Source organism: Scaptodrosophila lebanonensis, unplaced genomic scaffold, assembly GCF_003285725.1.
Source record: "Scaptodrosophila lebanonensis strain 11010-0011.00,11010-0021.00 unplaced genomic scaffold, SlebRS2 tig00000589-arrow-arrow-pilon, whole genome shotgun sequence".
NCBI lineage: Eukaryota > Metazoa > Arthropoda > Insecta > Diptera > Drosophilidae > Scaptodrosophila > Scaptodrosophila lebanonensis.
This window is the reverse complement of record NW_022060709.1, coordinates 1-62,610: the sequence shown is the minus strand read 5'-3', so window position 1 is coordinate 62,610 and position 62,610 is coordinate 1. Positions and strand designations below refer to the sequence as shown.

The 62,610-nt window shown below is 39.6% G+C and overlaps 7 protein-coding genes and 8 pseudogenes across 7 annotated transcripts; all 15 read right to left on the bottom strand.

Moving 5' to 3' along the window:
- Nucleotides 1-934: 934 nt before the first annotated feature.
- LOC115630385 lies at nt 935-2,541 on the bottom strand (annotated as a pseudogene).
- Nucleotides 2,542-4,380: 1,839 nt separating this feature from the next.
- LOC115630384 lies at nt 4,381-6,763 on the bottom strand (annotated as a pseudogene).
- Nucleotides 6,764-11,024: 4,261 nt separating this feature from the next.
- LOC115630394 lies at nt 11,025-12,660 on the bottom strand (annotated as a pseudogene).
- Nucleotides 12,661-14,332: 1,672 nt separating this feature from the next.
- On the bottom strand, nt 14,333-16,880 carry LOC115630383. Its single transcript, XM_030526912.1, is given in 3 exon segments — nt 14,333-14,998; nt 15,063-16,016; nt 16,759-16,880. Coding segments are annotated over 3 exon segments (1,737 nt in total). The 3' UTR covers nt 14,333-14,337.
- A 428-nt stretch (nt 16,881-17,308) lies between these two features.
- On the bottom strand, nt 17,309-20,427 carry LOC115630392 (annotated as a pseudogene).
- A 305-nt stretch (nt 20,428-20,732) lies between these two features.
- On the bottom strand, nt 20,733-23,807 carry LOC115630393 (annotated as a pseudogene).
- A 305-nt stretch (nt 23,808-24,112) lies between these two features.
- Nucleotides 24,113-27,245, bottom strand: LOC115630390 (GATA zinc finger domain-containing protein 14-like). The gene is given in 3 exon segments (XM_030526917.1): nt 24,113-25,237; nt 25,302-26,273; nt 26,778-27,245. Coding segments are annotated over 3 exon segments (2,025 nt in total). The 5' UTR covers nt 27,125-27,245; the 3' UTR covers nt 24,113-24,531.
- A 305-nt stretch (nt 27,246-27,550) lies between these two features.
- Nucleotides 27,551-30,650, bottom strand: LOC115630389 (GATA zinc finger domain-containing protein 14-like). Its single transcript, XM_030526916.1, is given in 3 exon segments — nt 27,551-28,675; nt 28,740-29,711; nt 30,184-30,650. Coding segments are annotated over 3 exon segments (2,025 nt in total). The 5' UTR covers nt 30,531-30,650; the 3' UTR covers nt 27,551-27,969.
- Nucleotides 30,651-30,957: 307 nt separating this feature from the next.
- Nucleotides 30,958-34,058, bottom strand: LOC115630388 (GATA zinc finger domain-containing protein 14-like). The gene is given in 3 exon segments (XM_030526915.1): nt 30,958-32,082; nt 32,147-33,118; nt 33,592-34,058. Coding segments are annotated over 3 exon segments (2,025 nt in total). The 5' UTR covers nt 33,939-34,058; the 3' UTR covers nt 30,958-31,376.
- A 307-nt stretch (nt 34,059-34,365) lies between these two features.
- Nucleotides 34,366-37,469, bottom strand: LOC115630387 (GATA zinc finger domain-containing protein 14-like). Its single transcript, XM_030526914.1, is given in 4 exon segments — nt 34,366-34,578; nt 34,742-35,490; nt 35,555-36,526; nt 37,026-37,469. Coding segments are annotated over 3 exon segments (2,025 nt in total). The 5' UTR covers nt 37,373-37,469; the 3' UTR covers nt 34,366-34,578; nt 34,742-34,784.
- A 329-nt stretch (nt 37,470-37,798) lies between these two features.
- Nucleotides 37,799-40,883, bottom strand: LOC115630379 (GATA zinc finger domain-containing protein 14-like). The gene is given in 4 exon segments (XM_030526910.1): nt 37,799-38,011; nt 38,175-38,923; nt 38,988-39,956; nt 40,413-40,883. Coding segments are annotated over 3 exon segments (2,022 nt in total). The 5' UTR covers nt 40,760-40,883; the 3' UTR covers nt 37,799-38,011; nt 38,175-38,217.
- Nucleotides 37,992-44,131, bottom strand: LOC115630382 (annotated as a pseudogene).
- A 427-nt stretch (nt 44,132-44,558) lies between these two features.
- Nucleotides 44,559-46,586, bottom strand: LOC115630381 (the record flags this gene model as incomplete). The annotated part of the gene is given in 2 exon segments (XM_030526911.1): nt 44,559-45,638; nt 45,703-46,586. Coding segments are annotated over 2 exon segments (1,545 nt in total), but the record flags the coding sequence as incomplete, so codon positions are not given.
- Nucleotides 46,587-47,889: 1,303 nt separating this feature from the next.
- Nucleotides 47,890-51,007, bottom strand: LOC115630386 (annotated as a pseudogene).
- Nucleotides 51,008-51,636: 629 nt separating this feature from the next.
- On the bottom strand, nt 51,637-52,909 carry LOC115630380 (annotated as a pseudogene).
- Between the last annotated feature and the right edge of the window lie 9,701 nt (nt 52,910-62,610).

The window sequence follows — 62,610 nt, the reverse complement described above, 5'->3', positions numbered from 1 at the left end:
TGTGGTCGTAGACACAACCACCTGTTGGTATCATATAGTTGACAGACCTGTTCCTACTCCCGCGTTCAGCATATTACAGGACATAACGTCGCGCAAAGTCTGCACCTCGCTGCCAGCACTGCCAATTCCATTGCTGTTCGTACTAGCGTTGTTAAATTATTGTAAGATATTGTGTACTTGGTGCCATTGCTGCTGCTGCTACTGTTGTGATTGCTAACTATATTAGCCATTTCTTGATCGGAATTGTTGCTTTTGTGTGCGTTGTGTTTGTGAAGTTCCGTTTGTTTGCGTTCTCCACCAATGCCTGCTTATCCGTTCTATGCTACTGCCTCTGGCCGTAATTATGAATAATACTCGTAAATGTTCCTTTTTTAAATAGGTGATGAATAGAGTTAAAATGCACAGATCTATGAGTACTTAATTAAAATATTTTTTTTTTTTATAAAATAATACCGTGTGTTGGAGTGCGAATTTTCCCGATTTTCCATTCGTATAACTAATTTTAGTCCCAGATGCCTTATGTGAATACGCAGAAAATGTGTATTTTGGAAATTCCCTCCCTCCGCGGGAGGCTCTCTACGTTTGGGCAGAGACACAAACTTATATTGACTATCGAACTCAGTTGAAAGTTGCTTAGTTAACTTTTGCAATTTTAAAAATTTATTTCGCACGTTATTACACACGTTAAATTGGATGACAATGCGTACAGGGCAGGACCACCTCAAACCACCACAGCCTTTTTTAGGTGAGTAAACTTTGTCGAAGTCACGCCACCTAATCGTGCACATTTAATATGCATAAAATTCTCGCACAACCAACACAAACCGAAGTTGATCAAAATCAATTGCATCTTAATTGTGCAAGACATTGTAGGCAGAATAAATATAAGGATGAATGAGCTTCATTGTTTTTGCGACGAAGTGTCCTTTGCCGCGGGGACCCGCCGCCCTGGAGCCTTTTCTCATTTCTTCGCGGACAAATAGTTCATGTGTTTTGTGGTTTCTTGGGCATTCCGAACTATCTCGGTCTCATCCTTGGTGCTTCCCTGGGCCTGTCAGTTCTCAGCATTCGGTTGGTGTATATGCGGCTGGGAACGTCGCGTGAAATTGCGATGACGCTGACGATATGATGCATTCGACTTTCCATCGTACATTTGTGATTTTGGTGATGAACTGCAACTATTTGACTCGTGCCCACTGGAGTTGTAGGCACAGTTCTTATCCTGATAAGAATTGTTTATGGACGTATTTTAGCGACGCGCAACGGTGAGTGATGTTGCTATTGCTGCTGCTTTTGGAACCGTGGTGACTTATCGTACGTATTACGATTGTGAAAGCGCCCTCCGCGCTTATAATTGCCAGGCTCATAATTGCTAATATATGGGCGTTCGCTGCGATCATCCCGTTGGTCCCAATTGGAGTTCACAATGCTGCTGTAATTGTTGCTGCCAAGATTCCTCTCATAACGTTCCTGGGAATGCTTACGACGATCGTGTATGGTATATAGACGTAAATTACCGCCATCGCTACGCACGATGTGGGTGGTCGTCATCGAGCTGGCGCTATAGCGACGTTGTTGGTTGCTCGAACGTCCGTTTTGATTATCACCATCGATGGGGCGATTAAAACGAGTCTTGCGCCAGCTAGGTGAAGGCTTAGTCTTATCACGATCTTCACTGTTTCCCACAGACGCGTATTGATCGAGTCCTTCGGAGCGGCTAATAATTTGAACAATAAAAATGTTATTTTTAAGAGAATGGTTTCCACAATCGCAACACTTACTCTTCATTGGCCACCTGAGGGTGTTTCAAAGGACGCGGTGATGTGCGCGGCTGATATGGGCGTCGGCTTTGGCGATTCACGCCTCCTTCGTTACTTGAATTTCTGTTGCTTTCTCGTGCTTGTTCGTGCTCGACTTGACTGTAAAGATCACCACTACCAATATCCGCCTCGCCAAAAACCAATATCGCAGAGCGAATCTTCACAGACTTGCTCGATCCATTTCTCAAAAGAATCGTGGGTGGACTATTTGTTTGGCTGGCATTATCAGTGTTACTTCTCCCATGTCCTTCTATATACGCACTTTGAGACTCTTGTTGCTGCTGGTACTGAGTCTGCGGCTGCCACAGCTACACTATTGTTATTAATACCATCGTCTTCCGCACTCTCAGCAACCAGGTAGTCTGAGTACATTGCCTCCAACTCGAAGCCAATGTGCTTAAAATGGCTGTAGAACAAATCCAACACCATAAGCAGCATAGCTTTTACTTTAGGCGTTAGCACCGGCTGCATTATCAAGGTGGCGTCTAATATGGTACAGTAGTTGGTCAATTTCTACCTTATGGCGCGAGCGCATTATCTCGCCATTAAGCGTAATCTGTGATAAAATCAAACGCGCCAATCGAGTATTTATTACCAATGAGGTGTCATTGATCTCCCTTGTAAGTAGATTGAGCAGCGATTCACCCAAAATTGTAATAGGTGCATTGTTGGCCAAACGAACGCGATGATAGTATTCGCCTAAAAGTGTTATGGAGGTTGTACAGACGATTCTGTCATGCTCTCGGTATGCGTCTGCATTGATGAAATTTGTCTCCAGGATCTTTAGCATAGCACTTCGGACCTTTGTCTCTTTCATAGCCAACGCATCGAAGTTCCGGGATGAAAAAGTAGAGCAAATTTCAGAGCAGTGTCTCCATCGCCTAATGCTTTATCGTTCATATACTCCATGGACTCACTGCAATATAAAATAAGAAATTATTAATATACTATTTTTTTGAGGCATATAATATATAAGGAAACAAAACTAATATTGCTCACAATGAGATATGTATTTGAAAAAATGGTCTATACGGTATTTAAGAAAGTTGTAAATTGTGGTAAAGAAACATGCTTAGCTCTGTGTGCACCAATGTTTACATGCATGTATTAGTAAATGTATGTATGTAATATTATTATTATTATTATTATTATTATTATTATTATTAGATATTATATTATTATTATTATTATTATTATTTATGATTATGATTATTATTATTATTTTATTATTATTATTATTATTATATTCTATATTATTATTATTATTATTCTTATTTATTATTATTATTCTTATTATTATTATTATTATTATATATATTTATATATCTTTTTATATATTAATCATCAATGGACTTATACACACCACAGCATCGATTCGTCGCGAATAATGTTGTAGAAATCCGTTTCTATGGCCTTTATCTTCCTGTTCAACAATATATACCATATCCTCCAGATCAAGGCCCTTCATCATGGCAATGATGTGGTCGTAGACACAACCACCTGTTGGTATCATATAGTTGACAGGACCTGTTCCTACTCCCGCGTTCAGCATATTACAGGACATAACGTCGCGCAAAGTCTGCACCTCGCTGCCAGCACTGCCAATTCCATTGCTGTTCGTACTAGCGTTGTTTAAATTATTGTAAGATATTGTGTACTTGGTGCCATTGCTGCTGCTGCTACTGTTGTGATTGCTAACTATATTAGCCATTTCTTGATCGGAATTGTTGCTGTTTGTGTGTGCGTTTGTTTGTGAAGTTCCGTTTGTTTGCGTTCTCCACCAATGCCTGCTTATCCGTTCTATGCTACTGCCTCTGGCCGTAATTATGAATAATACTCGTAAATGTTCCTTTTTTTAAATAGGTGATGAATAGAGTTAAAATGCACAGATCTATGAGTACTTAATTAAATATTTTTTTTTTTTATAAAATAATACCGTGTGTTGGAGTGGCGAATTTTCCCGATTTCCATTCGTATAACTAATTTTAGTCCCAGATGCCTTATGTGAATACGCAGAAAATGTGTATTTTGGAAATTCCCTCCCTCCGCGGGGCCTCTAGAAATTGAGGCTCTAACCTACGTTTGGCAGAGACACAAACTATATTGACTATCGAACTCAGTTGAAAGTTGCTTAGTTAACTTTGCAATTTTAAAAATTTATTTCGCACGTTATTACACACGTTAATTGGATGACAATGCGTACAGGGCAGGACCACCTCAAACCACCACAGCCTTTTTTAGGTGAGTAAACTTTGTCGAAGTCACGCCACCTAATCGTGCACATTTAATATGCATAAAATTCTCGCAACAACCAACACAAACCGAAGTTGATCAAATCAATTGCATCTTTAATTGTGCAAAGACATTGTAGGCAGAATAAATATAAGGATGAATGAGCTTCATTGTTTTTTGCGACGAAGTGTCCTTTTGCCGCGGGGACCCGCCGCCTGGAGCCTTTTCTCATTTCTTCGCGGACAAAATAGTCATGTGTTTTGTGGTTTCTTGGGCATTCCGAACCTATCTCGGTCTCATCCTTGGTGCTTCCCTGGGCTGTCAGTTCTCAGCATTCGTTTGGTGTATATGCGGCTGGGAACGTCGCGTGAAATTGCGATGGACGCTGACGATATGATGCATTCGACTTTCCATCGTACATTTGTGATTTTGGTGATGAACTGCAACTATTTGACTCGTGCCCACTGGAGTTGTAGGCACAGTTCTTATCCTGATAAGAATTGTTTATGGACGTATTTTAGCGACGCCACGGTGAGTGATGTTGCTATTGCTGCTTGCTTTTGGAACCGTGGTGACTTATCGTACGTATTACGATTGTGAAAGCGCCCTCCGCGCTTATAATTGCCAGGCTCATAATTGCTAATATATGGGCGTTCGCTGCGATCATCCCGTTGGTCCCAATTGGAGTTCACAATGCCTGCTGTAATTTGTTGCTGCCAAGATTCCTCTCATAACGTTCCTGGGAATGCTTACGACGATCGTGTATGGTATATAGACGTAAATTACCGCCATCGCTAACGCACGATGTGGTGGTCGTCATCGAAGCTGGCGCTATAGCGACGTTGTGTGGTTGCTCGAACGTCCGTTTTGATTATCACCATCGATGGGGGCGATTAAAACGAGTCTTGCGCCAGCTAGGTGAAGGCTTAGTCTTATCACGATCTTCACTGTTTCCCACAGACGCGTATTGATCGAGTCCTTCGGAGCGGCTAATAATTGAACAATAAAAATGTTATTTTTAAGAGAATGGTTTCCCACAATCGCAACACTTACTCTTCATTGGCCACCTGAGGGTGTTTCAAAGACGCGGTGATGTGCGCGGCTGATATGGGCGTCGGCTTTGGCGATTCACGCCTCCTTCGTTACTTGAATTTCTGTTGCTTTCTCGTGCTTGTTCGTGCTCGACTTGACTGTAAAAGATCACCACTACCAATATCCGCCCTCGCCAAAACCAATATCGCAGAGCGAATCTTCACAGACTTGCTCGATCCATTTCTCAAAAGAATCGTGGGTGGACTTATTTGTTTGGCTGGCATTATCAGTGTTACTTCTCCATGTCCTTCTATATACGCACTTTGAGACTCTTGTTGCTGCTGGTACTGAGTCTGCGGCTGCACAGCTACACTATTGTTATTAATACCATCGTCTTCCGCACTCTCAGCAACCAGGTAGTCTGAGTACATTGCCTCCAACTCGAAGCCAATGTGCTTAAAATGGCTGTAGAACAAATCCAACACCATAAGCAGCATAGCTTTTACTTTAGGCGTTAGCACCGTCTGCATTATCAGGTGGCGTCCTAATATGGTACAGTAGTTGGTCAATTTCTACCTTATGGCGCGAGCGCATTATCTCGCCATTAAGCGTAATCTGTGATAAAATCAAACGCGCCAATCGAGTATTTATTACCAATGAGGTGTCATTGATCTCCCTTGTAAGTAGATTGAGCAGCGATTCACCCCAAAATTGTAATAGGTGCAATTGTTGGCCAAACGAACGCGATGATAGTATTCGCCTAAAAGTGTTATGGAGTTGTACAGACGATTCTTGTCATGCTCTCGGTATGCGTCTGCATTGATGAAATTTGTCTCCAGGATCTTTAGCATAGCACTTCGGACCTTTGTCTCTTTCATAGCCAACGCATCGAAGTTCCGGGATGAAAAAAGTAGAGCAAATTTCAGAGCAGTGTCTCCATCGCCTAATGCTTTATCGTTCATATACTCCATGGACTCACTGCAATATAAAATAAGAAAATTATTAATATACTATTTTTTTTGAGGCATATAATATATAAGGAAACAAAACTAATATTGCTCACAATGAGATATGTATTTTTGAAAAAATGGTCTATACGGTATTTAAGAAAGTTGTAAATTGTGGTAAAGAAACATGCTTAGCTCTGTGTGCACCAATGTTTACATGCATGTATTAGTAAATGTATGTATGTATATATTATATTATTATTATTATTATTTATTATTATTATTATTATTATTATATATTATTATTATATTATTATTATTATTATTAGGATTATTATTATTATTATTATTATTATTATTATTATTATTATTATTATATTATTATTATTATTATTATTATATATTATTATTATTATTATATATTATATATTATTATTATTATTATTCTTATTATTATTATTATTATTATTATTATTATTATATATTATTTATATATCTTTTTATATATTAATCATCAATGGACTTATACACACCACAGCATCGATTCGTCGCGAATAATGTTGTAGAAATCCGTTTCTATGGCCTTTATCTTCCTGTTCAACATATACCATTATCCTCCAGATCAAGGCCCTTCATCATGGCAATGATGTGGTCGTAGACACAACCACCTGTTGGTATCATATAGTTGACAGGACCTGTTCCTACTCCCGCGTTCAGCATATTACAGGTCATAACGTCGCGCAAAAGTCTGCACCTCGCTGCCAGCACTGCCAATTCCATTGCTGTTCGTACTAGCGTTGTTTAAATTATTGTAAGATATTGTGTACTTGGTGCCATTGCTGCTGCTGCTACTGTTTGTGATTGCTAACTATATTAGCCATTTCTTGATCGGAATTGTTGCTTGTTTGTGTGCGTTGTGTTTGTGAAGTTCCGTTTGTTTGCGTTCTCCACCAATGCCTGCTTATCCGTTCTATGCTACTGCCTCTGGCCGTAATTAGGAATAATACTCGTAAATGTTCCTTTTTTTAAATAGGTGATGAATAGAGTTAAAATGCACAGATCTATGAGTACTTAATTAAAATATTTTTTTTTTTTATAAAATAATACCGTGTGTTGGAGTGCGAATTTTCCCGATTTTCCATTCGTATAACTAATTTTAGTCCCAGATGCCTTATGTGAATACGCAGAAAATGTGTATTTTGGAAATTCCCTCCCTCCGCGGGGCCTCTAGAAATTGAGGCTCTAACCTACGTTTGGGCAGAGACACAAACTTATATTGACTATCGAACTCAGTTGAAAGTTGCTTAGTTAACTTTTGCAATTTTAAAAATTTATTTCGCACGTTATTACACACGTTAAATTGGATGACAATGCGTACAGGGCAGGACCACCTCAAACCACCACAGCCTTTTTTAGGTGAGTAAACTTTGTCGAAGTCACGCACCTAATCGTGCACATTTAATATGCATAAAATTCTCGCACAACCAACACAAACCGAAGTTGATCAAAATCAATTGCATCTTTAATTGTGCAAGACATTGTAGGCAGAATAAAATATAAGGATGAATGAGCTTCATTGTTTTGCAGACGAAGTGTCCTTTTGCCGCGGGGACCCGCCGCCCTGGAGCCTTTTCTCATTTTCGCGGACAAATAGTTCATGTGTTTTGTGGTTTCTTGGGCATTCCGAACTATCTCGGTCTCATCCTTGGGTGCTTCCCTGGGCCTGTCAGTTCTCACATTCGGTTGGTGTATATGCGCTGGGAACGTCGCGTGAAATTGCGATGACGCTGACGATATGATGCATTCGACTTTCCATCGTACATTTGTGATTTTGGTGATGAACTGCAACTATTTGACTCGTGCCCACTGGAGTTGTAGGCACAGTTTCTTATCCTGATAAGAATTGTTTATGGACGTATTTAGCGACGCCACGGTGAGTGATTTGCTATTGCTGCTGCTTTTGGAACCGTGGTGACTTATCGTACGTATTACGATTGTGAAAGCGCCCTCCGCGCTTATATTGCCAGGCTCATAATTGCTAATATATGGGCGTTTCGCTGCGATCATCCCGTTGGTCCCAATTGGAGTTTCACAATGCTGCTGTAATTGTTGCTGCCAAGATTCCTCTCATAACGTTCCTGGGAATGCTTACGACGATCGTGTAATGGTATATAGACGTAAATTACCGCCATCGCTACGCACGATGTGGTGGTCGTCATCGAAGCTGCGCTATAGCGACGTTGTTGGTTGCTCGAACGTCCGTTTTGATTATCACCATCGATGGGGCGATTAAAACGAGTCTTGCGCCAGCTAGGTGAAGGCTTAGTCTTATCACGATCTTCACTGTTTCCCACAGACGCGTATTGATCGAGTCCTTCGGAGCGGCTAAGTAATTTGAACAATAAAAATGTTATTTTTAAGAGAATGGTTTCCACAATCGCAACACTTACTCTTCATTGGCCACCTGAGGGTGTTTCAAAGGACGCGGTGATGTGCGCGGCTGATATGGGCGTCGGCTTTGGCGATTCACGCCTCCTTCGTTACTTGAATTTCTGTTGCTTTCTCGTGCTTGTTCGTGCTCGACTTGACTGTAAAGATCACCACTACCAATATCCGCCTCGCCCAAAACCAATATCGCAGAGCGAATCTTCACAGACTTGCTCGATTCCATTTCTTCAAAAGAATCGTGGGTGGACTTATTTGTTTGGCTGGCATTATCAGTGTTACTTCTCCCATGTCCTTCTATATACGCACTTTGAGACTCTTGTTGCTGGCTGGTACCTGAGTCTGCGCTGCACAGCTACACTATTGTTATTAATACCATCGTCTTCCGCACTCTCAGCAACCAGGTAGTCTGAGTACATTGCCTCCAACTCGAAGCCAATGTGCTTAAAATGGCCTGTAGAACAAATCCAACACCATAAGCAGCATAGCTTTTACTTTAGAGGCGTTAGCACCGGTTGCATTATCAGGTGGCGTCTAATATGGTACAGTAGTTGGTCAATTTCTACCTTATGGCGCGAGCGCATTATCTCGCCATTAAGCGTAATCTGTGATAAAATCAAACGCGCCAATCGAGTATTTATTACCAATGAGGTGTCATTGATCTCCCTTGTAAGTAGATTGAGCAGCGATTCACCCAAAATTGTAATAGGGTGCATGTTTGGCCAAACGAACGCGATGATAGTATTCGCCTAAAGTGTTATGGAGTTGTACAGACGATTCTGTCATGCTCTCGGTATGCGTCTGCATTGATGAATTGTCTCCAGGAATCTTAGCATAGCACTTCGGACCTTTGTCTCTTTCATAGCCAACGCATCGAAGTTCCGGGATGAAAAAAAGTAGAGCAAATTTCAGAGCAGTGTCCTCCATCGCCTAATGCTTTAATCGTTCATATACTCCATGGACTCACTGCAATATAAAATAAGAAAATTATTAATATACTATTTTTTGAGGCATATAATATATATAGGATAACAAAACTAATATTGCTCACAATGAGATATGTATTTTTGAAAAAATGGTCTATACGGTATTTAAGAAAGTTGTAAATTGTGGTAACAGAAACATGCTTAGCTCTGTGTGCACCAATGTTTACATGCATGTATTAGTAAATGTAGGTCTATATTATTATTATTATTAGATTATTATTATTATTATTATTATTATGTATTATTATTATTATTATTATTATTATTCTTATTATTATTAGTCATTCATTATTATTAGTATTATTATTATTCTTATTATTATTATTATTATTACTTATTATTATTATTCTTATTATTATTATTATTAGTATTATTATTATTTTATTATGATTATTATATATTATTTATATATCTCTTTTATATATTAATCCATCATGGACTTATACACACCACAGCATCGATTCGTCGCGAATAATGGTGTAGGAAATCCGTTTCTAGGCTTTATCTTCCTGTTCAACAATATACCATCATCCTCCAGATCAAGGCTCTTCATCAGGGCAATGATGTGGTCGTAGACACAACCACCTGTTGGTATCATATAGTTTGACAGGACCTGTTCCTACTCCCGCGTTCAGCATATTACAGGACTGCCCAGCACTGCCAATTCCAATTGCTGTTCGTACTAGCGTTGTTTAAATTATTGTAAGATATTGTGTACTTGGTGCCATTGCTGCTGCGCTGCTACTGTTGTGATTGCTAACTATATTAGCCATTTCTTGATCGGAATTGTTGCTGTTTGTGTGCGTTGTGTTTGTGAAGTTCCGTTTGTTTGCGTTCTCCACCAATGCCTGCTTATCCGTTCTATGCTACTGCCTCTGGCCGTAATTATGAATAATACTCGTAAATGTTCCTTTTTTTAAATAGGTGATGAATAGAGTTAAAATGCACAGATCTATGAGTACTTAATTAAAATATTTTTTTTTTTTATAAAATAATACCGTGTGTTGGAGTGCGAATTTTCCCCGATTTTCCATTCGTATAACTAATTTTAGTCCCAGATGCCTTATGTGAATACGCAGAAAATGTGTATTTTGGAAATTCCCTCCCTCCGCGGGGCCTCTAGAAATTGAGGCTCTAACCTACGTTTGGGCAGAGACACAACTTATATTGACTATCGAACTCAGTTGAAAGTTGCTTAGTTAACTTTTGCAATTTTAAAAATTTATTTCGCACGTTATTACACACGTTAAATTGGATGACAATGCGTACAGGGCAGGACCACCTCAAACCACCACAGCCTTTTTTAGGTGAGTAAACTTTGTCGAAGTCACGCCACCTAATCGTGCACATTTAATATGCATAAAATTCTCGCACAACCAACACAAACCGAAGTTGATCAAAATCAATTGCATCTTTAATTGTGCAAGACATTGTAGGCAGAATAAATATAAGGATGAATGAGCTTCATTGTTTTTGCGACGAAGTGTCCTTTTGCCGCGGGGACCCGCCGCCCTGGAGCCTTTTCTCATTTCTTCGCGGACAAATAGTTCATGTGTTTTTGTGGTTTCTTGGGCATTCCGAACTATCTCGGTCTCATCCTTGGTGCTTCCCTGGGCCTGTCAGTTCTCAGCATTCGGTTGGTGTATATGCGGCTGGGAACGTCGCGTGAAATTGCGATGACGCTGACGATATGATGCATTCGACTTTCCATCGTACATTTGTGATTTTGGTGATGAACTGCAACTATTTGACTCGTGCCCACTGGAGTTGTAGGCACAGTTCTTATCCTGATAAGAATTGTTTATGGACGTATTTAGCGACGCCACGGTGAGTGATGTTGCTATTGCTGCTGCTTTTGGAACCGTGGTGACTTATCGTACGTATTACGATTGTGAAAGCGCCCTCCGCGCTTATAATTGCCAGGCTCATAATTGCTAATATATGGGCGTTCGCTGCGATCATCCCGTTGGTCCCAATTGGAGTTCACAATGCTGCTGTAATTGTTGCTGCCAAGATTCCCTCTCATAACGTTCCTGGGAATGCTTACGACGATTCGTATATGGTATATAGACGTAAATTACCGCCATCGCTACGCACGATGTGGTGGTCGTCATCGAAGCTGGCGCTATAGCGACGTTGTTGGTTGCTCGAACGTCCGTTTTGATTATCACCATCGATGGGGCGATTAAAACGAGTCTTGCGCCAGCTAGGTGAAGGCTTAGTCTTATCACGATCTTCACTGTTTCCCACAGACGCGTATTGATCGAGTCCTTCGGAGCGGCTAATAATTTGAACAATAAAAATGTTATTTTTAAGAGAATGGTTTCCACAATCGCAACACTTACTCTTCATTGGCCACCTGAGGGTGTTTCAAAGGACGCGGTGATGTGCGCGGCTGATATGGGCGTCGGCTTTGGCGATTCACGCCTCCTTCGTTACTTGAATTTCTGTTGCTTTCTCGTGCTTGTTCGTGCTCGACTTGACTGTAAAGATCACCACTACCAATATCCGCCTCGCCAAAACCAATATCGCAGAGCGAATCTTCACAGACTTGCTCGATCCATTTCTCAAAAGAATCGTGGGTGGACTTATTTGTTTGGCTGGCATTATCAGTGTTACTTCTCCCATGTCCTTCTATATACGCACTTTGAGACTCTTGTTGCTGCTGGTACTGAGTCTGCGGCTGCACAGCTACACTATTGTTATTAATACCATCGTCTTCCGCACTCTCAGCAACCAGGTAGTCTGAGTACATTGCCTCCAACTCGAAGCCAATGTGCTTAAAATGGCTGTAGAACAAATCCAACACCATAAGCAGCATAGCTTTTACTTTAGGCGTTAGCACCGGTTGCATTATCAGGTGGCGTCTAATATGGTACAGTAGTTGGTCAATTTCTACCTTATGGCGCGAGCGCATTATCTCGCCATTAAGCGTAATCTGTGATAAAATCAAACGCGCCAATCGAGTATTTATTACCAATGAGGTGTCATTGATCTCCCTTGTAAGTAGATTGAGCAGCGATTCACCCAAAATTGTAATAGGTGCATTGTGGCCAAACGAACGCGATGATAGTATTCGCCTAAAAGTGTTATGGAGTTGTACAGACGATTCTTGTCATGCTCTCGGTATGCGTCTGCATTGATGAAATTTGTCTCCAGGATCTTTAGCATAGCACTTCGGACCTTTGTCTCTTTCATAGCCAACAGCATCGAAGTTCCGGGATGAAAAAAAGTAGAGCAAATTTCAGAGCAGGTGTCTCCATCGCCTAATGCTTATCGTTCTATATACTCCATGGACTCACTGCAATATAAAATAAGAAAAATTAGTAATATACTATTTTTTGAGGCATATAATATATATAGATAACAAAACTAATATTGCTCACAATGAGATATGTATTTTTGAAAAAATGGTCTATACGGTATTTAAGAAAGTTGTAAATTGTGGTAAACAGAACATGCTTAGCTCTGTGTGCACCAAGGTTTACATGCATGTATTAGTAATGTATGTATTATATATTATTATTATTATTATTATTATTATTATTATTATTATTATTATTATTATTCTATTATTATTATTATTATTATTATATTATATTATTATTATTATTATTATTATATTATTATTATTATTATTATTCTTATTATTATTATATTATTATTATTATTATTATTATTATTATTATTATTTTATTATATATTATATATATCTTTTTATATTAATCATCAATGGACTTATACACACCACAGCATCGATTCGTCGCGAATAATGTTGTAGAAATCCGTTTCTATGGCCTTTATCTTCCTGTTCAACAATATACCATCATCCTCCAGATCAAGGCCCTTCATCATGGCAATGATGTGGCATATTACCATACATACAGACATATCACCATATTACAGGACTGCCAGCACTGCCAATTCCATTGCTGTTCGTACTAGCGTTGTTTAAATTATTGTAAGATATTGTGTACTTGGTGCCATTGCTGCTGCTGCTACTGTTGTGATTGCTAACTATATTAGCCATTTCTTGATCGGAATTGTTGCTGTTTGTGTGCGTTGTGTTTGTGAAGTTCCGTTTGTTTGCGTTCTCCACCAATGCCTGCTTATCCGTTCTATGCTACTGCCTCTGGTCGTAATTATGAATAATACTCGTAATGTTCCTTTTTTTAAATAGGTGATGAATAGAGTTAAAATGCACAGATCTATGAGTACTTAATTAAAATATTTTTTTTTTTTATAAAATAATACCGTGTGTTGGAGTGCGAATTTTCCCGATTTTCCATTCGTATAACTAATTTTAGTCCCAGATGCCTTATGTGAATACGCAGAAAATGTGTATTTTGGAAATTCCCTCCCTCCGCGGGGCCTCTAGAAATTGAGGCTCTAACCTACGTTTGGGCAGAGACACAAACTTATATTGACTATCGAACTCAGTTGAAAGTTGCTTAGTTAACTTTTGCAATTTTAAAAATTTATTTCGCACGTTATTACACACGTTAAATTGGATGACAATGCGTACAGGGCAGGACCACCTCAAACCACCACAGCCTTTTTTAGGTGAGTAAACTTTGTCGAAGTCACGCCACCTAATCGTGCACATTTAATATGCATAAAATTCTCGCACAACCAACACAAACCGAAGTTGATCAAAATCAATTGCATCTTTAATTGTGCAAGACATTGTAGGCAGAATAAATATAAGGATGAATGAGCTTCATTGTTTTTGCGACGAAGTGTCCTTTGCCGCGGGGACCCGCCGCCCTGGAGCCTTTTCTCATTTTCTTCGCGGACAAATAGTTCATGTGTTTTGTGGTTTCTTGGGCATTCCGAACTATCTCGGTCTCATCCTTGGTGCTTTCCCTGGGCCTGTCAGTTCTCAGCATTCGGTTGGTGTATATGCGGCTGGGAACGTCGCGTGAAATTGCGATGACGCTGACGATATGATGCATTCGACTTTCCATCGTACATTTGTGATTTTGGTGATGAACTGCAACTATTTGACTCGTGCCCACTGGAGTTGTAGGCACAGTTCTTATCCTGATAAGAATTGTTTATGGACGTATTTTAGCGACGCCACGGTGAGTGATGTTGCTATTGCTGCTGCTTTTGGAACCGTGGTGACTTATCGTACGTATTACGATTGTGAAAGCGCCCTCCGCGCTTATAATTGCCAGGCTCATAATTGCTAATATATGGGCGTTCGCTGCGATCATCCCGTTGGTCCCAATTGGAGTTCACAATGCTGCTGTAATTGTTGCTGCCAAGATTCCTCTCATAACGTTCCTGGGAATGCTTACGACGATCGTGTATGGTATATAGACGTAAATTACCGCCATCGCTACGCACGATGTGGTGGTCGTCATCGAAGCTGGCGCTATAGCGACGTTGTTGGTTGCTCGAACGTCCGTTTTGATTATCACCATCGATGGGGCGATTAAAACGAGTCTTGCGCCAGCTAGGTGAAGGCTTAGTCTTATCACGATCTTCACTGTTTCCCACAGACGCGTATTGATCGAGTCCTTCGGAGCGGCTAATAATTTGAACAATAAAAATGTTATTTTTAAGAGAATGGTTTCCACAATCGCAACACTTACTCTTCATTGGCCACCTGAGGGTGTTTCAAAGGACGCGGTGATGTGCGCGGCTGATATGGGCGTCGGCTTTGGCGATTCACGCCTCCTTCGTTACTTGAATTTCTGTTGCTTTCTCGTGCTTGTTCGTGCTCGACTTGACTGTAAAGATCACCACTACCAATATCCGCCTCGCCAAAACCAATATCGCAGAGCGAATCTTCACAGACTTGCTCGATCCATTTCTCAAAAGAATCGTGGGTGGACTTATTTGTTTGGCTGGCATTATCAGTGTTACTTCTCCCATGTCCTTCTATATACGCACTTTGAGACTCTTGTTGCTGCTGGTACTGAGTCTGCGGCTGCACAGCTACACTATTGTTATTAATACCATCGTCTTCCGCACTCTCAGCAACCAGGTAGTCTGAGTACATTGCCTCCAACTCGAAGCCAATGTGCTTAAAATGGCTGTAGAACAAATCCAACACCATAAGCAGCATAGCTTTTACTTTAGGCGTTAGCACCGGTTGCATTATCAGGTGGCGTCTAATATGGTACAGTAGTTGGTCAATTTCTACCTTATGGCGCGAGCGCATTATCTCGCCATTAAGCGTAATCTGTGATAAAATCAAACGCGCCAATCGAGTATTTATTACCAATGAGGTGTCATTGATCTCCCTTGTAAGTAGATTGAGCAGCGATTCACCCAAAATTGTAATAGGTGCATTGTTGGCCAAACGAACGCGATGATAGTATTCGCCTAAAAGTGTTATGGAGTTGTACAGACGATTCTTGTCATGCTCTCGGTATGCGTCTGCATTGATGAAATTTGTCTCCAGGATCTTTAGCATAGCACTTCGGACCTTTGTCTCTTTCATAGCCAACGCATCGAAGTTCCGGGATGAAAAAAGTAGAGCAAATTTCAGAGCAGTGTCTCCATCGCCTAATGCTTTATCGTTCATATACTCCATGGACTCACTGCAATATAAAATAAGAAAATTATTAATATACTATTTTTTTGAGGCCATATAATATATATAGAACAAAAACTATATTGCTCACAATGAGATATGTATTTTGGAAAAAATGGTCTATACGGTATTTAAGAAAGTTGTAAATTGTGGTAACAGAAACATGCTTAGCTCTGTGTGCACCAATGTTTACATGCATGTATTAGTAAATGTATGTATGTATATATTATTATTATTATTATTATTATTATGTATTATTATATTATTATTATATTATAGTATTGTATTATTAGTATATATTAGTATTATTCTATTATTCTTATTAGTATAGTATTATTATTATTATGTATTATTATAGTATTATTATTATTATTATTATTATTATTATTATTATTATTATTATATTATTATTATTATTATTATTTATTATTATTATTATTATTATTATTATTATTATTATTATTATTATTATTATTATATATTATTTATATATCTTTTTATATATTAATCATCAATGGACTTATACACACCACAGCATCGATTCGTCGCGATAATGTTGTAGAAATCCGTTTCTATGGCCTTTATCTTCCTGTCAACAATATACCATCATCCTCCAGATCAAGGCCCTTCATCATGGCAATGATGTGGTCGTAGACACAACCACCTGTTGGTATCATATAGTTGACAGGACCTGTTCCTACTCCCGCGTTCAGCATATTACAGGACATAACGTCGCGCAAAGTCTGCACCTGCCAGCACTGCCAATTCCATTGCTGTTCGTACTAGCGTTGTTTAAATTATTGTAAGATATTGTGTACTTGGTGCCATTGCTGCTGCTGCTACTGTTGTGATTGCTAACTATATTAGCCATTTCTTGATCGGAATTGTTGCTGTTTGTGTGCGTTGTGTTTGTGAAGTTCCGTTTGTTTGCGTTCTCCACCAATGCCTGCTTATCCGTTCTATGCTACTGCCTCTGGCCGTAATTATGAATAATACTCGTAAATGTTCCTTTTTTTAAATAGGTGATGAATAGAGTTAAAATGCACAGATCTATGAGTACTTAATTAAAATATTTTTTTTTTTTTATAAAATAATACCGTGTGTTGGAGTGCGAATTTTTCCCGATTTTCCATTCGTATAACTAATTTTAGTCCCAGATGCCTTATGTGAATACGCAGAAAATGTGTATTTTGGAAATTCCCTCCCTCCGCGGGGCCTCTAGAAATTGAGGCTCTAACCTACGTTTGGGCAGAGACACAAACTTATATTGACTATCGAACTCAGTTGAAAGTTGCTTAGTTAACTTTTGCAATTTTAAAAATTTATTTCGCACGTTATTACACACGTTAAATTGGATGACAATGCGTACAGGGCAGGACCACCTCAAACCACCACAGCCTTTTTTAGGTGAGTAAACTTTGTCGAAGTCACGCCACCTAATCGTGCACATTTAATATGCATAAAATTCTCGCACAACCAACACAAACCGAAGTTGATCAAAATCAATTGCATCTTTAATTGTGCAAGACATTGTAGGCAGAATAAATATAAGGATGAATGAGCTTCATTGTTTTTGCGACGAAGTGTCCTTTTGCCGCGGGGACCCGCCGCCCTGGAGCCTTTTCTCATTTCTTCGCGGACAAATAGTTCATGTGTTTTGTGGTTTCTTGGGCATTCCGAACTATCTCGGTCTCATCCTTGGTGCTTCCCTGGGCCTGTCAGTTCTCAGCATTCGGTTGGTGTATATGCGGCTGGGAACGTCGCGTGAAATTGCGATGACGCTGACGATATGATGCATTCGACTTTCCATCGTACATTTGTGATTTTGGTGATGAACTGCAACTATTTGACTCGTGCCCACTGGAGTTGTAGGCACAGTTCTTATCCTGATAAGAATTGTTTATGGACGTATTTTAGCGACGCCACGTCTCGCTGTGAATCTTCTGATTGTCTTTATTTTGGTGCCCATGAGGTGAGTGATGTTGCTATTGCTGCTGCTTTTGGAACCGTGGTGACTTATCGTACGTATTACGATTGTGAAAGCGCCCTCCGCGCTTATAATTGCCAGGCTCATAATTGCTAATATATGGGCGTTCGCTGCGATCATCCCGTTGGTCCCAATTGGAGTTCACAATGCTGCTGTAATTGTTGCTGCCAAGATTCCTCTCATAACGTTCCTGGGAATGCTTACGACGATCGTGTATGGTATATAGACGTAAATTACCGCCATCGCTACGCACGATGTGGTGGTCGTCATCGAAGCTGGCGCTATAGCGACGTTGTTGGTTGCTCGAACGTCCGTTTTGATTATCACCATCGATGGGGCGATTAAAACGAGTCTTGCGCCAGCTAGGTGAAGGCTTAGTCTTATCACGATCTTCACTGTTTCCCACAGACGCGTATTGATCGAGTCCTTCGGAGCGGCTAATAATTTGAACAATAAAAATGTTATTTTTAAGAGAATGGTTTCCACAATCGCAACACTTACTCTTCATTGGCCACCTGAGGGTGTTTCAAAGGACGCGGTGATGTGCGCGGCTGATATGGGCGTCGGCTTTGGCGATTCACGCCTCCTTCGTTACTTGAATTTCTGTTGCTTTCTCGTGCTTGTTCGTGCTCGACTTGACTGTAAAGATCACCACTACCAATATCCGCCTCGCCAAAACCAATATCGCAGAGCGAATCTTCACAGACTTGCTCGATCCATTTCTTCATCGTAGGCTGCAACTCAAAAGAATCGTGGGTGGACTTATTTGTTTGGCTGGCATTATCAGTGTTACTTCTCCCATGTCCTTCTATATACGCACTTTGAGACTCTTGTTGCTGCTGGTACTGAGTCTGCGGCTGCACAGCTACACTATTGTTATTAATACCATCGTCTTCCGCACTCTCAGCAACCAGGTAGTCTGAGTACATTGCCTCCAACTCGAAGCCAATGTGCTTAAAATGGCTGTAGAACAAATCCAACACCATAAGCAGCATAGCTTTTACTTTAGGCGTTAGCACCGGCTGCATTATCAGGTGGCGTCTAATATGGTACAGTAGTTGGTCAATTTCTACCTTATGGCGCGAGCGCATTATCTCGCCATTAAGCGTAATCTGTGATAAAATCAAACGCGCCAATCGAGTATTTATTACCAATGAGGTGTCATTGATCTCCCTTGTAAGTAGATTGAGCAGCGATTCACCCAAAATTGTAATAGGTGCATTGTTGGCCAAACGAACGCGATGATAGTATTCGCCTAAAAGTGTTATGGAGTTGTACAGACGATTCTTGTCATGCTCTCGGTATGCGTCTGCATTGATGAAATTTGTCTCCAGGATCTTTAGCATAGCACTTCGGACCTTTGTCTCTTTCATAGCCAACGCATCGAAGTTCCGGGATGAAAAAAGTAGAGCAAATTTCAGAGCAGTGTCTCCATCGCCTAATGCTTTATCGTTCATATACTCCATGGACTCACTGCAATATAAAATAAGAAAATTATTAATATACTATTTTTTTGAGGCATATAATATATAAGGAAACAAAACTAATATTGCTCACAATGAGATATGTATTTTTGAAAAAATGGTCTATACGGTATTTAAGAAAGTTGTAAATTGTGGTAACAGAAACATGCTTAGCTCTGTGTGCACCAATGTTTACATGCATGTATTAGTAAATGTATGTATTATATATTATTATTATTATTATTATTATTATTATTATTATTATTATTATTATTATTATTATTATTATTATTATTATTATTATTATTATTATTATTATTATTATTATTATTATTATTATTATTATTATTATTATTATTATTATTATTATTATTATTATTATTATTATTATATTATTATTATTATTATTATTATTATTATTATTATTATTATTATTATTATTATTATTATATATTATTATATATCTTTTATATATTAATCATCAATGGACTTATACACACCACAGCATCGATTCGTCGCGAATAATGTTGTAGAAATCCGTTCTATGGCCTTTATCTTCCTGTTCAACAATATACCATCATCCTCCAGATCAAGGCCCTTCATCATGGCAATGATGTGGTCGTAGACACAACCACCTGTTGGTATCATATAGTTGACAGGACCTGTTCCTACTCCCGCGTTCAGCATATTACAGGACATAACGTCGCGCAAAGTCTGCACCTCGCTGCCAGCACTGCCAATTCCATTGCTGTTCGTACTAGCGTTGTTTAAATTATTGTAAGATATTGTGTACTTGGTGCCATTGCTGCTGCTGCTACTGTTGTGATTGCTAACTATATTAGCCATTTCTTGATCGGAATTGTTGCTGTTTGTGTGCGTTGTGTTTGTGAAGTTCCGTTTGTTTGCGTTCTCCACCAATGCCTGCTTATCCGTTCTATGCTACTGCCTCTGGCCGTAATTATGAATAATACTCGTAAATGTTCCTTTTTTTAAATAGGTGATGAATAGAGTTAAAATGCACAGATCTATGAGTACTTAATTAAAATATTTTTTTTTTTTTATAAAATAATACCGTGTGTTGGAGTGCGAATTTTCCCGATTTTCCATTCGTATAACTAATTTTAGTCCCAGATGCCTTATGTGAATACGCAGAAAATGTGTATTTTGGAAATTCCCTCCCTCCGCGGGGCCTCTAGAAATTGAGGCTCTAACCTACGTTTGGGCAGAGACACAAACTTATATTGACTATCGAACTCAGTTGAAAGTTGCTTAGTTAACTTTTGCAATTTTAAAAATTTATTTCGCACGTTATTACACACGTTAAATTGGATGACAATGCGTACAGGGCAGGACCACCTCAAACCACCACAGCCTTTTTTAGGTGAGTAAACTTTGTCGAAGTCACGCCACCTAATCGTGCACATTTAATATGCATAAAATTCTCGCACAACCAACACAAACCGAAGTTGATCAAAATCAATTGCATCTTTAATTGTGCAAGACATTGTAGGCAGAATAAATATAAGGATGAATGAGCTTCATTGTTTTTGCGACGAAGTGTCCTTTTGCCGCGGGGACCCGCCGCCCTGGAGCCTTTTCTCATTTCTTCGCGGACAAATAGTTCATGTGTTTTGTGGTTTCTTGGGCATTCCGAACTATCTCGGTCTCATCCTTGGTGCTTCCCTGGGCCTGTCAGTTCTCAGCATTCGGTTGGTGTATATGCGGCTGGGAACGTCGCGTGAAATTGCGATGACGCTGACGATATGATGCATTCGACTTTCCATCGTACATTTGTGATTTTGGTGATGAACTGCAACTATTTGACTCGTGCCCACTGGAGTTGTAGGCACAGTTCTTATCCTGATAAGAATTGTTTATGGACGTATTTTAGCGACGCCACGTCTCGCTGTGAATCTTCTGATTGTCTTTATTTTGGTGCCCATGAGGTGAGTGATGTTGCTATTGCTGCTGCTTTTGGAACCGTGGTGACTTATCGTACGTATTACGATTGTGAAAGCGCCCTCCGCGCTTATAATTGCCAGGCTCATAATTGCTAATATATGGGCGTTCGCTGCGATCATCCCGTTGGTCCCAATTGGAGTTCACAATGCTGCTGTAATTGTTGCTGCCAAGATTCCTCTCATAACGTTCCTGGGAATGCTTACGACGATCGTGTATGGTATATAGACGTAAATTACCGCCATCGCTACGCACGATGTGGTGGTCGTCATCGAAGCTGGCGCTATAGCGACGTTGTTGGTTGCTCGAACGTCCGTTTTGATTATCACCATCGATGGGGCGATTAAAACGAGTCTTGCGCCAGCTAGGTGAAGGCTTAGTCTTATCACGATCTTCACTGTTTCCCACAGACGCGTATTGATCGAGTCCTTCGGAGCGGCTAATAATTTGAACAATAAAAATGTTATTTTTAAGAGAATGGTTTCCACAATCGCAACACTTACTCTTCATTGGCCACCTGAGGGTGTTTCAAAGGACGCGGTGATGTGCGCGGCTGATATGGGCGTCGGCTTTGGCGATTCACGCCTCCTTCGTTACTTGAATTTCTGTTGCTTTCTCGTGCTTGTTCGTGCTCGACTTGACTGTAAAGATCACCACTACCAATATCCGCCTCGCCAAAACCAATATCGCAGAGCGAATCTTCACAGACTTGCTCGATCCATTTCTTCATCGTAGGCTGCAACTCAAAAGAATCGTGGGTGGACTTATTTGTTTGGCTGGCATTATCAGTGTTACTTCTCCCATGTCCTTCTATATACGCACTTTGAGACTCTTGTTGCTGCTGGTACTGAGTCTGCGGCTGCACAGCTACACTATTGTTATTAATACCATCGTCTTCCGCACTCTCAGCAACCAGGTAGTCTGAGTACATTGCCTCCAACTCGAAGCCAATGTGCTTAAAATGGCTGTAGAACAAATCCAACACCATAAGCAGCATAGCTTTTACTTTAGGCGTTAGCACCGGCTGCATTATCAGGTGGCGTCTAATATGGTACAGTAGTTGGTCAATTTCTACCTTATGGCGCGAGCGCATTATCTCGCCATTAAGCGTAATCTGTGATAAAATCAAACGCGCCAATCGAGTATTTATTACCAATGAGGTGTCATTGATCTCCCTTGTAAGTAGATTGAGCAGCGATTCACCCAAAATTGTAATAGGTGCATTGTTGGCCAAACGAACGCGATGATAGTATTCGCCTAAAAGTGTTATGGAGTTGTACAGACGATTCTTGTCATGCTCTCGGTATGCGTCTGCATTGATGAAATTTGTCTCCAGGATCTTTAGCATAGCACTTCGGACCTTTGTCTCTTTCATAGCCAACGCATCGAAGTTCCGGGATGAAAAAAGTAGAGCAAATTTCAGAGCAGTGTCTCCATCGCCTAATGCTTTATCGTTCATATACTCCATGGACTCACTGCAATATAAAATAAGAAAATTATTAATATACTATTTTTTTGAGGCATATAATATATAAGGAAACAAAACTAATATTGCTCACAATGAGATATGTATTTTTGAAAAAATGGTCTATACGGTATTTAAGAAAGTTGTAAATTGTGGTAACAGAAACATGCTTAGCTCTGTGTGCACCAATGTTTACATGCATGTATTAGTAAATGTATGTATGTATATATTATATTATTATTATTATTATTATTATTATTATTATTATTATTATTATTATTATTATTATTATTATTATTATTATTATTATTATTATATTATTATTATTATTATTATTATTATTATGATTATTATTATTATTATTATTATTATTATTATTATTATTATTATTATTATTATTATTATTATTATTATTATTATATATTATTTATATATCATCAATGGACTTATACACACCACAGCATCGATTCGTCGCGAATAATGTTGTAGAAATCCGTTCTATGGCCTTTATCTTCCTGTTCAACAATATACCATCATCCTCCAGATCAAGGCCCTTCATCATGGCAATGATGTGGTCGTAGACACAACCACCTGTTGGTATCATATAGTTGACAGGACCTGTTCCTACTCCCGCGTTCAGCATATTACAGGACATAACGTCGCGCAAAGTCTGCACCTCGCTGCCAGCACTGCCAATTCCATTGCTGTTCGTACTAGCGTTGTTTAAATTATTGTAAGATATTGTGTACTTGGTGCCATTGCTGCTGCTGCTACTGTTGTGATTGCTAACTATATTAGCCATTTCTTGATCGGAATTGTTGCTGTTTGTGTGCGTTGTGTTTGTGAAGTTCCGTTTGTTTGCGTTCTCCACCAATGCCTGCTTATCCGTTCTATGCTACTGCCTCTGGCCGTAATTATGAATAATACTCGTAAATGTTCCTTTTTTTAAATAGGTGATGAATAGAGTTAAAATGCACAGATCTATGAGTACTTAATTAAAATATTTTTTTTTTTTTATAAAATAATACCGTGTGTTGGAGTGCGAATTTTCCCGATTTTCCATTCGTATAACTAATTTTAGTCCCAGATGCCTTATGTGAATACGCAGAAAATGTGTATTTTGGAAATTCCCTCCCTCCGCGGGGCCTCTAGAAATTGAGGCTCTAACCTACGTTTGGGCAGAGACACAAACTTATATTGACTATCGAACTCAGTTGAAAGTTGCTTAGTTAACTTTTGCAATTTTAAAAATTTATTTCGCACGTTATTACACACGTTAAATTGGATGACAATGCGTACAGGGCAGGACCACCTCAAACCACCACAGCCTTTTTTAGGTGAGTAAACTTTGTCGAAGTCACGCCACCTAATCGTGCACATTTAATATGCATAAAATTCTCGCACAACCAACACAAACCGAAGTTGATCAAAATCAATTGCATCTTTAATTGTGCAAGACATTGTAGGCAGAATAAATATAAGGATGAATGAGCTTCATTGTTTTTGCGACGAAGTGTCCTTTTGCCGCGGGGACCCGCCGCCCTGGAGCCTTTTCTCATTTCTTCGCGGACAAATAGTTCATGTGTTTTGTGGTTTCTTGGGCATTCCGAACTATCTCGGTCTCATCCTTGGTGCTTCCCTGGGCCTGTCAGTTCTCAGCATTCGGTTGGTGTATATGCGGCTGGGAACGTCGCGTGAAATTGCGATGACGCTGACGATATGATGCATTCGACTTTCCATCGTACATTTGTGATTTTGGTGATGAACTGCAACTATTTGACTCGTGCCCACTGGAGTTGTAGGCACAGTTCTTATCCTGATAAGAATTGTTTATGGACGTATTTTAGCGACGCCACGTCTCGCTGTGAATCTTCTGATTGTCTTTATTTTGGTGCCCATGAGGTGAGTGATGTTGCTATTGCTGCTGCTTTTGGAACCGTGGTGACTTATCGTACGTATTACGATTGTGAAAGCGCCCTCCGCGCTTATAATTGCCAGGCTCATAATTGCTAATATATGGGCGTTCGCTGCGATCATCCCGTTGGTCCCAATTGGAGTTCACAATGCTGCTGTAATTGTTGCTGCCAAGATTCCTCTCATAACGTTCCTGGGAATGCTTACGACGATCGTGTATGGTATATAGACGTAAATTACCGCCATCGCTACGCACGATGTGGTGGTCGTCATCGAAGCTGGCGCTATAGCGACGTTGTTGGTTGCTCGAACGTCCGTTTTGATTATCACCATCGATGGGGCGATTAAAACGAGTCTTGCGCCAGCTAGGTGAAGGCTTAGTCTTATCACGATCTTCACTGTTTCCCACAGACGCGTATTGATCGAGTCCTTCGGAGCGGCTAATAATTTGAACAATAAAAATGTTATTTTTAAGAGAATGGTTTCCACAATCGCAACACTTACTCTTCATTGGCCACCTGAGGGTGTTTCAAAGGACGCGGTGATGTGCGCGGCTGATATGGGCGTCGGCTTTGGCGATTCACGCCTCCTTCGTTACTTGAATTTCTGTTGCTTTCTCGTGCTTGTTCGTGCTCGACTTGACTGTAAAGATCACCACTACCAATATCCGCCTCGCCAAAACCAATATCGCAGAGCGAATCTTCACAGACTTGCTCGATCCATTTCTTCATCGTAGGCTGCAACTCAAAAGAATCGTGGGTGGACTTATTTGTTTGGCTGGCATTATCAGTGTTACTTCTCCCATGTCCTTCTATATACGCACTTTGAGACTCTTGTTGCTGCTGGTACTGAGTCTGCGGCTGCACAGCTACACTATTGTTATTAATACCATCGTCTTCCGCACTCTCAGCAACCAGGTAGTCTGAGTACATTGCCTCCAACTCGAAGCCAATGTGCTTAAAATGGCTGTAGAACAAATCCAACACCATAAGCAGCATAGCTTTTACTTTAGGCGTTAGCACCGGCTGCATTATCAGGTGGCGTCTAATATGGTACAGTAGTTGGTCAATTTCTACCTTATGGCGCGAGCGCATTATCTCGCCATTAAGCGTAATCTGTGATAAAATCAAACGCGCCAATCGAGTATTTATTACCAATGAGGTGTCATTGATCTCCCTTGTAAGTAGATTGAGCAGCGATTCACCCAAAATTGTAATAGGTGCATTGTTGGCCAAACGAACGCGATGATAGTATTCGCCTAAAAGTGTTATGGAGTTGTACAGACGATTCTTGTCATGCTCTCGGTATGCGTCTGCATTGATGAAATTTGTCTCCAGGATCTTTAGCATAGCACTTCGGACCTTTGTCTCTTTCATAGCCAACGCATCGAAGTTCCGGGATGAAAAAAGTAGAGCAAATTTCAGAGCAGTGTCTCCATCGCCTAATGCTTTATCGTTCATATACTCCATGGACTCACTGCAATATAAAATAAGAAAATTATTAATATACTATTTTTTTGAGGCATATAATATATAAGGAAACAAAACTAATATTGCTCACAATGAGATATGTATTTTTGAAAAAATGGTCTATACGAGTATTTAAGAAAGTTGTAAATTGTGGTAACAGAAACATGCTTAGCTCTGTGTGCACCAATGTTTACATGCATGTATTAGTAAATGTATGTATGTATATTATTATTATTATTATTATTATTATTATTATTATTATTATTATTAGTATTATTATTATTATTATTATTATTATTATTATTATTATTATTATTATTATTATTATTATTATTATTATTATTATTATTATTATTATTATTATTATTATTATTATTATTATTATTATTATTATTATTATTATTATTATTATTATTATTATTATTATTATTATTATTATTATTATTATTCTTATTATTATATATTATTTATATATCTTTTTATATATTAATCATCATGGACTTATACACACCACAGCATCGATTCGTCGCGAATAATGTTGTAGAAATCCGTTTCTATGGCCTTTATCTTCCTGTTCAACAATATACCATCATCCTCCAGATCAAGGCCCTTCATCATGGCAATGATGTGGTCGTAGACACAACCACCTGTTGGTATCATATAGTTGACAGGACCTGTTCCTACTCCCGCGTTCAGCATATTACAGGTCATAACGTCGCGCAAAGTCTGCACCTCGCTGCCAGCACTGCCAATTCCATTGCTGTTCGTACTAGCGTTGTTTAAATTATTGTAAGATATTGTGTACTTGGTGCCATTGCTGCTGCTGCTACTGTTGTGATTGCTAACTATATTAGCCATTTCTTGATCGGAATTGTTGCTGTTTGTGTGCGTTGTGTTTGTGAAGTTCCGTTTGTTTGCGTTCTCCACCAATGCCTGCTTATCCGTTCTATGCTACTGCCTCTGGCCGTAATTATGAATAATACTCGTAAATGTTCCTTTTTTTAAATAGGTGATGAATAGAGTTAAAATGCACAGATCTATGAGTACTTAATTAAAATATTTTTTTTTTTTATAAAATAATACCGTGTGTTGGAGTGCGAATTTTCCCGATTTTCCATTCGTATAACTAATTTTAGTCCCAGATGCCTTATGTGAATACGCAGAAAATGTGTATTTTGGAAATTCCCTCCCTCCGCGGGGCCTCTAGAAATTGAGGCTCTAACCTACGTTTGGGCAGAGACACAAACTTATATTGACTATCGAACTCAGTTGAAAGTTGCTTAGTTAACTTTTGCAATTTTAAAAATTTATTTCGCACGTTATTACACACGTTAAATTGGATGACAATGCGTACAGGGCAGGACCACCTCAAACCACCACAGCCTTTTTTAGGTGAGTAAACTTTGTCGAAGTCACGCCACCTAATCGTGCACATTTAATATGCATAAAATTCTCGCACAACCAACACAAACCGAAGTTGATCAAAATCAATTGCATCTTTAATTGTGCAAGACATTGTAGGCAGAATAAATATAAGGATGAATGAGCTTCATTGTTTTTGCGACGAAGTGTCCTTTTGCCGCGGGGACCCGCCGCCCTGGAGCCTTTTCTCATTTCTTCGCGGACAAATAGTTCATGTGTTTTGTGGTTTCTTGGGCATTCCGAACTATCTCGGTCTCATCCTTGGTGCTTCCCTGGGCCTGTCAGTTCTCAGCATTCGGTTGGTGTATATGCGGCTGGGAACGTCGCGTGAAATTGCGATGACGCTGACGATATGATGCATTCGACTTTCCATCGTACATTTGTGATTTTGGTGATGAACTGCAACTATTTGACTCGTGCCCACTGGAGTTGTAGGCACAGTTCTTATCCTGATAAGAATTGTTTATGGACGTATTTTAGCGACGCCACGTCTCGCTGTGAATCTTCTGATTGTCTTTATTTTGGTGCCCATGAGGTGAGTGATGTTGCTATTGCTGCTGCTTTTGGAACCGTGGTGACTTATCGTACGTATTACGATTGTGAAAGCGCCCTCCGCGCTTATAATTGCCAGGCTCATAATTGCTAATATATGGGCGTTCGCTGCGATCATCCCGTTGGTCCCAATTGGAGTTCACAATGCTGCTGTAATTGTTGCTGCCAAGATTCCTCTCATAACGTTCCTGGGAATGCTTACGACGATCGTGTATGGTATATAGACGTAAATTACCGCCATCGCTACGCACGATGTGGTGGTCGTCATCGAAGCTGGCGCTATAGCGACGTTGTTGGTTGCTCGAACGTCCGTTTTGATTATCACCATCGATGGGGCGATTAAAACGAGTCTTGCGCCAGCTAGGTGAAGGCTTAGTCTTATCACGATCTTCACTGTTTCCCACAGACGCGTATTGATCGAGTCCTTCGGAGCGGCTAATAATTTGAACAATAAAAATGTTATTTTTAAGAGAATGGTTTCCACAATCGCAACACTTACTCTTCATTGGCCACCTGAGGGTGTTTCAAAGGACGCGGTGATGTGCGCGGCTGATATGGGCGTCGGCTTTGGCGATTCACGCCTCCTTCGTTACTTGAATTTCTGTTGCTTTCTCGTGCTTGTTCGTGCTCGACTTGACTGTAAAGATCACCACTACCAATATCCGCCTCGCCAAAACCAATATCGCAGAGCGAATCTTCACAGACTTGCTCGATCCATTTCTTCATCGTAGGCTGCAACTCAAAAGAATCGTGGGTGGACTTATTTGTTTGGCTGGCATTATCAGTGTTACTTCTCCCATGTCCTTCTATATACGCACTTTGAGACTCTTGTTGCTGCTGGTACTGAGTCTGCGGCTGCACAGCTACACTATTGTTATTAATACCATCGTCTTCCGCACTCTCAGCAACCAGGTAGTCTGAGTACATTGCCTCCAACTCGAAGCCAATGTGCTTAAAATGGCTGTAGAACAAATCCAACACCATAAGCAGCATAGCTTTTACTTTAGGCGTTAGCACCGGCTGCATTATCAGGTGGCGTCTAATATGGTACAGTAGTTGGTCAATTTCTACCTTATGGCGCGAGCGCATTATCTCGCCATTAAGCGTAATCTGTGATAAAATCAAACGCGCCAATCGAGTATTTATTACCAATGAGGTGTCATTGATCTCCCTTGTAAGTAGATTGAGCAGCGATTCACCCAAAATTGTAATAGGTGCATTGTTGGCCAAACGAACGCGATGATAGTATTCGCCTAAAAGTGTTATGGAGTTGTACAGACGATTCTTGTCATGCTCTCGGTATGCGTCTGCATTGATGAAATTTGTCTCCAGGATCTTTAGCATAGCACTTCGGACCTTTGTCTCTTTCATAGCCAACGCATCGAAGTTCCGGGATGAAAAAAGTAGAGCAAATTTCAGAGCAGTGTCTCCATCGCCTAATGCTTTATCGTTCATATACTCCATGGACTCACTGCAATATAAAATAAGAAAATTATTAATATACTATTTTTTTGAGGCATATAATATATAAGGAAACAAAACTAATATTGCTCACAATGAGATATGTATTTTTGAAAAAATGGTCTATACGGTATTTAAGAAAGTTGTAAATTGTGGTAACAGAAACATGCTTAGCTCTGTGTGCACAAATGTATGTATGTATATATTATTATTATTATTATTATTATTATTATTATTATTATTATTATTATTATTATTATTATTATTATTATTATTATTATTATTATTATTATTATTATTATTATTATTATTATTATTATTATTATTATTATTATTATTATTATTATTATTATTATTATTATTATATTATTATTATTATTATTATTATTATTATTATTATTATTATTATTATTATTATTATTATTATTATATATTATTTATATATCTTTTTATATATTAATCATCAATGGACTTATACACACCACAGCATCGATTCGTCGCGAATAATGTTGTAGAAATCCGTTTCTATGGCCTTTATCTTCCTGTTCAACAATATACCATCATCCTCCAGATCAAGGCCCTTCATCATGGCAATGATGTGGTCGTAGACACAACCACCTGTTGGTATCATATAGTTGACAGGACCTGTTCCTACTCCCGCGTTCAGCATATTACAGGACATAACGTCGCGCAAAGTCTGCACCTCGCTGCCAGCACTGCCAATTCCATTGCTGTTCGTACTAGCGTTGTTTAAATTATTGTAAGATATTGTGTACTTGGTGCCATTGCTGCTGCTGCTACTGTTGTGATTGCTAACTATATTAGCCATTTCTTGATCGGAATTGTTGCTGTTTGTGTGCGTTGTGTTTGTGAAGTTCCGTTTGTTTGCGTTCTCCACCAATGCCTGCTTATCCGTTCTATGCTACTGCCTCTGGCCGTAATTATGAATAATACTCGTAAATGTTCCTTTTTTTAAATAGGTGATGAATAGAGTTAAAATGCACAGATCTATGAGTACTTAATTAAAATATTTTTTTTTTTTTATAAAATAATACCGTGTGTTGGAGTGCGAATTTTCCCGATTTTCCATTCGTATAACTAATTTTAGTCCCAGATGCCTTATGTGAATACGCAGAAAATGTGTATTTTGGAAATTCCCTCCCTCCGCGGGGCCTCTAGAAATTGAGGCTCTAACCTACGTTTGGGCAGAGACACAAACTTATATTGACTATCGAACTCAGTTGAAAGTTGCTTAGTTAACTTTTGCAATTTTAAAAATTTATTTCGCACGTTATTACACACGTTAAATTGGATGACAATGCGTACAGGGCAGGACCACCTCAAACCACCACAGCCTTTTTTAGGTGAGTAAACTTTGTCGAAGTCACGCCACCTAATCGTGCACATTTAATATGCATAAAATTCTCGCACAACCAACACAAACCGAAGTTGATCAAAATCAATTGCATCTTTAATTGTGCAAGACATTGTAGGCAGAATAAATATAAGGATGAATGAGCTTCATTGTTTTTGCGACGAAGTGTCCTTTTGCCGCGGGGACCCGCCGCCCTGGAGCCTTTTCTCATTTCTTCGCGGACAAATAGTTCATGTGTTTTGTGGTTTCTTGGGCATTCCGAACTATCTCGGTCTCATCCTTGGTGCTTCCCTGGGCCTGTCAGTTCTCAGCATTCGGTTGGTGTATATGCGGCTGGGAACGTCGCGTGAAATTGCGATGACGCTGACGATATGATGCATTCGACTTTCCATCGTACATTTGTGATTTTGGTGATGAACTGCAACTATTTGACTCGTGCCCACTGGAGTTGTAGGCACAGTTCTTATCCTGATAAGAATTGTTTATGGACGTATTTTAGCGACGCCACGTCTCGCTGTGAATCTTCTGATTGTCTTTATTTTGGTGCCCATGAGGTGAGTGATGTTGCTATTGCTGCTGCTTTTGGAACCGTGGTGACTTATCGTACGTATTACGATTGTGAAAGCGCCCTCCGCGCTTATAATTGCCAGGCTCATAATTGCTAATATATGGGCGTTCGCTGCGATCATCCCGTTGGTCCCAATTGGAGTTCACAATGCTGCTGTAATTGTTGCTGCCAAGATTCCTCTCATAACGTTCCTGGGAATGCTTACGACGATCGTGTATGGTATATAGACGTAAATTACCGCCATCGCTACGCACGATGTGGTGGTCGTCATCGAAGCTGGCGCTATAGCGACGTTGTTGGTTGCTCGAACGTCCGTTTTGATTATCACCATCGATGGGGCGATTAAAACGAGTCTTGCGCCAGCTAGGTGAAGGCTTAGTCTTATCACGATCTTCACTGTTTCCCACAGACGCGTATTGATCGAGTCCTTCGGAGCGGCTAATAATTTGAACAATAAAAATGTTATTTTTAAGAGAATGGTTTCCACAATCGCAACACTTACTCTTCATTGGCCACCTGAGGGTGTTTCAAAGGACGCGGTGATGTGCGCGGCTGATATGGGCGTCGGCTTTGGCGATTCACGCCTCCTTCGTTACTTGAATTTCTGTTGCTTTCTCGTGCTTGTTCGTGCTCGACTTGACTGTAAAGATCACCACTACCAATATCCGCCTCGCCAAAACCAATATCGCAGAGCGAATCTTCACAGACTTGCTCGATCCATTTCTTCATCGTAGGCTGCAACTCAAAAGAATCGTGGGTGGACTTATTTGTTTGGCTGGCATTATCAGTGTTACTTCTCCCATGTCCTTCTATATACGCACTTTGAGACTCTTGTTGCTGCTGGTACTGAGTCTGCGGCTGCACAGCTACACTATTGTTATTAATACCATCGTCTTCCGCACTCTCAGCAACCAGGTAGTCTGAGTACATTGCCTCCAACTCGAAGCCAATGTGCTTAAAATGGCTGTAGAACAAATCCAACACCATAAGCAGCATAGCTTTTACTTTAGGCGTTAGCACCGGCTGCATTATCAGGTGGCGTCTAATATGGTACAGTAGTTGGTCAATTTCTACCTTATGGCGCGAGCGCATTATCTCGCCATTAAGCGTAATCTGTGATAAAATCAAACGCGCCAATCGAGTATTTATTACCAATGAGGTGTCATTGATCTCCCTTGTAAGTAGATTGAGCAGCGATTCACCCAAAATTGTAATAGGTGCATTGTTGGCCAAACGAACGCGATGATAGTATTCGCCTAAAAGTGTTATGGAGTTGTACAGACGATTCTTGTCATGCTCTCGGTATGCGTCTGCATTGATGAAATTTGTCTCCAGGATCTTTAGCATAGCACTTCGGACCTTTGTCTCTTTCATAGCCAACGCATCGAAGTTCCGGGATGAAAAAAGTAGAGCAAATTTCAGAGCAGTGTCTCCATCGCCTAATGCTTTATCGTTCATATACTCCATGGACTCACTGCAATATAAAATAAGAAAATTATTAATATACTATTTTTTGAGGCATATAATATATAAGGAAACAAAACTAATATTGCTCACAATGAGATATGTATTTTTGAAAAAATGGTCTATACGGTATTAAGAAAGTTGTAAATTGTGGTAACAGAAACATGCTTAGCTCTGTGTGCACCAATGTTTACATGCATGTATTAGTAAATGTATGTATGTATATATTATTATTATTATTATTATTATTATTATTATTTATTATTATTATTATTATTTATTATTATTATTATTATTATTATTAGTATTCTTATTATTATTATTATTCTTATTATTATTATTATTATTATTATTATTATTATTATTATTATTATTATTATTATTATTATTATTCTTATTATTATTATTATTATTATTATTATTATTATTATATATTATTTATATATCTTTTTATATATTAATCATCAATGGACTTATACACACCACAGCATCGATTCGTCGCGAATAATGTTGTAGAAATCCGTTTCTATGGCCTTTATCTTCCTGTTCAACAATATACCATCATCCTCCAGATCAAGGCCCTTCATCATGGCAATGATGTGGTCGTAGACACAACCACCTGTTGGTATCATATAGTTGACAGGACCTGTTCCTACTCCCGCGTTCAGCATATTACAGGACATAACGTCGCGCAAAGTCTGCACCTCGCTGCCAGCACTGCCAATTCCATTGCTGTTCGTACTAGCGTTGTTTAAATTATTGTAAGATATTGTGTACTTGGTGCCATTGCTGCTGCTGCTACTGTTGTGATTGCTAACTATATTAGCCATTTCTTGATCGGAATTGTTGCTGTTTGTGTGCGTTGTGTTTGTGAAGTTCCGTTTGTTTGCGTTCTCCACCAATGCCTGCTTATCCGTTCTATGCTACTGCCTCTGGCCGTAATTATGAATAATACTCGTAAATGTTCCTTTTTTTAAATAGGTGATGAATAGAGTTAAAATGCACAGATCTATGAGTACTTAATTAAAATATTTTTTTTTTTTTATAAAATAATACCGTGTGTTGGAGTGCGAATTTTCCCGATTTTCCATTCGTATAACTAATTTTAGTCCCAGATGCCTTATGTGAATACGCAGAAAATGTGTATTTTGGAAATTCCCTCCCTCCGCGGGGCCTCTAGAAATTGAGGCTCTAACCTACGTTTGGGCAGAGACACAAACTTATATTGACTATCGAACTCAGTTGAAAGTTGCTTAGTTAACTTTTGCAATTTTAAAAATTTATTTCGCACGTTATTACACACGTTAAATTGGATGACAATGCGTACAGGGCAGGACCACCTCAAACCACCACAGCCTTTTTTAGGTGAGTAAACTTTGTCGAAGTCACGCCACCTAATCGTGCACATTTAATATGCATAAAATTCTCGCACAACCAACACAAACCGAAGTTGATCAAAATCAATTGCATCTTTAATTGTGCAAGACATTGTAGGCAGAATAAATATAAGGATGAATGAGCTTCATTGTTTTTGCGACGAAGTGTCCTTTTGCCGCGGGGACCCGCCGCCCTGGAGCCTTTTCTCATTTCTTCGCGGACAAATAGTTCATGTGTTTTGTGGTTTCTTGGGCATTCCGAACTATCTCGGTCTCATCCTTGGTGCTTCCCTGGGCCTGTCAGTTCTCAGCATTCGGTTGGTGTATATGCGGCTGGGAACGTCGCGTGAAATTGCGATGACGCTGACGATATGATGCATTCGACTTTCCATCGTACATTTGTGATTTTGGTGATGAACTGCAACTATTTGACTCGTGCCCACTGGAGTTGTAGGCACAGTTCTTATCCTGATAAGAATTGTTTATGGACGTATTTTAGCGACGCCACGTCTCGCTGTGAATCTTCTGATTGTCTTTATTTTGGTGCCCATGAGGTGAGTGATGTTGCTATTGCTGCTGCTTTTGGAACCGTGGTGACTTATCGTACGTATTACGATTGTGAAAGCGCCCTCCGCGCTTATAATTGCCAGGCTCATAATTGCTAATATATGGGCGTTCGCTGCGATCATCCCGTTGGTCCCAATTGGAGTTCACAATGCTGCTGTAATTGTTGCTGCCAAGATTCCTCTCATAACGTTCCTGGGAATGCTTACGACGATCGTGTATGGTATATAGACGTAAATTACCGCCATCGCTACGCACGATGTGGTGGTCGTCATCGAAGCTGGCGCTATAGCGACGTTGTTGGTTGCTCGAACGTCCGTTTTGATTATCACCATCGATGGGGCGATTAAAACGAGTCTTGCGCCAGCTAGGTGAAGGCTTAGTCTTATCACGATCTTCACTGTTTCCCACAGACGCGTATTGATCGAGTCCTTCGGAGCGGCTAATAATTTGAACAATAAAAATGTTATTTTTAAGAGAATGGTTTCCACAATCGCAACACTTACTCTTCATTGGCCACCTGAGGGTGTTTCAAAGGACGCGGTGATGTGCGCGGCTGATATGGGCGTCGGCTTTGGCGATTCACGCCTCCTTCGTTACTTGAATTTCTGTTGCTTTCTCGTGCTTGTTCGTGCTCGACTTGACTGTAAAGATCACCACTACCAATATCCGCCTCGCCAAAACCAATATCGCAGAGCGAATCTTCACAGACTTGCTCGATCCATTTCTTCATCGTAGGCTGCAACTCAAAAGAATCGTGGGTGGACTTATTTGTTTGGCTGGCATTATCAGTGTTACTTCTCCCATGTCCTTCTATATACGCACTTTGAGACTCTTGTTGCTGCTGGTACTGAGTCTGCGGCTGCACAGCTACACTATTGTTATTAATACCATCGTCTTCCGCACTCTCAGCAACCAGGTAGTCTGAGTACATTGCCTCCAACTCGAAGCCAATGTGCTTAAAATGGCTGTAGAACAAATCCAACACCATAAGCAGCATAGCTTTTACTTTAGGCGTTAGCACCGGCTGCATTATCAGGTGGCGTCTAATATGGTACAGTAGTTGGTCAATTTCTACCTTATGGCGCGAGCGCATTATCTCGCCATTAAGCGTAATCTGTGATAAAATCAAACGCGCCAATCGAGTATTTATTACCAATGAGGTGTCATTGATCTCCCTTGTAAGTAGATTGAGCAGCGATTCACCCAAAATTGTAATAGGTGCATTGTTGGCCAAACGAACGCGATGATAGTATTCGCCTAAAAGTGTTATGGAGTTGTACAGACGATTCTTGTCATGCTCTCGGTATGCGTCTGCATTGATGAAATTTGTCTCCAGGATCTTTAGCATAGCACTTCGGACCTTTGTCTCTTTCATAGCCAACGCATCGAAGTTCCGGGATGAAAAAAGTAGAGCAAATTTCAGAGCAGTGTCTCCATCGCCTAATGCTTTATCGTTCATATACTCCATGGACTCACTGCAATATAAAATAAGAAAATTATTAATATACTATTTTTTGAGGCATATAATATATAAGGAAACAAAACTAATATTGCTCACAATGAGATATGTATTTTTGAAAAAATGGTCTATACGGTATTTAAGAAAGTTGTAAATTGTGGTAACAGAAACATGCTTAGCTCTGTGTGCACCAATGTTTACATGCATGTATTAGTAAATGTATGTATGTATATATTATTATTATTATTATTATTATTATTATTATTATTATTATTATTATTATTATTATTATTATTATTATTATTATTATTATTATTATTATTATTATTATTATTATTATTATTATTATTATTATTATTATTATTATTATTATTATTATTATTATTATTATTATTATTATTATTATTATTATTATTATTATTATTATTATTATTATTATTATTATTATTATTATTATTATTATATATTATTTATATATCTTTTTATATATTAATCATCAATGGACTTATACACACCACAGCATCGATTCGTCGCGAATAATGTTGTAGAAATCCGTTTCTATGGCCTTTATCTTCCTGTTCAACAATATACCATCATCCTCCAGATCAAGGGCCTTCATCATGGCAATGATGTGGTCGTAGACACAACCACCTGTTGGTATCATATAGTTGACAGGACCTGTTCCTACTCCCACGTTCAGCATATTACAGGACATAACGTCGCGCAAAGTCTGCACCTCGCTGCCAGCACTGCCAATTCCATTGCTGTTCGTACTAGCGTTGTTTAAATTATTGTAAGATATTGTGTACTTGGTGCCATTGCTGCTGCTGCTACTGTTGTGATTGCTAACTATATTAGCCATTTCTTGATCGGAATTGTTGCTGTTTGTGTGCGTTGTGTTTGTGAAGTTCCGTTTGTTTGCGTTCTCCAACAATGCCTGCTTATCCGTTCTATGCTACTGCCTCTGGCCGTAATTATGAATAATACTCGTAAATGTTCCTTTTTTTAAATAGGTGATGAATAGAGTTAAAATGCACAGATCTATGAGTACTTAATTAAAATATTTTTTTTTTTTATAAAATAATACCGTGTGTTGGAGTGCGAATTTTCCCGATTTTCCATTCGTATAACTAATTTTAGTCCCAGATGCCTTATGTGAATACGCAGAAAATGTGTATTTTGGAAATTCCCTCCCTCCGCGGGGCCTCTAGAAATTGAGGCTCTAACCTACGTTTGGGCAGAGACACAAACTTATATTGACTATCGAACTCAGTTGAAAGTTGCTTAGTTAACTTTTGCAATTTTAAAAATTTATTTCGCACGTTATTACACACGTTAAATTGGATGACAATGCGTACAGGGCAGGACCACCTCAAACCACCACAGCCTTTTTTAGGTGAGTAAACTTTGTCGAAGTCACGCCACCTAATCGTGCACATTTAATATGCATAAAATTCTCGCACAACCAACACAAACCGAAGTTGATCAAAATCAATTGCATCTTTAATTGTGCAAGACATTGTAGGCAGAATAAATATAAGGATGAATGAGCTTCATTGTTTTTGCGACGAAGTGTCCTTTTGCCGCGGGGACCCGCCGCCCTGGAGCCTTTTCTCATTTCTTCGCGGACAAATAGTTCATGTGTTTTGTGGTTTCTTGGGCATTCCGAACTATCTCGGTCTCATCCTTGGTGCTTCCCTGGGCCTGTCAGTTCTCAGCATTCGGTTGGTGTATATGCGGCTGGGAACGTCGCGTGAAATTGCGATGACGCTGACGATATGATGCATTCGACTTTCCATCGTACATTTGTGATTTTGGTGATGAACTGCAACTATTTGACTCGTGCCCACTGGAGTTGTAGGCACAGTTCTTATCCTGATAAGAATTGTTTATGGACGTATTTTAGCGACGCCACGTCTCGCTGTGAATCTTCTGATTGTCTTTATTTTGGTGCCCATGAGGTGAGTGATGTTGCTATTGCTGCTGCTTTTGGAACCGTGGTGACTTATCGTACGTATTACGATTGTGAAAGCGCCCTCCGCGCTTATAATTGCCAGGCTCATAATTGCTAATATATGGGCGTTCGCTGCGATCATCCCGTTGGTCCCAATTGGAGTTCACAATGCTGCTGTAATTGTTGCTGCCAAGATTCCTCTCATAACGTTCCTGGGAATGCTTACGACGATCGTGTATGGTATATAGACGTAAATTACCGCCATCGCTACGCACGATGTGGTGGTCGTCATCGAAGCTGGCGCTATAGCGACGTTGTTGGTTGCTCGAACGTCCGTTTTGATTATCACCATCGATGGGGCGATTAAAACGAGTCTTGCGCCAGCTAGGTGAAGGCTTAGTCTTATCACGATCTTCACTGTTTCCCACAGACGCGTATTGATCGAGTCCTTCGGAGCGGCTAATAATTTGAACAATAAAAATGTTATTTTTAAGAGAATGGTTTCCACAATCGCAACACTTACTCTTCATTGGCCACCTGAGGGTGTTTCAAAGGACGCGGTGATGTGCGCGGCTGATATGGGCGTCGGCTTTGGCGATTCACGCCTCCTTCGTTACTTGAATTTCTGTTGCTTTCTCGTGCTTGTTCGTGCTCGACTTGACTGTAAAGATCACCACTACCAATATCCGCCTCGCCAAAACCAATATCGCAGAGCGAATCTTCACAGACTTGCTCGATCCATTTCATCGTAGGCTGCAACTCAAAAGAATCGTGGGTGGACTTATTTGTTTGGCTGGCATTATCAGTGTTACTTCTCCCATGTCCTTCTATATACGCACTTTGAGACTCTTGTTGCTGCTGGTACTGAGTCTGCGGCTGCACAGCTACACTATTGTTATTAATACCATCGTCTTCCGCACTCTCAGCAACCAGGTAGTCTGAGTACATTGCCTCCAACTCGAAGCCAATGTGCTTAAAATGGCTGTAGAACAAATCCAACACCATAAGCAGCATAGCTTTTACTTTAGGCGTTAGCACCGGCTGCATTATCAGGTGGCGTCTAATATGGTACAGTAGTTGGTCAATTTCTACCTTATGGCGCGAGCGCATTATCTCGCCATTAAGCGTAATCTGTGATAAAATCAAACGCGCCAATCGAGTATTTATTACCAATGAGGTGTCATTGATCTCCCTTGTAAGTAGATTGAGCAGCGATTCACCCAAAATTGTAATAGGTGCATTGTTGGCCAAACGAACGCGATGATAGTATTCGCCTAAAAGTGTTATGGAGTTGTACAGACGATTCTTGTCATGCTCTCGGTATGCGTCTGCATTGATGAAATTTGTCTCCAGGATCTTTAGCATAGCACTTCGGACCTTTGTCTCTTTCATAGCCAACGCATCGAAGTTCCGGGATGAAAAAAGTAGAGCAAATTTCAGAGCAGTGTCTCCATCGCCTAATGCTTTATCGTTCATATACTCCATGGACTCACTGCAATATAAAATAAGAAAATTATTAATATACTATTTTTTTGAGGCATATAATATATAAGGAAACAAAACTAATATTGCTCACAATGAGATATGTATTTTTGAAAAAATGGTCTATACGGTATTTAAGAAAGTTGTAAATTGTGGTAAAAGAAACATGCTTAGCTCTGTGTGCACCAATGTTTACATGCATGTATTAGTAAATGTATGTATGTATACTTATTATTATTATTATTATTAGTATTATTATTATTATTATTATTATTATTATTATTATTATTATTATTATGATTATTATTATTATTATTATTATTAGTATTATATTATTATTATTATTATTATTATTATTATTATTATTATTATTATTATTATTATTATTATTATATTATTATTATATTATATTATATATTATTTATATATCTTTTTATATATTAATCATCAATGGACTTATACACACCACAGCATCGATTCGTCGCGAATAATGTTGTAGAAATCCGTTTCTATGGCCTTTATCTTCCTGTTCAACAATATACCATTATCCTCCAGATCAAGGCCCTTCATCATGGCAATGATGTGGTCGTAGACACAACCACCTGTTGGTATCATATAGTTGACAGGACCTGTTCCTACTCCCGCGTTCAGCATATTACAGGTCATAACGTCGCGCAAAGTCTGCACCTCGCTGCCAGCACTGCCAATTCCATTGCTGTTCGTACTAGCGTTGTTTAAATTATTGTAAGATATTGTGTACTTGGTGCCATTGCTGCTGCTGCTACTGTTGTGATTGCTAACTATATTAGCCATTTCTTGATCGGAATTGTTGCTGTTTGTGTGCGTTGTGTTTGTGAAGTTCCGTTTGTTTGCGTTCTCCACCAATGCCTGCTTATCCGTTCTATGCTACTGCCTCTGGCCGTAATTATGAATAATACTCGTAAATGTTCCTTTTTTTAAATAGGTGATGAATAGAGTTAAAATGCACAGATCTATGAGTACTTAATTAAAATATTTTTTTTTTTTTATAAAATAATACCGTGTGTTGGAGTGCGAATTTTCCCGATTTTCCATTCGTATAACTAATTTTAGTCCCAGATGCCTTATGTGAATACGCAGAAAATGTGTATTTTGGAAATTCCCTCCCTCCGCGGGGCCTCTAGAAATTGAGGCTCTAACCTACGTTTGGGCAGAGACACAAACTTATATTGACTATCGAACTCAGTTGAAAGTTGCTTAGTTAACTTTTGCAATTTTAAAAATTTATTTCGCACGTTATTACACACGTTAAATTGGATGACAATGCGTACAGGGCAGGACCACCTCAAACCACCACAGCCTTTTTTAGGTGAGTAAACTTTGTCGAAGTCACGCCACCTAATCGTGCACATTTAATATGCATAAAATTCTCGCACAACCAACACAAACCGAAGTTGATCAAAATCAATTGCATCTTTAATTGTGCAAGACATTGTAGGCAGAATAAATATAAGGATGAATGAGCTTCATTGTTTTTGCGACGAAGTGTCCTTTTGCCGCGGGGACCCGCCGCCCTGGAGCCTTTTCTCATTTCTTCGCGGACAAATAGTTCATGTGTTTTGTGGTTTCTTGGGCATTCCGAACTATCTCGGTCTCATCCTTGGTGCTTCCCTGGGCCTGTCAGTTCTCAGCATTCGGTTGGTGTATATGCGGCTGGGAACGTCGCGTGAAATTGCGATGACGCTGACGATATGATGCATTCGACTTTCCATCGTACATTTGTGATTTTGGTGATGAACTGCAACTATTTGACTCGTGCCCACTGGAGTTGTAGGCACAGTTCTTATCCTGATAAGAATTGTTTATGGACGTATTTTAGCGACGCCACGGTGAGTGATGTTGCTATTGCTGCTGCTTTTGGAACCGTGGTGACTTATCGTACGTATTACGATTGTGAAAGCGCCCTCCGCGCTTATAATTGCCAGGCTCATAATTGCTAATATATGGGCGTTCGCTGCGATCATCCCGTTGGTCCCAATTGGAGTTCACAATGCTGCTGTAATTGTTGCTGCCAAGATTCCTCTCATAACGTTCCTGGGAATGCTTACGACGATCGTGTATGGTATATAGACGTAAATTACCGCCATCGCTACGCACGATGTGGTGGTCGTCATCGAAGCTGGCGCTATAGCGACGTTGTTGGTTGCTCGAACGTCCGTTTTGATTATCACCATCGATGGGGCGATTAAAACGAGTCTTGCGCCAGCTAGGTGAAGGCTTAGTCTTATCACGATCTTCACTGTTTCCCACAGACGCGTATTGATCGAGTCCTTCGGAGCGGCTAATAATTTGAACAATAAAAATGTTATTTTTAAGAGAATGGTTTCCACAATCGCAACACTTACTCTTCATTGGCCACCTGAGGGTGTTTCAAAGGACGCGGTGATGTGCGCGGCTGATATGGGCGTCGGCTTTGGCGATTCACGCCTCCTTCGTTACTTGAATTTCTGTTGCTTTCTCGTGCTTGTTCGTGCTCGACTTGACTGTAAAGATCACCACTACCAATATCCGCCTCGCCAAAACCAATATCGCAGAGCGAATCTTCACAGACTTGCTCGATCCATTTCTCAAAAGAATCGTGGGTGGACTTATTTGTTTGGCTGGCATTATCAGTGTTACTTCTCCCATGTCCTTCTATATACGCACTTTGAGACTCTTGTTGCTGCTGGTACTGAGTCTGCGGCTGCACAGCTACACTATTGTTATTAATACCATCGTCTTCCGCACTCTCAGCAACCAGGTAGTCTGAGTACATTGCCTCCAACTCGAAGCCAATGTGCTTAAAATGGCTGTAGAACAAATCCAACACCATAAGCAGCATAGCTTTTACTTTAGGCGTTAGCACCGGCTTGCATTATCAGGTGGCGTCTAATATGGTACAGTAGTTGGTCAATTTCTACCTTATGGCGCGAGCGCATTATCTCGCCATTAAGCGTAATCTGTGATAAAATCAAACGCGCCAATCGAGTATTTATTACCAATGAGGTGTCATTGATCTCCCTTGTAAGTAGATTGAGCAGCGATTCACCCAAAATTGTAATAGGTGCATTGTTGGCCAAACGAACGCGATGATAGTATTCGCCTAAAAGTGTTATGGAGTTGTACAGACGATTCTTGTCATGCTCTCGGTATGCGTCTGCATTGATGAAATTTGTCTCCAGGATCTTTAGCATAGCACTTCGGACCTTTGTCTCTTTCATAGCCAACGCATCGAAGTTCCGGGATGAAAAAAGTAGAGCAATTTCAGAGCAGTGTCTCCATCGCCTAATGCTTTATCGTTCATATACTCCATGGACTCACTGCAATATAAAATAAGAAAAATTATTAATATACTATTTTTTTGAGGCATATAATATATAAGGAAACAAAACTAATATTGCTCACAATGAGATATGTATTTTTGAAAAAATGGTCTATACGGTATTTAAGAAAGTTGTAAATTGTGGTAAAAGAAACATGCTTAGCTCTGTGTGCACCAATGTTTACATGCATGTATTAGTAAATGTATGTATGTATATATTATTATTATTATTATTATTATTATTATATTATTATTATTATTATTATTATTATTATTATTTATTATTATTATTATTATTATTATTATTATTAAATTATTATTATTTATATTATTATTATTATTATGATTATTAATTATTATTATTATTATTATTATTATTATTATTATTATCTATTATTATTATTATTATTATTATTAATTAGTATTATTATTATTATTATTATATATTATTTATATATCTTTGTATATACTTAATCATCAATGGACTTATAACACACCACAGCATCGATTCGTCGCGAATAAGTGTTGTAGAAAGCCGTTTCTATGGCCTTTATCTTCCTGTTCAACAATATACCATTATCCTCCAGATCAAGGCCTTCATCATGGCAATGATGTGGTCGTAGACACAACCACCTGTTGGTATCATATAGTTGACAGGACCTGTTCCTACTCCCGCGTTCAGCATATTACAGGTCATAACGTCGCGCAAAAGTCTGCACCTCGCTGCCAGCACTGCCAATTCCATTGCTGTTCGTACTATCGTTGTTTAATTATTGTAAGATAATTGTGTACTTGGTGCCATTGCTGCTGCTGCTACTGTTGTGATTGCTAACTATATTAGCCATTTCTTGATCGGAATTGTTGCTGTTTGTGTGCGTTGTGTTTGTGAAGTTCCGTTTGTTTGCGTTCTCCACCAATGCCTGCTTATCCGTTCTATGCTACTGCCTCTGGCCGTAATTATGAATAATACTCGTAAATGTTCCTTTTTTTAAATAGGTGATGAATAGAGTTAAAATGCACAGATCTATGAGTACTTAATTAAAATATTTTTTTTTTTTTATAAAATAATACCGTGTGTTGGAGTGCGAATTTTCCCGATTTTCCATTCGTATAACTAATTTTAGTCCCAGATGCCTTATGTGAATACGCAGAAAATGTGTATTTTGGAAATTCCCTCCCTCCGCGGGGCCTCTAGAAATTGAGGCTCTAACCTACGTTTGGGCAGAGACACAAACTTATATTGACTATCGAACTCAGTTGAAAGTTGCTTAGTTAACTTTTGCAATTTTAAAAATTTATTTCGCACGTTATTACACACGTTAAATTGGATGACAATGCGTACAGGGCAGGACCACCTCAAACCACCACAGCCTTTTTTAGGTGAGTAAACTTTGTCGAAGTCACGCCACCTAATCGTGCACATTTAATATGCATAAAATTCTCGCACAACCAACACAAACCGAAGTTGATCAAAATCAATTGCATCTTTAATTGTGCAAGACATTGTAGGCAGAATAAATATAAGGATGAATGAGCTTCATTGTTTTTGCGACGAAGTGTCCTTTTGCCGCGGGGACCCGCCGCCCTGGAGCCTTTTCTCATTTCTTCGCGGACAAATAGTTCATGTGTTTTGTGGTTTCTTGGGCATTCCGAACTATCTCGGTCTCATCCTTGGTGCTTCCCTGGGCCTGTCAGTTCTCAGCATTCGGTTGGTGTATATGCGGCTGGGAACGTCGCGTGAAATTGCGATGACGCTGACGATATGATGCATTCGACTTTCCATCGTACATTTGTGATTTTGGTGATGAACTGCAACTATTTGACTCGTGCCCACTGGAGTTGTAGGCACAGTTCTTATCCTGATAAGAATTGTTTATGGACGTATTTTAGCGACGCCACGGTGAGTGATGTTGCTATTGCTGCTGCTTTTGGAACCGTGGTGACTTATCGTACGTATTACGATTGTGAAAGCGCCCTCCGCGCTTATAATTGCCAGGCTCATAATTGCTAATATATGGGCGTTCGCTGCGATCATCCCGTTGGTCCCAATTGGAGTTCACAATGCTGCTGTAATTGTTGCTGCCAAGATTCCTCTCATAACGTTCCTGGGAATGCTTACGACGATCGTGTATGGTATATAGACGTAAATTACCGCCATCGCTACGCACGATGTGGTGGTCGTCATCGAAGCTGGCGCTATAGCGACGTTGTTGGTTGCTCGAACGTCCGTTTTGATTATCACCATCGATGGGGCGATTAAAACGAGTCTTGCGCCAGCTAGGTGAAGGCTTAGTCTTATCACGATCTTCACTGTTTCCCACAGACGCGTATTGATCGAGTCCTTCGGAGCGGCTAATAATTTGAACAATAAAAATGTTATTTTTAAGAGAATGGTTTCCACAATCGCAACACTTACTCTTCATTGGCCACCTGAGGGTGTTTCAAAGGACGCGGTGATGTGCGCGGCTGATATGGGCGTCGGCTTTGGCGATTCACGCCTCCTTCGTTACTTGAATTTCTGTTGCTTTCTCGTGCTTGTTCGTGCTCGACTTGACTGTAAAGATCACCACTACCAATATCCGCCTCGCCAAAACCAATATCGCAGAGCGAATCTTCACAGACTTGCTCGATCCATTTCTCAAAAGAATCGTGGGTGGACTTATTTGTTTGGCTGGCATTATCAGTGTTACTTCTCCCATGTCCTTCTATATACGCACTTTGAGACTCTTGTTGCTGCTGGTACTGAGTCTGCGGCTGCACAGCTACACTATTGTTATTAATACCATCGTCTTCCGCACTCTCAGCAACCAGGTAGTCTGAGTACATTGCCTCCAACTCGAAGCCAATGTGCTTAAAATGGCTGTAGAACAAATCCAACACCATAAGCAGCATAGCTTTTACTTTAGGCGTTAGCACCGGTTGCATTATCAGGTGGCGTCTAATATGGTACAGTAGTTGGTCAATTTCTACCTTATGGCGCGAGCGCATTATCTCGCCATTAAGCGTAATCTGTGATAAAATCAAACGCGCCAATCGAGTATTTATTACCAATGAGGTGTCATTGATCTCCCTTGTAAGTAGATTGAGCAGCGATTCACCCAAAATTGTAATAGGTGCATTGTTGGCCAAACGAACGCGATGATAGTATTCGCCTAAAAGTGTTATGGAGTTGTACAGACGATTCTTGTCATGCTCTCGGTATGCGTCTGCATTGATGAAATTTGTCTCCAGGATCTTTAGCATAGCACTTCGGACCTTTGTCTCTTTCATAGCCAACGCATCGAAGTTCCGGGATGAAAAAAGTAGAGGCAAATTTCAGAGCAGTGTCTCCATCGCCTAATGCTTTATCGTTCATATACTCCATGGACTCAACTGCAATATAAAATAAGAAATTATTAAGTATACTATTTTTTTGAGGCATATAATATATATATATAACAAAACTAATATTGCTCACAATGAGATATGTATTTTTGAAAAAATGGTCTATACGGTATTTAAGAAAGTTGTAAATTGTGGTAACAGAAACATGCTTAGCTCTGTGTGCACCAATGTTTACATGCATGTATTAGTAAATGTAGGTATATATATTATTATTATTATTATTATTAGTATTATTATTATTATTATTATTATTATTATATATTATTATTATATATTATTATTATTATTATTATTATTTTATTATTATTATTATTATATTCTTATTATATTATTATTATTATTAATTATTATTATTATTATTATTATTATTATAGATTATTATTATTATTATTATATATTTATTATTATATTATTTCATCTTTTTATATATTAATCATCAATGGACTTATACACACCACAGCATCGATTCGTCGCGAATAATTTGTAGAAATCCGGTTCTATGGCCTTTATCTTCTGTTCAACAATATACCATCATCCTCCAGATCAAGGCCCTTCATCATGCATGATGTGGTCGTAGACACAACCACCTGTTGGTATCATATAGTTGACATGACCTGTTCTACTCCCGCGTTCAGCATATACAGGACATAACCGTCGCGCAAAGTCTGCACCTCGCTGCCAGCACTGCCAATTCCATGCTGTTCGTACTAGCGTTGTTTAAATTATTGGTAAGATATGTGTACTTGGTGCCATTGCTGCTGCTCCTATGTTGTGATTGCTAACTATATTAGCATTTCTGATCGGAATTGTTGCTGTTTGTGTGCGTTGTGTTTGTGAAGTTCCGTTTGTTTGCGTTCTCCACCAATGCCTGCTTATCCGTTCTATGCTACTGCCTCTGGCCGTAATTATGAATAATACTCGTAAATGTTCCTTTTTTTAAATAGGTGATGAATAGAGTTAAAATGCACAGATCTATGAGTACTTAATTAAAATATTTTTTTTTTTTATAAAATAATACCGTGTGTTGGAGTGCGAATTTTCCCGATTTTCCATTCGTATAACTAATTTTAGTCCCAGATGCCTTATGTGAATACGCAGAAAATGTGTATTTTGGAAATTCCCTCCCTCCGCGGGGCCTCTAGAAATTGAGGCTCTAACCTACGTTTGGGCAGAGACACAAACTTATATTGACTATCGAACTCAGTTGAAAGTTGCTTAGTTAACTTTTGCAATTTTAAAAATTTATTTCGCACGTTATTACACACGTTAAATTGGATGACAATGCGTACAGGGCAGGACCACCTCAAACCACCACAGCCTTTTTTAGGTGAGTAAACTTTGTCGAAGTCACGCCACCTAATCGTGCACATTTAATATGCATAAAATTCTCGCACAACCAACACAAACCGAAGTTGATCAAAATCAATTGCATCTTTAATTGTGCAAGACATTGTAGGCAGAATAAATATAAGGATGAATGAGCTTCATTGTTTTTGCGACGAAGTGTCCTTTTGCCGCGGGGACCCGCCGCCCTGGAGCCTTTTCTCATTTCTTCGCGGACAAATAGTTCATGTGTTTTGTGGTTTCTTGGGCATTCCGAACTATCTCGGTCTCATCCTTGGTGCTTCCCTGGGCCTGTCAGTTCTCAGCATTCGGTTGGTGTATATGCGGCTGGGAACGTCGCGTGAAATTGCGATGACGCTGACGATATGATGCATTCGACTTTCCATCGTACATTTGTGATTTTGGTGATGAACTGCAACTATTTGACTCGTGCCCACTGGAGTTGTAGGCACAGTTCTTATCCTGATAAGAATTGTTTATGGACGTATTTTAGCGACGCCGCTGTGAATCTTCTGATTGTCTTTATTTTGGTGCCCATGAGGTGAGTGATGTTGCTATTGCTGCTGCTTTTGGAACCGTGGTGACTTATCGTACGTATTACGATTGTGAAAGCGCCCTCCGCGCTTATAATTGCCAGGCTCATAATTGCTAATATATGGGCGTTCGCTGCGATCATCCCGTTGGTCCCAATTGGAGTTCACAATGCTGCTGTAATTGTTGCTGCCAAGATTCCCTCTCATAACGTTCCTGGGAATGCTTACGACGATCGTGTATGGTATATAGACGTAAATTACCGCCATCGCTACGCACGATGTGGTGGTCGTCATCGAAGCTGGCGCTATAGCGACGTTGTTGGTTGCTCGAACGTCCGTTTTGATTATCACCATCGATGGGGCGATTAAAACGAGTCTTGCGCCAGCTAGGTGAAGGCTTAGTCTTATCACGATCTTCACTGTTTCCCACAGACGCGTATTGATCGAGTCCTTCGGAGCGGCTAATAATTTGAACAATAAAAATGTTATTTTTAAGAGAATGGTTTCCACAATCGCAACACTTACTCTTCATTGGCCACCTGAGGGTGTTTCAAAGGACGCGGTGATGTGCGCGGCTGATATGGGCGTCGGCTTTGGCGATTCACGCCTCCTTCGTTACTTGAATTTCTGTTGCTTTCTCGTGCTTGTTTCGTGCTCGACTTGACTGTAAAGATCACCACTACCAATATCCGCCTCGCCAAACCAATATCGCAGAGCGAATCTTCACAGACTTGCTCGATCCATTTCTCAAAAGAATCGTGGGGTGGACTTATTTGTTTGGCTGGCATTATCAGTGTTACTTCTCCCATGTCCTTCTATATACGCACTTTGAGACTCTTGTTGCTGCTGGTACTGAGTCTGCGGCTGCACAGCTACACTATTGTTATTAATACCATCGTCTTCCGCACTCTCAGCAACCAGGTAGTCTGAGTACATTGCCTCCAACTCGAAGCCAATGTGCTTAAAATGGCTGTAGAACAAATCCAACACCATAAGCAGCATAGCTTTTACTTTAGGCGTTAGCACCGGCTTGCATTATCAGGTGGCGTCTAATATGGTACAGTAGTTGGTCAATTTCTACCTTATGGCGCGAGCGCATTATCTCGCCATTAAGCGTAATCTGTGATAAAATCAAACGCGCCAATCGAGTATTTATTACCAATGAGGTGTCATTGATCTCCCTTGTAAGTAGATTGAGCAGCGATTCACCCAAAATTGTAATAGGTGCATTGTTGGCCACAACGAACGCGATGATAGTATTCGCCTAAAGTGTTATGGAGTTGTACAGACGATTCTTGTCATGCTCTCGGTATGCGTCTGCATTGATGAAATTTGTCTCCAGGATCTTTAGCATAGCACTTCGGACCTTTGTCTCTTTCATAGCCAACGCATCGAAGTTCCGGGATGAAAAAGTAGAGCAATTTCAGAGCAGTGTCTCCATCGCCTAATGCTTTATCGTTCATATACTCCATGGACTCACTGCAATATAAATAAGAAAATTATTAATATACTATTTTTTTGAGGCATATAATATATATATAACAAACTAATATTGCTCACAATGAGATATTGTATTTTTGAAAAAATGGTCTATACGGTATTTAAGAAAGTTGTAAATTGTGGTAACAGAAACATGCTTAGCTCTGGTGTGCACCAATGTTTACAGGGCATGTATTAGTAAATGTATGTATCTATTATTATATTCTTATTATTATTATTCTTATTAGTATTATTTATTATTATTATTATTATTATTATTATTATTATATTATTATTATTATGATTTTATTATTATTATTATTATATGATTATTATTATTATTATTATTATTATTATTATATTATTATTACTTATTTATTATTATATTATTATTATTATTATATTATATTATTATATTATTATTATTCTTATTATTATATTATTATTATTATTATTATATTATTTATATATCTTTTTATATATTAATCATCAATGGACTTATACACCCCACAGCATCGCTTCGTCGCGAATAATGTTGTAGAAATCCGTTTCTATGGCCTTTATCTTCCTGTTCAACCAATATACCATCATCCTCCAGATCAAGGCCCTTCATCATGGCAATGATGTGGTCGTAGACACAACCCACCTGTTGGTATCATATAGTTGACAGGACCTGTTCCTACTCCCGCGTTCAGCATATTACAGGTACATACGTCGCGCAAAGTCTGCACCTCGCTGCCAGCACTGCCAATTCCATTGCTGTTCGTACTAGCGTTGTTTAAATTATTGTAAGATATTGTGTACTTGGTGCCATTGCTGCTGCTGCTACTGTTGTGATTGCTAACTATATTCGCCATTTCTTGATCGGAATTGTTGCTGTTTGTGTGCGTTGTGTTTGTGAAGTTCCGTTTGTTTGCGTTCTCCAACAATGCCTGCTTATCCGTTCTATGCTACTGCCTCTGGCCGTAATTATGAATAATACTCGTAAATGTTCCTTTTTTAAATAGGTGATGAATAGAGTTAAATGCACAGATCTATGAGTACTTAATTAAAATATTTTTTTTTTTTTATAAAATAATACCGTGTGTTGGAGTGCGAATTTTCCCGATTTTTCCATTCGTATAACTAATTTTAGTCCCAGATGCCTTATGTGAATACGCAGAAAATGTGTATTTTGGAAATTCCCTCCCTCCGCGGGGCCTCTAGAAATTGAGGCTCTAACCTACGTTTGGGCAGAGACACAAACTTATATTGACTATCGAACTCAGTTGAAAGTTGCTTAGTTAACTTTTGCAATTTTAAAAATTTATTTCGCACATTATTACACACGTTTAAATTGGATGACAATGCGTACAGGGCAGGACCACCTCAAACCACCACAGCCTTTTTTAGGTGAGTAAACTTTGTCGAAGTCACGCCACCTAATCGTGCACATTTAATATGCATAAAATTCTCGCACAACCAACACAAACCGAAGTTGATCAAAATCAATTGCATCTTTAATTGTGCAAGACATTGTAGGCAGAATAAATATAAGGATGAATGAGCTTCATTGTTTTTGCGACGAAGTGTCCTTTTGCCGCGGGGACCCGCCGCCCTGGAGCCTTTTCTCATTTCTTCGCGGACAAATAGTTCATGTGTTTTGTGGTTTCTTGGGCATTCCGAACTATCTCGGTCTCATCCTTGGTGCTTCCCTGGGCCTGTCAGTTCTCAGCATTCGGTTGGTGTATATGCGGCTGGGAACTTCGCGTGAAATTGCGATGACGCTGACGATATGATGCATTCGACTTCCATCGTACATTTGTGATTTTGGTGATGAACTGCAACTATTTGACTCGTGCCCACTGGAGTTGTAGGCACAGTTCTTATCCTGATAAGAATTGTTTATGGACGTATTTTAGCGACGCCACGTCTCGCTGTGAATCTTCTGATTGTCTTTATTTTGGTGCCCATGAGGTGAGTGATGTTGCTATTGCTGCTGCTTTTGGAACCGTGGTGACTTATCGTACGTATTACGATTGTGAAAGCGCCCTCCGCGCTTATAATTGCCAGGCTTCATAATTGCTAATATATGGGCGTTCGCTGCGATCATCCCGTTGGTCCCAATTGGAGTTCACAATGCTGCTGTAATTGTGCTGCCAAGATTCCTCTCATAACGTTCCTGGGAATGCTTACGACGATCGTGTATGGTATATAGGACGTAAATTACCGCCATCGCTACGCACGATGTGGTGGTCGTCATCGAAGCTGGCGCTATAGCGACGTTTGTTGGTTGCTCGAACGTCCGTTTTGATTATCACCATCGATGGGGCGATTAAAACGAGTCTTGCGCCAGCTAGGTGAAGGCTTAGTCTTATCACGATCTTCACTGTTTCCCACAGACGCGTATTGATCGAGTCCTTCGGAGCGGCTAATAATTTGAACAATAAAAATGTTATTTTTAAGAGAATGGTTTCCACAATCGCAACACTTACTCTTCATTGGCCACCTGAGGGTGTTTTCAAAGACGCGGTGATGTGCGCGGCTGATATGGGCGTCGGCTTTGGCGATTCACGCCTCCTTCGTTACTTGAATTTCTGTTGCTTTCTCGTGCTTGTTCGTGCTCGACTTGACTGTAAAGATCACCACTACCAATATCCGCCTCGCCAAACCAATATCGCAGAGCGAATCTTCACAGACTTGCTCGATCCATTTCTCAAAAGAATCGTGGGTGGACTTATTTGTTTGGCTGGCATTATCAGTGTTACTTCTCCCATGTCCTTCTATATACGCACTTTGAGACTCTTGTTGCTGCTGGTACTGAGTCTGCGGCTGCACAGCTACACTATTGTTATTAATACCATCGTCTTCCGCACTCTCAGCAACCAGGTAGTCTGAGTACATTGCCTCCAACTCGAAGCCAATGTGCTTAAAATGGCTTGTAGAACAAATCCAACACCATAAGCAGCATAGCTTTTACTTTAGGCGTTAGCACCGGCTGCATTATCAGGTGGCGTCTAATATGGTAACAGTAGTTGGTCAATTTCTACCTTATGGCGCGAGCGCATTATCTCGCCATTAAGCGTAATCTGTGATAAAATCAAACGCGCCAATCGAGTATTTATTACCAATGAGGGTGTCATTGATCTCCCTTGTAGTAGATTGAGCAGCGATTCACCCAAAATTGTAATAGGTGCATTGTTGGCCAAACGAACGCGATGATAGTATTCGCCTAAAGTGTTATGGAGTTGTACAGACGATTCTTGTCATGCTCTCGGTATGCGTCTGCATTGATGAAATTTGTCTCCAGGATCTTTAGCATAGCACTTCGGACCTTTGTCTCTTTCATAGCCAACGCATCGAAGTTCCGGGATGAAAAAAGGTAGAGCAAATTTCAGAGCAGTGTCTCCATCGCCTAATGCTTTATCGTTCATATACTCCATGGACTCACTGCAATATAAAATAAGAAAATTATTAATATACTATTTTTTGAGGCATATAATATATAGATAACAAAACTAATATTGCTCACAATGAGATATGTATTTTGAAAAAATGGTCTATACGGTATTTAAGAAAGTTGTAAATTGTGGTAACAGAAACATGCTTAGCTCTGTGTGCACCAATGTTTACATGCATGTATTAGTAAATGTATGTATGTATATATTATTATTATTATTATTATTATTATTATTATTATTATTATTATTATTATTATTATTATTATTATTATTATTATTATTATTATTTATTATTATTATTATTTATTATTATTATTATTATTATTATTATTATTATTATTATTATATTATTATTATTATTCTTATATTATTATTAATATTATTTATATATCTTTCTATATATTAATCATCAATGGACTTATACACACCACAGCATCGATCGTCGCGAATAATGTTGTAAGAAATCCGTTCTATGGCCTTTATCTTCTGTTCAACAATTATACCATCATCCTCCAGAATCAAGGCCCTTCATCATGGCAATGATGTGGTCGTAGACACAACCCCACCTGTTGGTATCAATAGTTGACAGGACCTGTTCCTACTCCCGCGTTCGCATTACAGGCATAACGTTAGCGCAAAGTCTGCACCTCGCTGCCAGCACTGCCAATTCCATGCTGTTCGTACTAGCGTTGTTTAAATTATTGTAAGATATTGTGTACTTGGTGCCATTGCTGCTGCTGCTACTGTTGTGATTGCTAACTATATTAGCCATTTCTTGATCGGAATTGTTGCTGTTTGTGTGCGTTGTGTTTGTGAAGTTCCGTTTGTTTGCGTTCTCCACAATGCCTGCTTATCCGTTCTATGCTACTGCCTCTGGCTCGTAATTATGAATAATACTCGTAATGTTCCTTTTTTTAAATAGGTGATGAATAGAGTTAAAATGCACAGATCTATGAGTACTTAATTAAAATATTTTTTTTTTTTTATAAAATAATACCGTGTGTTGGAGTGCGAATTTCCCGATTTTCCATTCGTATAACTAATTTTAGTCCCAGATGCCTTATGTGAATACGCAGAAAATGTGTATTTTGGAAATTCCCTCCCTCCGCGGGGCCTCTAGAAATTGAGGCTCTAACCTACGTTTGGGCAGAGACACAAACTTATATTGACTATCGAACTCAGTTGAAAGTTGCTTAGTTAACTTTTGCAATATTTAAAAATTTATTTCGCACGTTATTACACACGTTAAATTGGATGACAATGCGTACAGGGCAGGACCACCTCAAACCACCACAGCCTTTTTTAGGTGAGTAAACTTTGTCGAAGTCACGCCACCTAATCGTGCACATTTAATATGCATTAAAATTCTCGCACAACCAACACAAACCGAAGTTGATCAAAATCAATTGCATCTTTAATTGTGCAAGACATTGTAGGCAGAATAAATATAAGGATGAATGAGCTTCATTGTTTTGCGACGAAGTGTCCTTTTGCCGCGGGGACCCGCCGCCCTGGAGCCTTTTCTCATTTCTTCGCGGACAAATAGTTCATGTGTTTTGTGGTTTCTTGGGCATTCCGAACTATCTCGGTCTCATCCTTGGTGCTTCCCTGGGACCTGTCAGTTCTTCAGCATTCGGTTGGTGTATATGCGGCTGGGAACGTCGCGTGAAATTGCGATGACGCTGACGATATGATGGCATTCGACTTTCCATCGTACATTTGTGATTTTGGTGATGAACTGCAACTATTTGACTCGTGCCCACTGGAGTTGTAGGCACAGTTCTTATCCTGATAAGAATTGTTATGGACGTATTTTAGCCGACGCCACGTCTCGCTGTGAATCTTCTGATTGTCTTTATTTTGGTGCCCATGAGGTGAGTGATGTTGCTATGCTGCTGCTTTTGGAACCGTGGTGACTTATCGTACGTATTACGATTGTGAAAGCGCCCTCCGCGCTTATAATTGCCAGGCTATAATTGCTAATATATGGGCGTTCGCTGCGATCATCCCGTTGGTCCCAATTGGAGTTCACAATGCTGCTGTAATTGTTGCTGCCAAGATTCCTCTCAAAACGTTCCTGGGAATGCTTACGACGATCGTGTTATGGTATATAGACGTAAATTACCGCCATCGCTACGCACGATGTGGTGGTCGTCATCGAAGCTGGCGCTATAGCGACCGTTGTTGGTTGCTCGAACGTCCGTTTTGATTATCACCATCGATGGGGCGATTTTAAAACGAGTCTTGCGCCAGTAGGTGAAGGCTTAGTCTTATCACGATCTTCACTGTTTCCCACAGACGCGTATTGATCGAGTCCTTCGGAGCGGCTAATAATTTGAACAATAAAATGTTATTTTTAAGAGAATGGTTTCCACAATCGCAACACTTACTCTTCATTGGCCACCTGAGGGTGTTTCAAAGGACGCGGTGATGTGCGCGGCTGATATGGGCGTCGGCTTTGGCGATTCACGCCTCCTTCGTTACTTGAATTTCTGTTGCTTTCTCGTGCTTGTTCGTGCTCGACTTGACTGTAAAGATCACCACTACCAATATCCGCCCTCGCCAAAACCAATATCGCAGAGCGAATCTTCACAGACTTGCTCCGATCCATTTCTTCATCGTAGGCTGCAACTCAAAGAATCGTGGGTGGACTTATTTGTTTGGCTGGCATTATCAGTGTTACTTCTCCCATGTCCTTCTATATACGCACTTTGAGACTCTTGTTGCTGCTGGTACTGAGTCTGCGGCCTGCACAGCTACAACTATTGTTATTAATACCATCGTCTTCCGCACTCTCAGCAACCAGGTAGTCTGAGTACATTGCCTCCAACTCGAAGCCAATGTGCTTTAAAATGGCTCTGTTAGAACAAATCCAACACCATAAGCAGCATAGCTTTTACTTTAGGCGTTAGCCACCGGCTGCATTATACAGGTGGCGTCTAATATGGTACAGTAGTTGGTCAATTTCTACCTTATGGCGCCGAGCGAATTATCTCGCCATTAAGCGTAATCTGTGATAAAATCAAACGCGCCAATCGAGTATTTATTACCAATGAGGTGTCATTGATCTCCCTTGAAGTAGATTGAGCAGCGATTCACCCAAAATTGTAATAGGTGCATTGTTGGCCAAACGAAACGCGATGATAGTATTCGCCTAAAGTGTTATGGAGTTTGTACAGACGTCTTCTTGTCATGCTCTCGGTATGCGTCTGCATTGATGAAATTTGTCTCCAGATTCTTTAGCATAGCACTTCGGACCCTTTGTCTCTTTCATAGCCAAACGCATCGAAGTTCCGGGATGAAAAACGTAGAGCAAATTTCAGCAGCCGTGTCTCCCATGCCTAATGCTTTATCTGTTCATATACTCCATGGACTCATGCAATATAAAATAAGAAAATATAATATACTATTTTCTTTGCGGCATATAACTATATAATAACAAAAACTAATATGCTCACAATGAGATATGTATTTTTGAAAATACTGGTCTATACGGTATTTAAGAAAGTTTGTATAATTGTTGTAACAGAAACATGCTTAGCTCTGTGTGCACCAATGTTTTACATGCATGTCTTAGTAATGTATGTATGTAATATTATTATTATTATTATTATTATTATTATTATTATTATTATTATTATTATTATTATTATTATTATTATTATTATTATTATTATTATTATTATTATTATTATATTATTATTATTATTATTATATTATTATTATTATTATTATATTTTCTATATTATTATTATTATTATTATATTATTATTATTATTATTATTATATTATTATTATTATTATTATTATTATTAATTATTATTATTATATTATTTAATATCTTTTTATATATTAATCATCAATGGACTTATACACACCACAGCATCGATTCGTCGCGAATAATTGTAGAAATCCGTTTCTATGGCCTTTATCTTCCTGTTCAACAATATACCATCATCCTCCAGATCAAGGGCCTTCATCATGGCAATGATGTGGTCGTAGACACAACCACCTGTTGGTATCATATAGTTGACAGGACCTGTTCCTACTCCCACGTTCAGCATATTACAGGACCTAAACGTCGCAAAAGTCTGCACCTCGCTGCCTAGCACTGCCAATTCCATTGCTGTTCGTACTAGCGTTGTTTAAATTATTGTAAGATATTGTGTACTTGGTGCCATTGCTGCTGCTGCTACTGTTGTGATTGCTAACTATATTCGCCATTTCTTGATCGGAATTGTTGCTGTTTGTGTGCGTTGTGTTTGTGAAGTTCCGTTTGTTTGCGTTCTCCAACAATGCCTGCTTATCCGTTCTATGCTACTGCCTCTGGCCGTAATTATGAATAATACTCGTAAATGTTCCTTTTTTTTAAATAGGTGATTGAATAGAGTTAAAATGCACAGATCTATGAGTACTTAATTAAAATATTTTTTTTTTTTTTATAAAATAATACCGTGTGTTGGAGTGCGACTTTTCCCCGATTTTTCCATTCGTATAACTAATTTTAGTCCCAGATGCCTTATGTGAATACGCAGAAATGTGTATTTTGGAAATTCCCCTCCCTCCGCGGGGCCTCTAGAAATTGAGGCTCTAACCTACGTTTGGGCAGAGACACAAACTTTATATTGACTATCGAACTCAGTTGAAAGTTGCTTAGTTAACTTTTGCAATTTTAAAAATTTATTTCGCACGTTATTACACACGTTAAATTGGATGACAATGCGTACAGGGCAGGACCCCTCAAACCACCACAGCCTTTTTTTAGGTGAGTAACTTTGTCGAAGTCACGCCACCTAATCGTGCACATTTAATATGCATAAATTCTCGCACAACCAACACAAACCGAAGTTGATCAAAATCAATTGCATCTTTAATTGTGCAAGACATTGTAGGCAGAATAAATCAAAGGATGAATGAGCTTCATTGTTTTTTGCGACCGAAGTGTCCTTTTGCCGCGGGGACCCGCCGCCCTGGAGCCTTTTCTCATTTCTTTCGCGGACAAATAGTTCATTGTGTTTGTGGTTTCTTGGGCATTCCGAACTATCTCGGTCTCATCCTTGGTGCTTCCCTGGGCCTTGTCAGTTCTCAGCATTCGGTTGGTGTATATGCGGCTGGGAACGTCGCGTGAAATTGCGATGACGCTGACGATATGATGCATTCGACTTTCCATCGTACATTTGTGATTTTGGTGATGAACTGCAACTATTTGACTCGTGCCCACTGGAGTTGTAGGCACAGTTCTTATCCTGATAAGAATTGTTTATGGACGTATTTTAGCGACCGCCACGTCTCGCTGTGAATCTTCTGATTGTCTTTATTTTGGTGCCCATGAGGTGAGTGATGTTGCTATGCTGCTGCTTTTGGAACCGTGGTGACTTATCGTACGTATTACGATTGTGAAAGCGCCCTCCGCGCTTATAATTGCCAGGCTCATAATTGCTACTATATGGGCGTTCGCTGCGATCATCCCGTTGGTCCCAATTGGAGTTCACAATGCTGCTGTAATTGTTGCTGCCAAGATTCCTCTCATAACGTTCCTGGGAATGCTTACGACGATCGTGTATGGTATATAGACGTAAATTACCGCCATCGCTACGCACGATGTGGTGGTCGTCATCGAAGCTGGCGCTATAGCGACGTGTTGTTGCTCGAACGTCCGTTTTGATTATCACCATCGATGGGGCGATTAAAACGAGTCTTGCGCCAGCTAGGTGAAGGCTTAGTCTTATCACGATCTTCACTGTTTCCCACAGACGCGTATTGATCGAGTCCTTCGGAGCGGCTAATAATTGAACAATAAAAATGTTATTTTTTAAGAGAATGGTTTCCACAATCGCAACACTTACTCTTCATTGGCCACCTGAGGGTGTTTTCAAAGGACGCGGTGATGTGCGCGGCTGATATGGGCGTCGGCTTTGGCGATTCACGCCTCCTTCGTTACTTGAATTTCTGTTGCTTTCTCGTGCTTGTCGTGCTCGACTGACTGTAAAGATCACCACTACCAATATCCGCCTCGCCAAAACCAATATCGCAGAGCGAATCTTCACAAGACTTGCTCGATCAATTTCTTCATCGTAGGCTGCAACTCAAAAGAATCGTGGGTGGACTTATTTGTTTGGCTGGCATATCAGTGTTACTTCTCCCATGTCCTTCTATATACGCACTTTGAGACTCTTTGTTGCTGCTGGTACTGAGTCTGCGGCTGCACAGCCTACACTATTGTTATTAATACCATCGTCTTCCGCACTCTCAGCAACCAGGTAGTCTGAGTACATTGCCTCCAACTCGAAGCCAATGTGCTTAAAAATGGCTGTAGAACAAATCCAACACCATTAATCAGCATAGCTTTTACTTTAGGCGTTAGCCACCGGCTGCATTATCAGGTGGCGTCTAATATGGTACAGTAGTTGGTCAATTCTACCTTATGGCGCGAGAGCATTATCTCGCCATTAAGCGTAATCTGTGATAAAATCAAACGCGCCAATCGAGTATTTATTACAATGAGGTGTCATTGATCTCCCTTGTAAGTAGATTGAGCAGCGATTTCACCCAAAATTGTAATAGGTGCATTGTTGGCCAAACGAAACGCGATGATAGTATTCGCCTCTAAAAGTGGTTATGGAGTTGTACAGACGACTTCTTGTCATGCTCTCGGTATGCGTCTGCATTGATGAAATTTGTCTCCCGGATCTTTAGCATAGCACTTCGGACCTTTGTCTCTTTCATAGCCAACGCATCGAAGTTCCGGGATGAAAAAGTAGGAGCAAATTTCAGAGCAGTGTCTCCATCGCCTAATGCTTTATTCGTTCATATACTCCATGGACTCACTGCAATATAAAATAAGAAAATATTAATATACTATTTTTTTGAGGCATATAATATATATAACAAAAAACTAATATTGCTCACAATGAGATATGTATTTTGAAAAAATGGTCTATACGGTATTTAAGAAAGTTGTAAATTGTGGTAACAGAAACATGCTTAGCTCTGTGTGCACCAATGTTTACATGCATGTATTAGTAAATGTATGTATGTAATATTATTATTATTATTATTATTTTATTATTAGTAATTATTATTATTATTATTATTATTATTATTATTATTATTATTATATTATATTATTATTATTATTATTATTATTTATTATTATTATATTATTATTATTATTATTATTATTATTATTATTATTATTTATTATATATTATTTATATATCTTTTTATATATTAATCATCAATGGACTTATACACACCACAGCATCGATTCGTCGCGAATAATGTTGTAGAAATCCGTTTCTATGGCCTTTATCTTCCTGTTCAACAATACCATCATCCTCCAGATCAAGGCCCTTCATCATGGCAATGATGTGGTCGTAGACACAACCCACCTGTTGGTATCATATAGTTGACAGGACCTGTTCCTACTCCCGCGTTCAGCATATTACAGGATAACGTCGCGCAAAGTCTGCACCTCGCTGCCAGCACTGCCAATTCCATTGCTGTTCGTACTAGCGTTGTTTAAATTATTGTAAGATATTGTGTACTTGGTGCCATTGCTGCTGCTGCTACTGTTGTGATTGCTAACTATATTAGCCATTTCTTGATCGGAATTGTTGCTGTTTGTGTGCGTTGTGTTTGTGAAGTTCCGTTTGTTTGCGTTCTCCACCAATGCCTGCTTATCCGTTCTATGCTACTGCCTCTGGCCGTAATTATGAATAATACTCGTAAATGTTCCTTTTTTTAAATAGGTGATGAATAGAGTTAAAATGCACAGATCTATGAGTACTTAATTAAAATATTTTTTTTTTTTTATAAAATAATACCGTGTTGGAGTGCGAATTTTCCCGATTTTCCATTCGTATAACTAATTTTAGTCCCAGATGCCTTATGTGAATACGCAGAAAATGTGTATTTTGGAAATTCCCTCCCTCCGCGGGGCCTCTAGAAATTGAGGCTCTAACCTACGTTTGGGCAGAGACACAAACTTATATTGACTATCGAACTCAGTTGAAAGTTGCTTAGTTAACTTTTGCAATTTTAAAAATTTATTTCGCACGTTATTACACACGTTAAATTGGATGACAATGCGTACAGGGCAGGACCACCTCAAACCACCACAGCCTTTTTTAGGTGAGTAAACTTTGTCGAAGTCACGCCACCTATCGTGCACATTTAATATGCATAAAATTCTCGCACAACCAACACAACCGAAGTTGATCAAAATCAATTGCATCTTTAATTGTGCAAGACATTGTAGGCAGAATAAATATAAGGATGAATGAGCTTCATTGTTTTTGCGACGAAGTGTCCTTTGCCGGGGGGACCCGCCGCCCTGGAGCCTTTTCTCATTTCTTTCGCGGACAAATAGTTCATGTGTTTTGTGGTTTCTTGGGCATTCCGAACTATCTCGGTCTCATCCTTGGTGCTTCCCTGGGCCTGTCAGTTCTCAGCATTCGGTTGGTGTATATGCGGCTGGGAACTTCGCGTGAAATTGCGATGACGCTGACGATATGATGCATTCGACTTTCCATCGTACATTTGTGATTGGTGATGAACTGCAACATTTGACTCGTGCCACTGGAGTTGTAGGCACAGTTCTTATCCTGAAAGAATTGTTTATGGACGTATTTTAGCGACGCCACGTCTCGCTGTGAATCTTCTGATTGTCTTATTTGGTGCCCATGAGTTGAGTGATGTTGCTATTGCTGCTGCTTTTGGAACCGTGGTGACTTATCGTACGTATTACGATTGTGAAAGCGCCCTCCGCGCTTATAATTGCCAGGCTTATAATTGCTAATATATGGGCGTTCGCTGCGATCATCCCGTTGGTCCCAATTGGAGTTCACAATGCTGCTGTAATTGTTGCTGCCAAGATTCCCCTCCATAACGTTCCTGGGAATGCTTACGACGATCGTGTATGGTATATAGACGTAAATTACCGCCATCGTACGCACGATGTGGTGGTCGTCATCGAAGCTGGCGCTATAGCGACGTGTTGGTTGCTCGACGTCCGTTTGATATCACATCGATGGGGCGATTAAAACGAGTCTTGCGCCAGTAGGTGAAGGCTTAGTCTTATCACGATCTTCACTGTTTCCCACAGACGCGTATTGATCGAGTCCTTCGGAGCGGCTAATAATT